Source organism: Ornithorhynchus anatinus, chromosome 7 (genome assembly GCF_004115215.2).
Source record: "Ornithorhynchus anatinus isolate Pmale09 chromosome 7, mOrnAna1.pri.v4, whole genome shotgun sequence".
Taxonomy (NCBI): Eukaryota; Metazoa; Chordata; class Mammalia; order Monotremata; family Ornithorhynchidae; genus Ornithorhynchus; species Ornithorhynchus anatinus.
In genome coordinates, this window is record NC_041734.1 from 8,865,338 (window position 1) to 8,937,426 (window position 72,089).

Sequence of the window (72,089 nt, forward strand, 5' to 3'; positions counted from 1 at the left end):
GCCCGCGCCCCCCCCTCCCCTCGGGGTGACGTCACGCGGTCCGCGCGAGCGGCCGGGCCGGCCCGCGCCCCCCACCTTCGGGGTGAGGTCACGTGGCCCGCGGCGGGGCCGGCCCGCTCCTCCCCGCCCCGCCCCTCCCCCTCGGGATGACGTCGGCGGCGCGCGCCGGGGCCGCGTGGCGCGCGCGCGGGGGGGGGGGGCGGGGCCTCCGGGTGCGCGGGTCCCCTGGAGCGGCGCGCGGGCTCCTCCCTCCCTCTTTCCTCTCTCCTCCCTCTTTCCTCCCTCTTTCCTCCCTCTTTCCTTCCTCCTCCCTCCTCCCCCCTCCCCCCCCCCGCCCCCGCCCCCGCCCCCGCCGCGGCGTGAGGGGAGGCGGGCGTCGTCGTGGTCGGCGATGGCCCCCATGGGGATCCGGCTGTCCCCGCTCGGGGTGGCGGTGTTCTGCCTGCTGGGCCTGGGGCTGCTGTACCACCTGTACTCGGGCTTCCTGGCGGGCCGCTGGGCGCTGCTGGTGCTGGGGGGGGCGGCGGGGCCCGGGGCGGCGGGGCCCACGGTGGAGCTCCGCCAGCTGCTGGCCGTGGCGGTGGCGGCGGCGGTGCGGGGCGGCGACGAGGTGCGCCGGGTGCGCGACAGCAACGCCCTGCACGAGGAGGCCAAGGGCAAGACCCGCGAGGGCGCCGACGACAAGATGACCCGCGGGGACCTGCTCTCCAACAGAAAGATGTTCTTCCTCCTCAAGACCGCCTTCCCCCGCCTGCAGGTAACGGCGGCGCCCGCCCGGGCTCGGGGCCTCGCCCCCCTCCCCTGGAAAAGGGGGGGTCAACACTGGGCCGCAGCCCGATGACCCTGGCGCTTAGAACAGTGCTCTGCCCAGCATAAGCCCCCAACAGATACCAACGTTATTAGTAGTAGTATTATCGTCTGGGCCTCGGTGACCTCGGCTGGAAAATGGGGACAGTAGGACAGCCCGATGACCCTGGCTCTCCCCCCAGCGCTTAGAACAGTGCTCTGCACAGAGGAAGCCCCGAACAGATACCAACATCATTATTATTACTATTATTGTCAGGGCCTCGGTGACCTCGGCTGGAAAATGGGGACAGTAGGACAGCCCGATGACCCTGGCTCTCCCCCAGCGCTTAGAACAGTGCTCTGCACAGAGGAAGCCCCAAACAGATACCAACATCATTATTATTACTATTATTGTCAGGGCCTCGGTGACCTCGGCTGGAAAATGGGGACAGTAGGACAGCCCGATGACCCTGGCTCTCCCCCCAGCGCTTAGAACATTGCTCTGCACAGAATAAGCCCCCAACAGATGCCAACATTATTAGTATTATTATTGTCAGGGCCTCGGTGACCTCGGCTGGAAAATGGGGACAGTAGGACAGCCCGATGACCCTGGCTCTCCCCCAGCGCTTAGAACAGTGCTCTGCACAGAGGAAGCCCCAAACAGATACCAACATCATTATTATTACTATTATTGTCAGGGCCTCAGTGACCTCGGCTGGAAAATGGGGACAGTAGGACAGCCCGATGACCCTGTCTCTCCCCCAGTGCTTAGAACAGTGCTCTGCACAGAATAAGCCCCGAACAGATACCAACATTATCATTATTATTATTATTACCCTTCGAATCCCACCTCCCCGACCTGTCGGCTGGGTGACCCGGGGCCAGTCACTTCACCTCTCTGGGCCTCAGTTTCTTCATCGGGAAAACGGGGCTGAAGACTGTGATCCCCACCTGGGGATCAGTTCCCTCATCTGTATAATGGGGATTAAGTCTGTGAACCCCACGTGGGACAACCTGATGACTTTATATTCTCCCCTCCACCCACCCCCCCCAGCGCTTAAAACAGTGCTTGGCACATAGTCTAAGGACTTTTTTGGCACGGTTGGATGGCGACAGGGTTGGCTGGTGGCTGGATTGGATTCCTTATAGTCGATTGTTATGACTATATATCTAAAATGGTGGTATTTGTTAAGCACTTATTGTGTGCCAAGCATGTTCTAGGCGCTGGGGGAGATACAAGGTAATCAGGGTATCCCACGTGGGGTTCACGGTCTTCATCCCCATTTGACAGATGAGGGAACTGAGACACAGAGAAGTGAAGTGGCTTGCCCACAGTCACACAGCTAAGTGGCAGAGCCGGGATTAGAACTCACAACCTCTGACTTCCAAGCCCGTGCTGTTGCCACTAAGCCACGCTGCTTCTCTATATCTATAGATATTTACGCACCTCTCCCACACACATGTATGTAATAATGTTGATATTTGTTAAGCGCTTACTACGGGCAGAGCACTGTTCTAAGCGCTGGGGGAGATACAGGGGAATGAGGTTGTCCCACGTGAGGCTCACAGTCTTCATCCCCATTTGACAGATGAGGGAACTGAGGCACAGAGAAGTCAAGTGACTGGTGGGCAGGGATTGTCCCTCTGTATTGCCGGATTGTACTTTCCAAGCCCTCAATCTCTCTCTTGATTGCCGTGTTGTACTTTCCGAGCGCTCAGTACAGTGCTCTGCACTCAGAAAGCGCTCACTAAATACGATTCAATGAATGAACATATGCATATGGGGAACCTCGTGGAGCCGTCATTTAGGTGGAATTGTCCCCATTTAGGTGGAATTGCCCCGGTGTGGTGTGGTCTGCCCCCGAAGGGATCCCCCTCTCGTTTTTTTAAGACCCTCCCTTTCTTTTCCCTTTCCTTGGCCCCTTATTGTAGGTGACCTCTTTTATCTTTAAACCAGAGTGTAGACACACATAATTAGTGAGGGGTTCTCTCCCCCACTCCCTTGCCCATTCTTCCAACCTACTCCCGTCAGAGTACACCAGCACCCTGACATTTTATCTCGTGATATCAGGAGAAATTCATATTCCTCTGAGTTTACGTATTTGAGGGAAGTGGCATTCCTACTGTAACTTCTTCGAGCTAGACTTTTAGTCTGCACCTCTAGAACGTGTGGAGCCTGTTTTTAGAAAATAGAGCTTCATTTCATGGCCATTAAAATAACTTTGGAGAGTTTGCATGGGAGTTTTCATCACCAGAAGCCATACTACAGTGGCAGTCCAGAAGTGATATCAGTACAGACCGAAATTTCCTTCGGAAAAACCAAGAAGGAGATTTTCTGTTAGTCCCAGAGCCGTTTTGTACCTTGAATAAGGATCTCTTCATGATTCCATGGTGTTATCCACTTACTAGGGAATGTTAAAGAGAGCAGTCACCCTGGGTAATGAGCTCGTGCATATCACCTCAACATTTAATCAAAGACAAATATAGCCTTAAAAGCTTCTCTCCTACTTTTTGTTTTTAATTGGATGCATTGAACTCGCCTGTTAAAAAAAAAAAAAAAAAAGACCGAAAGCTGATTTGTGCCTTAGGTATTTAGCTATAATATTTATATTGGGGGAGAATTGGGTCACTAGAGAAGACTTAACAAGGGCCTGCTCAGTGAAAATGGGTGTGTCATACTGAGGTGACTCCCTTCCGTGATGGATTGTTAGATGTCATTAGACGTTAGGTGTTGTCGCCACCCGAGTGGTGAAGTTCTCCCCCAAAAAACAAATTCCACTCTACCTGTCTTATTGAAAAAACTTTATAAATGCATGTGAGTGTTCTTGGAGCAGTTAAGGCCCATTTTTCAAAACTTTGTGGTTTGGTGGGTGGAAGGGCAAACATCACTTGGGGAAGGATAGGTTCTTTTAGTGCCCTTCAGACTTGTCCATTATTTTTATATTGATTGTAGTGATGAGGACTTGATGGCGAACGGAGTCTGTTGTGGTATCTAGATGCTTACTGTGTACCAAGCGCTGTACTAGGGCATGGTTAACTACCACATCATCCCTGCCTCAGTCAGTCTAAAGGCTGAAGAGTAGGCTTTTAATCCCCATATTACAGGTGAGGAAACTGAGGCCCAGAGAAGTTACCTAGCGTGCCCGGGATCACACAGCAGGCAAGTGGGAGAGATGAGATTAGAACCCAGGTCCCCTGACTCCCAGGCCTATGCTCTTTCCACGAGACCGTGCTGTGACTTGAGGATCTAGAACCCTCCCTTCCCTGGCTTACCATCACCTTTTGCATCCCCGTGCCCCTACTATCCGTGTTTACGTCGGGACGTGCGCTTCTGCCGCAAGCTAGTTGGCAGGCGGAGGTGCGGTGCGTTGTGAAACCCATGCAAAAGTTTTTATAAACGCAGGACCTGTTTTTAGCAGAATGCTGAAGCGCAGCCTCAGGGGCCTGACCCAGCCGGTTAGAAGCAGAGCCACTCAGGCCCTTGAGTGAACATTTTTTCAGCCAGGCTTCAGCTGATAGTTGCACACACAAGAGTAAATCCAGATTGGTTTCTAAAGACCTTGAAGATCCTAAAAGTTCTTCAAATGTCAAATTTCTATATATTTGGGGCCCCCCGGGAGTAGATGTCCAGGAAGCCTTCCCAGAGTGAGCTCCCCCTTTCCCTCTGCTCCCCCTCCCCTCCCTTCAGCACTGTGCTTATTTGTATATATTATTAATTTCCCTATTTATTTTGTTAACGAGGTGTATATCTCTTTGATTCCGTTTATCTCGATGATGTTGTCTTTGTTTTGTTCTGTTTCGCTGTGCTGTCTGTCTCCCCCATTTAGACCGTGAGCCCGTCACTGGGCAGAGATGGTCTCTAGCTGGTGCCGAATTGTATCTTTCAGACGCTTAGTACAGTGCTCTGCACATAGTAAGCGCTCAATAAATACTATTGAATGAATGAATGAGATGTTCCAAGAGCGTTAAACATCCGCAGAGTGTTGTGCTGCGGGGAGCCCCTCACAATGTTGTCATTTCGTATCGCCAGGCGTGTGTGTGAGGATACCTGCTAAGCAAGTGTGGTTCTTGTCTGTCCCTCTCCCCCGATTAGACCGTAAGCCCGTCAGAGGGCAGGGACCGTCTCTATCTGTTACCGATTTGTCCATTCCAAGCGCTTAGTACAGTGCTCCGCACATAGTAAGCGCTCAATAAATACTATTGAATGAATGAATGAACATCAGAAGTGGTGGCACCCTCCCCCCCCACCCCCCAACACACACACCCAAATCCAAAAAACTTTCGGCTTGGCCCCTCGAGAGGGCAACAAATCCCTAAATGGAGCAGTGTGGCCTTTGGGGATTAAATGAGGCAGTTGAGTTAGAAAGCACTGGCTCCACTCACCCTATTTGACAAAGCTATCATCAAGCCTGGCCTTGAGGGGAAAAAGTTGCCGTGGAATTATTGCCAAGTTGTCTAACCTGAGCCTGTTTTCTTCCGGTAAACAAATGCATTAGAGAGGAAATAAACTGTTTTAATTGTCTGCCTAAAGTAGTGCTTGAGGTCACATTGCAGTCACGCCTGTGGGGTGCCTGCAGAAAAGGTTAGGGGGATGAGGCAAATGCTCCGTGGGAGGGAATAGTTTATAACAGTTCCCTGGCTGGACTGGGCAGATCCTTTTGTGTTAATCACCGGAAAGAAGACTAAATCCGTAGCGTGGCCTGAGTTCGTGAGGTAGGTTGCCACTTAATATTTTTCTTTGTGCTCTATATATATCCATACCTGTGGCCGTGTGGTGTGTTAAAGTTATTTTTAGACCAAAGTATTTGTTTCTAACTGGTGAGTGGTTTAATCGTTCTTTCCGACTTCCTCGGGGATTTGCTTTTCGTCCTGGTCTTATTTTCTTAGTTCCAAAAATGTAAATTTGGATTCAAGTGGTTGCACTGGGTAACGATTCTTTAGAAACGCTACTGAGGATTCTGTGAACTCTGTTGCTGGGGTGCAGGGTATAATTGGTCAATAGAACGAGGAAGTATTGGCTCAATAAACTTAAACTATGCCCCCCGTCATTGTAGTCTTCTCCTAGTAGCCCTGGGGCTTTTGTTTGAACCCGAGGATGCTCCCTGGAGGAGAAGCTGGGCCTTTCTGACTGCTTTTCTATCAGGGCCTCTTTTTCTCCTGTCCAGCCCCGCCTACTCGTGATTTTGTCACTTTAAAGATTTTGTTGTTCAGATGAACATGAAGTTGAAGATGAGCAGTTCAGTTTAGACATGCTAAGTTTGAGGTGGCCTCCAAAACCCAAGGTGAGAGGTCCAAGAAGCAAGAGAAGATGTGGAATTGATTATCAATCCATCATATTCATTGAGTGCTTACTATGTGCAGAGTGCTGTACCGAGTGCTTGGGAGAATATAGTTCAGAATTAGCAGACACGTTTCCTGCCAGTAACGAGCTCGCAGTCTAGAGATTAGGCGAGAGGACAGGACTGGAGAGAGAGATTGGGGAGTTGTCTACCTAGAGTTGGAAACTGAAGCTGTGTGAGCAGATGAACTGTCCAACGGAGTGGATGAGGAGTGAGAAGATTAGGGGAACCAGAAGAGAGCCTTGGAGGATTCCTGAGGAGCAGCATGGCCCGCCAAAAAGAGCATGGCCATAGGAGTCAGAGGACTGGGTTTCAATCCTGCTCCGCTACTTGCCTGCGCCTTCACTTCTCTGTGACTCAGTTACCTCATCAGTAAATGGGGATGAGTGTGAGCCTTATGTGGGACAGAGACTGAGTCCAACCTGATTAACTTCTGTCTACCCCAGTGCTTAGGACAGTGCTTGGCACATAGCTCTTAACAACTACCATAATTATTATATTGTACTCTCCCTTTCCCAGTGGCTAATTCCCGTGCTCTGGACGCAGTAAGCACTTAACAGTACGATTGATCTACCGAGAGCGAGAGATTGAAGAGAGCAGTGAGGAGTGGGAGAGGATCGTGAGGGGCAGGTGCGCTTTTAGGAGGTGACTGTGGATAGGGTCAGAGGCGCAGCTAGAGGGGAGATTTAGACCAAGGCAGGAGGTGCTTCAGAAGCAGCTGGGAACCTGGGCAGAGACAACAGGGGAGAGTAGAGTCAGAAGGAAGGCTCTTCGTCAGAAGGAAGTGCGCTGTCAGAGGAAGGAAGTGGGCCGTCGGAGGTCGGTACTCCAGGATCCCCGGAGATGACCCGAAGCAGTCCGACTCCTTCCTCCCCAGAGGGCAGCAGGGGGGCAGGGAGGAATTAGGACCCAGTCCTCATGCCTTCCCAGTGTGGCACCTGCTCTGTGCCTTCGCCCAGCGGGGACCCCTGCCCAGACGGGAGGCGGAGTCGGGAACCAAATAATAATAATAATAATGTTGGTATTTGTTAAGCGCTTACTATGTGCAGGGCACTATTCTAAGCGCTGGGGTAGACACAGGGGGATCGGGTTGTCCCACGTGGGGCTCACAGTCTTAATCCCCATTTTACAGATGAGGTAACTGAGGCACAGAGAAGTTAAGTGACTCGCCCACAGTCACACAGCTGACAAGTGGCAGAGCTGGGATTCGAACTCATGACCTCTGACTCCAAAGCCCATGCTCTTTCCACTGAGCCACGCTGCTTCTCTGGTCTCAAATAATGAGACCCCTGTCAGCTCTGTGGTGAGAATATTCCGTACAAGGGACCCGAAGCTTACCAGTCCTCACATCTTTAAGGCCGACTCAGAGTATTCTCTTTTGGCAGACTGACGGAGCCCAAAACATCTCAGGTAACTTGTTTGGAATTTAGGAGTTAGCTCCGGAATATCTTGACTTGTGGCGGGCCTACAGGACAGATGACCCTTTAAGGTAGAAGGGTTTTTCCCATGCCTCCTACTGACTTTAGGTAGTGACAAACTGGACGTCTCAATGTTCTGTTTACTCCAGATGTCACTTTCTCCACATCCTGTCATGCTCATCCTGTAGAAAATTGGGTATTTTTGCTTGGTTTTCAGCTGTTACTGATTAATTATGGTGTTTATCAAATGCTAACTATGGGCAAGCATCGTGTCAAGTGCTGGTGTAGAGCCATTAAATAGTTCAGATAGAATTCTCTGGCCCACAGGGATTCGCAGTCTAATTTTGTTGTTTGAAAAAGTCATGTTAGTGAAAACTAACTAAATTGAGGTTGAGGAGGTCAGAGGGGGTGGTGAAGCAAGGAGGGTCTAGAAGGGTCTTTAGTTAAGACAGGCCCCAGGGCCCTGGGGGTGGGATAACAAGGTTAATGCTGGTTCCCGCATAGCTCCATCGACCCGTTGTGATGATGATAAAGTTTTTTTATTATTATTATTCTAAACAGTGACAATAGTAGTAATTGTATTTTACTCTGGGCAGATACTCTGTATTAAGTGCAGAGTTTAGAGACAAGATAATCAGGCCGGACTGGCTCCCTGACCCACGTGGAGTTCACAGTCTGTTTAGCACCAGTCACCGGGAGAGATGCAAGATAGATTGGACATAGTCCCTGCCCCATGGGGCTCACGGTCTAAGAGGGAGGAAGTCGGGGGGACGTGGATTTTACTTATAGATGAGGAAACTTGAGGACTTGCTCAAGATGACATAGGCAAGCGAGGGAAGCCGTGAAGTCTCCCCACACCCACCCTATCCTCATCCTTCTTCATTTCTTCTTCCCCGTCTACTCTCCCTTCCCCCCGACCTGTCAACTGTCCATGCTGTGGCACGCCTCTCTCTCTGTCTCTCTCTGAATAGCAAAGAACAGCCGGGTTTAGAGAGAGCCTGCTGCTGGCCCTTGTTTTTAGTGAATCTTCCCCAGCCACTCTGACAGCCTTAAAAGATGGATGGAATTTTCTTTGGGGAAAGCAGTTTTGAGTGTTAGGGAAGCTTTCAGAAGTTAGAGGTAGGCGCTCCCTCTTAATTAGGTGGAAGTGTTCCAGCCTGATGGTGGAACTCACAGGATTCCCGGGCCTTTGCAGCAACCCTCTATTATGAGACCATGAAACTTCCAACGTGACAGCACTGTACAACACAAACAAAGAAAAGGCGATCTTCCCTTCACTAGATCAACAAAGCGCAGTCTGCATTTCACTAATGACCCATATAAACTCCCCTAATGAGACCTAGGTTGACAAGATACACCCCAGGAGAGAAATGAGCAGATAAAAACAGCCTTATTAAATCTGCCAGGCAAGAGGACGGCTGTAAGAGTGAGCAATAGCAAACATTACTAATCTAGTATTGGCATTGACTTTAGCTAACGAGGGGGGTGAAAAGCAAAACAAATGACACTAATATCAGAATCCTAACTGAGGAACAAATATTGTTTAGGGTCACTGAGGCGCAGTAGACTCTCGGCGGTGGTTCTGCTCTTCTTCGTCTTGCGCACCCCTAAGCATACAGTCAGAAGATTTTTTTTTCTTTTTATTGTGGAATTGTGGGCAGGGGGAGAAAAATGATTAAAATTGAACTGTAAATCAACAGTAGTTACTGTGCACCCTCTATACTGTAGGGAATTACAAGCAATTATATGCACTAACCCAGCCCTGCCCTTGTGCTAAGGATGTGATTGGAGAGACAGAAGAAGTACAGTAGCCGCCAGTCACCCACTCGAGCATCCAACATGGCAGGGTGATATGTTTAGCCAGATGCTGTGGAGAGGGGAGGGGGCAAGAAATGTGTGAGGTGGGCTCCTGAAGTAACAATAATAATAATAATGGTGGTATTTGTTAAACGCTATGTGCAAAGCACTGTTCTAAGCGCTGGGGGGATACAAGGTGATCAGGTTGTCCCTTATGGGGCTCTCAGTTTTAATCTCCATTTTACAAATGAGGGAACTGAGGCACAGAGAAGTGAAATGACTTGCCCAAAGTCACAGCTGACAAGCGGTGGAGTCGGGATTAGAACCCATGACCGCCGACACCCAAGCCTGGGCTCTTTCCACTGAGCCACGCTGCTTCATAGCAACGGCGGGCCCTTCAGCTGGCCACAGGAGGCTCCCCTGAGATTGATTGATTGGCCCCGCGTGAGGTCATGTGAGGCAGGGATTTTGGGTTCTACCTTTTTTTAATGGTATTTGTGATGTGCTTTTTATGTGCCAGGCACTGTTTTAAGTACGGGGGTAGATACATTACTGGGGTAGATACATGGTAATCAGGTTAGATAGAGCTCTTGTCTCACCTGGGGCTCACAGTCTGAACCCCCATTTTTCAGATGAGGTCACTGAGGCACAGAGAAGTTACTTGCCATAGGTCACACGGGACAAGTGGCGGCGCTGGGATTAGAACCCACATCTTTCAGATTCCCAAGCCCACGCTCTATCCATTAGGCCATGCTGCTTCTCTACCTGATTATCTTGTATTTATCCCAGGCTAAGTACAGTGTTTGGCACATATTAAGCACTTAACAGATATTTTATCATCATCATTATTGTTATCCCCTTTGTAGAGTTGTTAAAAGCAACCCTAGGAAGGGGAGTCCCAAGTGGATGTTGTGGAGTAACTAATCAGTGATTATCTGTTAGGGGCCCAAAGGGAGAAGCCTGTAACTTGTAGGTTGAGTCACTGGGGCCGGGGTCTGTGTTGTGTGCCGTCGCCTTGGCTGACTGGAGGCAGGGTGCTTGGGCTTTTGGTGGTTGGGGAAAAGGGTGAGAAAGAAAGCCCAAACACAGCTAGGAGACAGTGGAAGCAAGATCTAAACCAGATACTTGAAGGGCAGGGGTGGGGGAGAGAGTGGGGCCAGGACCTACTCCCCGTACCTCGATCTCGTCTCTCTTGCCGCTGACCCCTTGCCCACACCCTGCCTCTGCTCTGGAATAATGATAATAATGCTGGTAATCACTTACTATGTTCCAAGCACTGTCCTGAGCCCTGAGGTTTTCAGGTTGGATACGGAGAAGTTAAGTGATTTGCTCGAGGTCACACAACAGACAAGTGGCAGAGCCAGAATTAGAACCTAGATCCTCTGACTCCCAGCACCATGCTTTTTCCACTAGGCTTTTTATCGACTAATTTTATGGGCTTCCACCTCTGTGGTGTGTGAATATACCTGCTCCCCTTTTTCAGAATTGGGATTTTTGTAGTTTATTCATGTAGCTTGAAGGCTCCCGCCTGAAATGAGACTTGGAGGGGATTCTGTCTTTCCCCTCCTCCCAGTAAGAAAAGGGAATAAGGAACTGCCCTTTTTAGGATCAGTTGGAATTCTGTGCCGATTGTACAAGCAGCCTCACATTTGGGTGAGCATCTGCCGTGGCTTGGTGAGTCTGAAGGTGTTTCTGTGCCGTAGTCACATTAGTGGCTTGGCGTTTTAGCTGTATTTGGATCAGACCCCAGTTACCGATGAATCTTCTGTTCATTGAAGTCCTGGTATGAAGTTGTTCTGGAAGCGTAGATGATCGCTATTGTGAGCTGAGATCTTTGGTCATTCCGAACCCATAATAAAGTTTTTAAATCTTTTGAGGATTCTTTCTGAACCTCTTAAATTAGAAGGAAAGTCTGTCTCCCCAATGTGCACACTGCCCTACATATATGTTGGCTTGCGTACATGTGTGCTTTGAGGCATTGGAGACCAGAGCTCTAAGCCTGCGCTCTTCTGTAGCCCAGAGTGGAGTTTAACACTGGCACAAGGATGGAGAGAAGAAACCAAAATCCTTTAGAAATACCATTTTTCCAGTTAGTTGGGTTAGATTCCATGAGCCACAAAAAACCCATCCATAAGGCTATAGAAAAGGCATGAATCCTAAAGTAATCGCACACCTAAATTTCTCACACTAGTTTTTTTTTGTTGTTGTTAAATGGTATTTAAGTTTTTATTATGCCATTCACTGTACTGACCATTGGGATTGATGTGATGGCATAGTATCCCTTGGAGGCTCAAAGTCTTAATCCCCATTTTGCAGGTTAGGTAACTGAAGTACAGAGAAGTTAAGTGCCTTGCCCAGGGTCACGCAGCAGACAAGTGGCAGAGACCCCAGGTCCTTCCGACTCTCAGACCCATGATCTATCCACTCGGCCACGCTGCTTTTCAAGGATGATATTGATTTCAGTCACCCACGCTTGTCTTCTTTACTTACTCTAAATAAATATCAGTGAATAAGTCTTAGCTCCTAAGTAATGAGACCCGGGCAGAAACGATCTTTAATCTTTATGGAACTTCTGAGATGATCATTTAATACATTTTATATTGATCTTTGAGCGTAATAAATTTGAACCTAAGTAAACTGAAAGAGCTGGAAAGAGTGGTCCAAACTGCCAGGTGGTCTTGGGGAAGGTGGAGTTTCCATCCGCCCTTGGTCCCGTGGGGGACGGGACTTGTCTTCTGCGATGGCAAGTTGGAAGGAGGGGGCGGGGGTGGCGTTTCTGCAGTTTCGGAGTCACAGGAGTGGAAAGCGTCAGGGCTGCATGTGTCTGACTTTCGGTCCAGTCTCTGCTGCAGCAGGGGTTGGCACTTCTCTCCCTGGCAGTCGGCAGCTGGAGGCTGGACTCCACTAGCCAGAGAAAGGACTGCTCCACCCCATCAGTTTGCATTTTCTGGAGAATCCTCTGGGACCTCACTTGGCCTGACTCTGGAGCAGGGTTGATATCCTAAAAGGAGGTGACCTGGCCTGGTAGAAGTGTTTTCCCAGTTTGGAATCCCTCTTCCAAGTTCCCCACTGTCGCTGTAGTATGTTTTTCGAGTGGGAGTATTTTCCCAGGTTGTTGTCTATCTTCAGCCCCACGGGGAGTCTGTTAAGGGAACTGGAAATTCTGAACTTTCAAGCTCTAATCGCAGGTCTCACTGACCCCAGCCCTTTGGGCATGAGTAGCTTCCCCATCTATAAAATGACCCTAATGATAGAGTAACCTAGATCGTAGGGCTCATAAGGTTGCATTAGCAATGTTTGTAACGTTTGAACTTGCTAAGCAGCAAGACTAATAAATAGAATCTAGAATTTCATCAGAGTATCTGAAGATCCTTTCATGAAGGCGACCTTCACAGCGTTCCAAAACACACTAGCCCCAGTTGTACGTGCGGAGAAGCCAAGATGGAAACCGCCCAAGTGACAGAGTGTGAATCACTGGTAGTGGGACTGAAAATTTCTCAGTGTTTTACAGACTAGATTTCGTGTGGCCGCAAAGAAATCAACTCCTCTTCGCTCTTGTGTTTCAAACCGTCTAGGAAAGTGCAGTGTTTATCGGAAGTCTTTATAATGTTGTTTTTATTAATCAAAAATGTTGTTGTACATTTTAACCTCGTTCGTTTGGAAAGCAGATGAAGTACCAAGCCCTGTGACGTGCCTCATGCTCTCACTTTGTTTTATCTCTGTAGTCCTGTTCCATATTTCCTTTAAGCTTTTTAATGTTTATATTCTTGACTCCGGGAGTGTCTCCAGCTAAAACTGATGTTTCAGATATACTAGCATAATATTTACTAAGGCAGTTGAAAGCAATGAGCCAAGAGTGGGAAGTCTTGCCCCAGGGGCATGAGTCATTTCACTCTTGAAGATCTGGTAAGAGTTAGGTGGGTCTCCAAGGAACCTAAAGACTCCGCCTCCAACGAGTATGCCACTGAGTCAATCTGAAATTAATTTTTGGAATTTTCACAGGCTTCCTTAGTTTTCTCTGCCTGAATGGTTTTATACTAATCAGTTTTGCGGCGCCCTTGCCAGTTGTTTGTTGCTGAGGGCACTTTGACCGTAAGATCAGCTTGGTTGAGTCCCCAGAGTAGCTAATGAGCCCTTTTCCCCTTGTTCAACTTAAAGTAGGGTTAATTTGAAGTAAATTTTTAGTTTTAAGTACCCCTTAAGCACTTGATATCCACCCCACTCCCAATCCCACAGCATTTATGTACCTCTCCTTATTCTCTCCCGTTTTCCCTATCTACAATCTGTCTCCCCATCTAGCCTGTAAGGTCCTTGTGATTAGGGATCATTTTTACCAACCCTATTGTATTGTACTCTCCCAAGTGTTTAGCACAGTCCTTTGCACCCAGTAAGCCCCCAGTAAACTTTAGTTAATAACATTAAGCGCTTACTGTGTGCAGAGCACTATACTGGGCACTTGAGAGAGTAGAGTACAACAGAGTTGGTAGACACAATCCCTGACCACAGGGAGCGTGAAGACCAGAGCGAGAGACAGACTAAAATAATTGGATGAGAGCAGGGAGAATGTCAAGTGTTTAAAGGATTCAGATCCAACTGCATACGAAGTGCAGAAGGGAGAGGGAGAAGGGGAAATGAGAAGTTAGTAGGGGAAGGCCTCTAGGAGGAGATGGGATTATAAGAAGTTTTTTAAGGTGGGGAGAGTGGTCGTCTGTTGTACAATTACGTGTGGTGTGTTCCAGGCCAGAGGAAGGATGCGGATGAGGGATCGTAATAGATACTTATTGACTGGCTAATTCAACTTTGGTTCAGTAAAAATAAGCTAACTTTCTACATCTGGGCTCTCAATGAATGTGGCTCCGACTAAACCCAAAATTGTATTCTCAGATTTTTAGGAAAAGATTGGGGGCAGATCATTAATGTGTTTATTCCTTAGACACTCAGAAAGGCTTTTCTTTTGGGACACTTTGGGTACATGGTAAGAAAAGAAAATGAAGGAGGATTCTATAGTTGCCCATAGGTGTGTTAATAATCTTGCTTTTTGGAAAGGAAAAAAAACACATTTCCATTCTTTCTGGAATAGAATTCAGACGGTAAAGTTGTGAAAATCAGTTGTAGTGATCTTAGTTCATTAAACTCAGTCAATGGTATTTGAGTGTTTGGTGTGTTCAGAGCACTATACTAAGTGTCTGGGAGAGTATAATATAGCAGGCATATTCCCTGGCCACAGCGAGCTTACAGCCTAGTCTCCTTGCTGAAATCTGAACTTGCTGAAAGTCTCCAGTGAGTTCTCTCTCCACTAGAAAATGAAGTTAGCTTCTTGCACTTATCTTCCTCAGCCTTTTGCCCCTACATTTAATCTCGTGTAATGATTTTAGCATGAGAACCACATCAACATAATTACAGATGTGTAGTGTATCCTCTGTGACAGGAACAGCAGAGCTTCCGATTAGGAACAGCCGGTTTCCTGATCCCCTTCACCAAATACCAACTGCTTTTCTGTGGGCGAGCTGGTACCATTTATAGTAATGTGCAATTATGGCATTTATTAAGGGCCTACTGTGTGCCAAACACTGTCCTCAGTGCTGACAAGATAATCCAATCAAGCAGATGATTTCTTTGTAGTTTATTCAGTACGATGCTTCGGCCGATACGTTGGCTTATTTTTAGCAACGGTACTTTGAAATGTATTGATCAGTTATTTCCGAGTTTAGAATAAAGCCTGCCTGCACTTTAAGTGCATATTTTTGTGCAGTTAATATCCACTGAAATACTTTGATGTGATTCTTTTAAAGACCCAGATCGTAGTAGGAGTCTTATGCTCCTGTGGGCAGGAATTGATCATATACAGTACTTCACTGTAGCGTTCTCACCCAACAACTTGGTGTAGTGCTCTGCACCCAGTAAAAGTTCAATAAATGCCCTTGATTGAATGTGAAGATGTTTGCTGCTGGTACAGCCCTGCCTCACTGATGATTCGTTACAGGTTGGTCTGATTTCAGTACTGCATCAGCTAAAATGGTCTTCCAGTGCCAAAACCCTTGTGCTGAGTGGCCTGCACCCCGATTCGCACAGAGGAAATAGTGTTCGGAATCAGGCCCGTGGTCCAGTATTCTGTCTCCCTACAGTGGCACCAGAGGACTCTGAGTAGAACACGGCATCCTTAAGGGATGCCAGGTTTTAATTTTGAACACCAGGACATTAGGAAAACCATTGGCCAGGGAAGAGGGAAATGCAGGCACCCGCAGGACTTGGGGCAGAGCCGTCCACGGGGCTGGGGTCAGACCAGGAAAATTTTGCTAATTCCTGGCCCAGAGCCCTTGTTCCTAGATGGGTCGAATTGGGCCCACAGGTGCCCGTTCCTGGGCCAGGGCCAAGCAAGGAAGGCCCAATGTTTCCGTTCCTCAGCTAGGATCCGGCTTTGAGCCAGCACCAGACCCATCATACTCTCTGTTTGGCACCTTTTCATCCATCCTCATAGGAAGGGGTACACCAAACTCTTGCTGGTTTTCCCCCTCCAGTTATGTATACATTGTGGGTGGATTGTTCTTGAATTCATTAGATCCCTTCTTGAGCCTAAAGGTGTTTTTGACTCCACATTTCCTAGCAAATCCCCTTACCCAAACCCATCCAGTGTGAAGAAAGCATTGCTTTTCGTTGGCCCAGAGCTAACCACCTTCATGAAGAACGGTTCCGAGACCAGTACTTTATCCACACCCTTGGGAGCTAATGTCTTTGCAACCGGGGCACATAGAGCCCCTTAGGAGTTTACAGTCTTGGGGAGTGGTATCCATCCCTCAGATCGGTTTGTTGGGGGTGGGGCCTATCCTCTCCGCTGGTTCTGGCACCTTCCATAAAATATGGGAACCTGAACCTAATGTAGTATTATTATCTAGGCATCTAGCTTTATATTTGCAAAATCCTGTGCCTTGCTTGTTTCTTAATAATAATAATGATGATTCCCTGTATCCAATAACGTGCCTGATGGCGTCCAGCACTGTTGGCTTCCCTGGCTGTTGTCTATACTATTACACTCTTGACTGTTAATTTTAAGGAGTGGTCACCAAGATTTCAGGGTCTTTTCGGGGTCATGACTGATAGCCCAGAGCCTGTCACCATATGTTTGGAGTTGTTTTTCCTTGGATTCAACATTCATTCATTCATTGAGCGCTTACTGTGTGCAGAGCACTGTACTAAGCGCTTGGAAAGTACGATCCAGCAGAGAGACCGTCCCTGCCCACAACGGGTTTAGAAGCTCATCGCTCAGCTTTTTGGCCAGTCGCTCACCTTTATGAGATCAGCCCCCACTTTATCCTTGTCACAGTGGCATTCCACCCCTCAGAAGGTAGAGTTTGCCTGGGGGTGTGTTGGTTTGTGAGCTCTGACTTTTTTAAGGCATTTTATGAATCAGCTTAATGATCAGCGATCGGCAGTGACCGCAGTGTGTCTGCACCTTCGGTGAGCTCTCGTGGTTAGAGTGGCAGTTACAAAACCATTTGGGAAAGTTTTGTGAAGCCTTATTGACTCAGAGCAAAGTGTTCCTTTAGGGAGTGAAGGCATCACTATCACTTAATCGTGCAGAGAGGTCTGAATAGTACTAGATTCCAGTGTAAGTCTCGGTGTGAAGGAAAATACAGTGGGAGACTGACCTGAGAAGACGAGATCACTAACACCTAGTTTTTCTTGTCTACGTCCTTTCTGCGAAAGTGGACTTGTCGAGTAGTTAGTTACAGTTGGAGCAGAGAACAGATGTCCGTGGTTTTTTCAGCTGAACAAAACAGTAGATGACTCACCTGTGCTTCCTATGGCCTGATCGGATAAGAAAGAATAATAACTTGGCTTTTAGTAAATGCTCATTGGGTGCTCAGCACTAGGACACGTAGAAAATAATCAGCAAGGGGACCATCCCTGGCCCACGTGGCGGGGGGGCTCAGTCGTAGATATAGGGTGTGCAGGTGACTTAGCTCTAATAATAATAATGTTGGTATTTGTTAAGCGCTTATTATGTGCAGAGCACTGTTCTAAGCGCTGGGGTAGACACAGGGGAATCAGGTTGTCCCACGTGGGGCTCACCGTCTTAATCCCCATTTTACAGATGAGGTAACTGAGGCACAGAGAAGTGAAGTGACTTGCCCACAGTCACACAGCTGACAAGAGGCCGAGCGGGGATTCGAACCCATGACCTCTGACTCCAAAGCCCTTGCTCTTTCCACTGAGCCACGCTGCTTCTCCACTTGTCAGCGGTGTGACTGTGGGCAAGTCACTTAACTTCTCTGTGCCTCAGTTACCTCATCTGTTAAATGGGGATTAAGACAGTGAGCCTCACATGGGACAACCTGATTACCCTGTATCTACCCCAGCGCTTAGAACAGTGCTCTGCACATAGTAAGCCCTTAACAAATACCAACATTATTATTATTTTACAGATGTGGCCACAGAAGCACAGAGAGGTGAAGTGACTCACTTGCAGTCACTCAGCAGTCTATGGGCAGAGCTGGGATTAGAACCTGGGTCGCCTCACTCGCAAACTCAGGCTCTTTCCACTAGGCCACACTGAAATCAGGCACTTCATTGAAATGAGAAACAATACTGAGATTCAAGTAATCTGATAGAACTTTATCCGTCATCAGGATAGCAAGATGCCCCAGTGTTGTCATGTTTCTTTGGTACCAGCGGGAGGGTCATCTTTGAAGTAATGGCGCCCCAAATTGGAGTCATTGCACTCAGTGCGTGTTCAATAATCAAGCATTGCTACTTGAATGCTCCAGAGAGTGCAGTATAGAAAGTAGTAATAATAATAATTATGTTATTCAGTATTTACTGTGTGCCAAGCACTGTTCTAAGTGTTGGAGTAGATACAAAGTAATTGGGTTGGCCACAGTCCCTGTCCCATATGGGGCCCACCTTCTTAATCCCCGTTTTACAGATGAGGTAACTGAGGCACAGAGAAGTTGTGACTTGCCCAAGGTTATGCAGCAGACAGGTGGCAGAGCTGAGATTACAACCCTCGTCCTCTGGCTCTTAAGGCTGTGCTCTTGCTACTAGGGCGAGCTGCTTCCATCAATCAGTGAATCAGTCATATTTATCGAGCACTTACTGTGTGCAGAGCACTGTACTAAGTGCTCGGGCGAGTACAATATAACAATATAGCAGGCACATTCCCTGCCCACAACGATCTTACAGTCTAGACAAGGTCCCAACCCTCAAGGAGTTTTCGATCTGGGGGGAGGGGGTGGGGAGGGACACAGATATTATATATAAATGATTGGCAGAGGAACCAAGAGTAGAGTATAAAGATAAGGGAGGAGAAGCAAGATAGGAGCATAAAGATAAGAACATAAGTGGCCTGGGGCTACTCCTATTAAAGGAGCCCTGCAGAATCACTCTGAAGGACTCCCCCACTGTCTGAGATCTCCTACACTGGAATTCAGCAAGCAGACAGAATTGGGTCTGTGTGTGAGTGTGTGTGTATGTAAGGTTTATTTGGGGACACCAGCTCCAGGAAGCTGTATATTTCCCCACCCCAAGAAAGCTAACCACCTTGCAAGACAGCAAGCAAGCAACCACACACACACACTCTCTCTCACTTACTCACTACCTCCCACCCTCCAGGAGTTTATCCTTAGTCCTCTTCAGTGCCCCAAGCTGGTTCCCTCTACTTCCAGGAAGCTTCCTATTCACAAGTATTCCCTGAGCACCTCACAAGCACCCTGGAATTCAGCTTCTGTTGTCCCTGACCCTGAGAGTGGGATTTCTCTGTACAGGTTGTCTTTGACTTTACAGCATTATCTCCAGGAAATTAGCTTCTCGATGACTCCATGGATCCTACTTCTTTTGGCTTCAGGCACTCAGTTGGCCCCAGTGGCCATAAAGGCTGCTCGGAGGTGAATTTTTGATCACTGCCGTGGTCTTTCCTCACTGTGAATGTTTGCATTGCCAAGTGCATTTATGCAGCCATAATCTTTGCTTCAACAAACATTAGTTTTACCTGCCATTATCCAGCTGTCCCAGAGGACAGTCCTTTCCCCCAAGCACACATACATCCTCAGTCAGAGTAGTCGACATTCTTCCCCTGCTTTTCAAAAAATATATCTGGGGCTAAGTAAAATTACAAAGGCAGCGAAGCGAGACAGATTGTAAGCGGACTAGCAAAACAACGTAAAGGGAGCTGGAGACGAGCAGGGGAAGTGACCGTAGCAAATGCAGGGACAGCTAGATGATGGCAGTTAGAATTAATGCATCTGCCAGATACTTGATAATGCAAACTTTCAATGGAGGAGTGGAGGACATGCAGGAAGCAAATAATGCAGTCTTAACAGTGTTGATTAAGAGCTTTGGGCAAGGGAAACGATGGAAATGCAAACGGAACAGGGCACGGTATATAATAATAAGAGATCCATGCTAAAAACTGAACACATGACCCCATGTTCATTTGAACAAGCAGAGCAAACACTTCAAACAGGTAGGGGCTGCGTGGCAGGACTTGTCTTGTGCCGTCGAGTCGTCGCCGACCCATTGCGACGCCCTGGACACATTTCTCTGCAGTGGTTCTGTAGTGTATCCGTGGAGTTTTCTTGGTAAAAATATGCAAGTGGTTTACCATTGCCTCCTTCCATGCAGTAAACTTAGGTATCCGCCCTTGACTCTCTCCCATGCCGCTGCTGCCCAGCACAGGTGGGTTTTACGTTGCGGGACAGCCAAAGCAAAATAAAATCGTACACCTAAACCAAAGAAAGAATAGTAAGCGATCGTGTTAAAGATCTAGACTTTAAACTCACGGGGAGGGAACGTGTCTGCCAATTCTGTTGAAATCTGCTCTCTCAAGTGCTTAGTATAGGGCTCTGAAGACCGTAGTGTTCAATAAATAGCACTGAATGATGTAAAAAAGGCCATCCCAGGATTGGGACAGTTCATTCAAATTTAGTTGTATTTATTGAGTGCTTACTGTGTGCCGAGCACTGTACTTCTAACAGAGGACAAATTACAGTGCTCCATTAAGGTGAATTTTGAGAGTAACTAGGTGTTTTAACTCTGTTTGGACCCAGTCCCCTGCTTTTTTTATTGTATTTTTTTTTGAAAGGCAAATCTGGAACATGGATAAGACCAATTAATGGGGGAAAATCAGAATCTTTTGGGGAGAGTTTTGAATTGAAAATTAATGGTACATTTCAAAAGCCAAAAAACACAATTAGGATGAAAAGTCAAATGTAAATTAGGGGCAAACAAGGCAGTATCTATGTATTTTGTTAAGGTACTGCTTTTACGTCTTGTAGCCATAGCATTTTTTAAACAGTCTAATTGTCCAGAGGACTGACTGACTTTGAGAACAGAACTACTTACTTGGTGTCACATCTTGATAGATTCTTCATTTCTTCCATGGCAGCCACTTGTGGTTCATTCAGTTCTGCTATAACTTGTAGTTTGCGTTCTTCAATCAATAGTATTTACTGAGCCCTGGCAATGTACAGGACAGTTTACTAAGGGTGTGGGTGAGTTGATAGCCCTGTTTTCCCCGGCTCACTTTCCCTTCTGTGTCATCTGTGCAGTTGGATCTGTGACCTTTGGACATATAATATTTGCCCCACCCCCAACCCCACAGCACAATGTACACATCTTTAAATTATATATTGTAAATTACTGATTTATTCATATTAATGTCTGTCTCCTCCTCTAGACTGTATGCTCGTTATGGTTATGGGCAGGGAACGTGTCTGCTAATTCTGTTGTATTGTTCTCTCCCAAGCACTTAGTACTGGGCTGTGCATATAGTAAGCACTCAATAAGTATGGTCAACTGACTGATTGATTAATAGCTTTGGTAGCCAGGATCCCTGCCTTGAGGGAACTTGCAGTCTTGAAGAACCTTGTGTTAGGGAAAAATCATGTCAAGATTGACTTCACTGGACATTAAGTGGTTACCTATCAACCTCCATATCAACCAAAAACTCTTCACTATTGGCTTCAAAGCTCTCCATCACCTTGCCCCCTCCTTCCTCACCTCCCTTTTCTCTTTCTACAGCTCAGCCCGCACAATCCGCTCCTCTGGCACTGACCTTCTCACTGGGCCTCATTCTCACCTGTGCCTCCATCAACCCCTGGCTCCCGTCCTACCTCTGGCCTGGAATGCCCTCCCTCCTCAAATCCGCCAAACAATCACACTTCCCCCCTTCAAAGCCCTACTGAAGGCTCACCTTCTCCAAGAGGCTTTCCCTGACTAAGCCCCCCATTTCTTCAGCTGCCCCTCCCCATCTCCCCAACTCGCTCCCTTTGCCCTACCCCCCTCCTTGCCCCACCTCACTTGTATATATATAGATATATATTTACATATCTATAATTCTATTTATTTGCATTAATGCCTGTTTACTTCTTTTGATGTATATATATATATATATATATGTGTGTCTTTTTTATGGTATTTAAGTGCTTACTATGTGCCAAACCCTTTTCTAAGTTGTTCCAGGTGGGGCTCACTGTCTTCATCCCCATTTTCCATATGGGATAACTGAGGCACAGAGAAGTTAAGTGATTTGCCCAAGGTCACCAGCAGACAAGTGGCAGAGCAGGGATTAGAACCCACGTCCTCTGACTCCCAAGCCCAAGAAATTTCCACTAAGCCACACTGCTTCCACAATTCGGTCCTGGAACGCCCTCCCTCCTCACCTCCGCCAAACTGATTCTCTTTCCCTCTTCAAAACCCTACTTAAAAATCACCTCCTCCAAGAGGCGTTCCCAGACTGAGCTCCTCTTCCCCCTCTACTCCCTCTGCCATCCCCCCCTTTACCTCTCCGCAGCTAAAGCCTCATTTTCCCCTTTTCCCTCTGCTCCTCCACCTCTCCCTTCCCATCCCCACAGCACTGTACTCATCCGCTCAACTGTATATATTTTCGTTACCCTATTTATTTTGTTAATGAATTGTACATCGCCTCGATTCTATTTAGTTGCCATTGTTTTTATGAGATGTTCTTCCCCTTGACGCTGTTTATCGCCATTGTTCTTGTCTGTCCGTCTCCCCCGATTAGACTGTAAGCCCGTCAAACGGCAGGGACTGTCTCTATCTGTTGCCGACTTGTTCATCCCAAGCGCTTAGTACAGTGCTCTGCACATAGTAAGCGCTCAATAAATACTATTGAATGAATGAATATATTATATTACAGTTCTATCTATAATTCTATTTATTTATGTTGATGTGTGTTTACTTGTTTTGATGTCTTTCTCCCCTCTTCTAGACTGTAAGCCCGGTGTGGGCAGTGATTCTCTCTCTCTGTTGCTGAATTGTACTTTCCAAGCACTTAGTACAGTGTTCTGCACACAGTGAGAGCACAATAAATAAGACTGAATGAAGTAAACAGATGGTTTGAAGATGCCATCATGAATACTAAATTACAATTTTATTAGTATGATTAGTATTATGTCCACCACAAAGAGAATGCTTTACACCCTTGTCCCTCACTGTTATTTCACAGTATTAAATACTGCCAGGTTGTGTCGTACAGTGCAGTGAGGCTGGGGCAGAGACGGGGAGGTGATGCCACGCACATGCACAGACACATGACTGTTTCATCCCTCAGTAAATTTACTTGGGCAGATTTGTGGATCATGTTATACCCAGAATGAATTCATGTTGTGAAAAGTGTTTCCTCATGCTTGTAGCCAAATAATGGAATGCAAACCTAGGTCAAAGCAGAAATGCCCATTAAGGGCTGGGTTGAAAGTCCGTAACTGCTACTGCCAACTCTCTACTTAGGATTTGTAGACCATCAGGTGGCACCGTTACTAATCCGGTAACAAAATGCTCATCCAAATAAGATTGATAACCATTTTTACATCTAGAAGCATAGCTTTGGAAAAAGATAATTGCCCTTTCCCCCACTCTTTCCATTATGCTCACAGTAGCCTTTTTTGCTGCCTTATTGCATCTGGTAATCTTTGTTCCCTGCCATTCTGTGGCCTTTAGGAGGAGGTTTTGACTTCCCCCCGCTTGTCAGAGATGTGTGTAGATGATTAATTACTATACCTCCTTCTAGTATCTTAGTCAGTTCCCTAGTTTTTAACACCTTTGAATCCTGTTGTCTGTTTTCTCATTTCTAATCATTAAAGTAGCAGCTTGTGTTCACTGATCCAAAGTTAGCCTATTATTCTCACACTCTTGATATATCCCTCCTTGTCAGTAAGCATTAGATCTTGAACAGCTTTGCCTCAGGTTGGTTTCTCCTCTTTCTGGATCATAAAGTTGTCCTCTGTTAAACTTATTATGCGGGTGGCATCTGTAAAGGCAGGCAGGCAGTCTGCAGTTGGAATTCTCCTGGATAATGGTGTTTCTAAACTTTGAAGTAAAAATGCATGTAAAAATAGACGCCAAGGGGTTGGGGTCTCTCTCTCTCTCTCTCTGTGCGTGTTTTTGCGTGTGTGTGTGTTGAGAGTAGAGCCGTTTTAACTATAATTATAATTTTTGCACCAGATAAATACTGAGGAACGTGTGGATGCAGCTGATCAGGAGACCATCGTATGGGATCGCAAAATTCCTGAGGATATCCTGAAGAAAATAACCAAACCAAAAAAGGTGCCAGCAGAAAGTGTTACTGTTTGGATTGACCCACTCGATGCCACACAGGAATATACAGGTAACTTTACTTTGTTGCTGTCGATCCCAGTGGTGAGCTGTTCCTCTTTTAATATGCTGAAAGGAAGACAGCTTGGTAAAAATGTTCTGTGGTTAGAAATATGTTGACAGTGAAGTCCTCGAAATGCTTGGGACTGATCAAAGTCATTTAAAAAATGAGATCCCGGCAACTCATCCGCAGTTGTTTTAGAAACCCAGCATTGCCGAGATGGTGCTTCGAAACAGTAATAGGGGTTACTGGGATGGAAAGGATGATGTTTCTTATGGGCGGCAAACGTGTCTTCCAACTGTTATATTGTACTCTCCCAAACACTTAGTACAGCAGGCCTCTACACATAGTAACCGCTCAGTAAATACCATTGAGTGATTAATGGTTTGGCCACTGAGATGGGAAACTTAGAGGTCCTTGCTGTACCTCAGAAATCTTCTTCCTTCCTCTAAGTGGACATAACCTGGAGGTGAAAGAGGATGCCGGATGGAGGTCAGGGCCGGAGAGGTCAATTGGGGAGTCATCTATGTAGAGGTGGTAGCTGAAGCTGTGTGAAAGGATGAGTGCCCCAAAAAAGTGAGTGTAGAATAAGACTAGAGGATACAGAACCAATGCCCACTATAAAGAGCAGCAGATCAAGGGGGATTGGGATGGTGTAGAGTTCTTTAAATTTGGTTGTAAGAGAGAAGTGACTCAAACCACTAAAATATGAAGTCAGAAATTTGTCATTGAGTTAGCGGTCCCTTCTTGGGCATTCACTGGCAATGTAATGTTGGTCTGCTCCCAAGACTTCTACTAATAATAATTGTAGAATTGGTATGTGCTTACTATGTCCTAAGCACTGGGGCTCACAGTAGGAGAGAGAACAAGAATCGAATCTCCATTTTACAACTGAGAGCCAGATAAGTTAAGCGACTTGCCCAGAGTCATAGAGCAGGTAAATGGCAGAGCCAGGTTTAGAATCCAGCTACTTGGTCTCTCAGTCCTCTGCTCTTTCCACTAGGCCGTGCTACAAGTTCAGGTGAATTCAAGATCTTGCAAAAACACTGAAGAATTCACAGCATTTAAACTTTGTCACTCAGAAGGCTGTAAATCAGAATTCAGGAAAAAATCTATTGCCAGAGAGACCCGTATGGGAGAAGGACTTTGTGATATTATTGCATTTGTGTATTTACCCCAGCACTTAGCAAATACTGTTGTTATTATTATCTCATATAATGCAGCTTTCCTTGGTGTAAACTGGAGCATCTGTTAGCGCTCCACGGGAACCCAGTCGTGCGTTTAGTACAGTGCTCTATAGATAATACTGACTCACTGGGACTTCGTAGGCCCAATAAATGTAGCACTGCTCCAGCCTTCCCCAGATCTTTAGCCCAAAGTATCCTAAAACGATGGGGAGGGGGAGGGCCTCGTGCCTTGCTGGAGATTTTATTTTAACACTGCTGCTTTTCTCTTCCCCTTAGAAAACCTTCGGCAGTATGTCACTACAATGGTGTGCGTAGCTGTAAACGGTAAACCAGTACTTGGAGTAATACATAAGCCATTCTCTGCCTATACAGGTATTTCGATTCAGTTTTTTGCAGTGTTTTTTCCTGTAGACACCGATGAACACGGCATATCTAACACCTTGGCAGGCACATGAACTCTTTCAGACTGTAAGGGTGCTTTGCACTGTATTAAATGACCCTGTAATAAGTGTCTCCGAGGGTCCTTTTTATCTGAAGGAGTTCAAGACCCATCCCACCTTGTTAGCTCTCTTGTCTCAGTGGAACATTTTAGGAGTAAGTTAGGCAAATTACCATTACAGTCCTCCCACCTGCACACTCTTGGCCTGAAGGAGTCTTTGCGCTTTCCAGAATGGTCCTTTATTCCTAGGGTGGCTGGTTAACAAAAATGTGGCTCAAAAATCGCATGACACACCTGATGGGTGGAGGTGGTGGTTTTATTATTTTTCAGGAGAGAATCACAGGGAGCTCATCAAGCTTTTCCATGCCTGGATATTCTTTTTGGCATTTTAAGTAATGGTGAAAAGAGCTTCCGCAAATCTTAGTTTTCAGACAAGAGAACAGTATTTTGCAGATAATCAAAAATCGTGGCTAATCCACCCATCGAAAGGAAAGCTAGTTTGCCATGCAAGTATTTTGGCAGCCACCTGAGAAGGTTTCTAAGGTACTGCTAGTCTCGAATCCACACTGTTCTATTTTGGATGGTGATGGCACGGTACTTTGGGAATACCAACTTTACAGATATCAGGAAAGTGATTCCTAAAACTGGCTTATTCCCAAATAGGCACACCCAATATTGGCCGATTCCCTTATTAGTTTTTTCTTCTCCTGCACTGAAAGTGCACAGTGAGGAACAAGAATGGAGTGTTGGGTCCTTTTTCCTCTTTAGACTCTCTTTCTTTAGTTATCTGAATGTGATCAGATAGCAGGATTTAGAAAATTTTGTCGTGTGAGTTATCCAGTGAGTAGTTCTCCTTTATAACTAAGTGTGCACTATTTTTGCATAAATTATCTAACGTGACAGCCAGGCTGTTTTTACTTCTGTTAGAGAGTACTGTCCTCTAGAGGCAATATTATAAGCACACATTTAAAGGAATCTTTGTAATCCTGATCTGTTTTGCCTGCTATCATTTTTCTTAGGGGCAAGTTTAATTATTTTGGCCTGTTAATGTTACTTCTGAATTTCCAATATACTTTCCCCTCTCGCTTTGCTGACTTGAGTTAGAACACTTAAGATACTCTACACCCACTGCTCTCTTTTGGATTTCACCTACATGGAAAAAATTGCTAGTTATGGCCGGTTGCTCTTATCCTCTGGGGCTCAGGGACTAGCAGAGAATTGCTTCCCTAGCTCAGGTGGATAATAATTACTGTGGTATTGTGGTATTCATTAAGTGGTGATTATGTGCTAAACAGTGTACTAAGCACTAGACTTAGATAGAAGATCACATTGGACCCAATGGAATCATGGCAATCCTAAAAGGGGCAAAGTTTCTAGAATGTTCCATATGAGCCCAGCAATACATCTTTTCTTGTGGTTGGCAGAAGCCGGAGAAAAGAATTCAGGTAAGGGGCCTCTTATTCCCTGTGGAGTTCATACTCAGAGCTTGGAGAATATGGTTGGTACTTTCCACCAGTTAGAAACAGTAGACAGAGCCTCCTGTGCCGTCTTCCACTTTTAAAAATCAGGTGGGGTTGCCTTTTTATTATTTTATGTTCAAGTTTCCGAGATGACTTAACCAAACATTTTGGAAAATCACAGTAGGGATAAAAGAGCTAATTTATTAAATGAGTCGAATGCTGTTTCATTTGCTTAGTGACTTCCTCTGTAAACGAAGCCCCCTTCCCTGGCTTTTGTAGCTGAGTCAGAAGAATGATTTCTGTGGTTGACTCAGCTAGCAGCTCCTCCAAATCACTTCTGGATTTTGCTCTTACAGCTTGGGCAATGGTGGACGGAGGATCAAATGTGCAAGCCCGAACCTCCTACAATGAAAAGACCCCAAAAATCATCGTTTCCCGCTCTCATTCTGGGACGGTCCAGCAACTCGCTCTTCGGACATTTGGAAACGAAACCACGATCCTCCCAGCTGGTGGTGCAGGTACGTTTCCCCTCCTGGGGGTATAACCAGCCACCCTGAAGGGGGTCGTAACACGCCTCCCACATCACTTACAAGTAAGGATCGATTCTTGTTACACTGGTGGGTCTGCCCCTGCCTCGTCAAGTCCAGGTCTTCACGCAGCATCCGGTCCCATGGCTCGGCTGGCTGCTACAGCGGCCTTCCACAGTTCGCAGCCGTGAGACTTTTTGGCCCTCCGCCATTCTCCCATGTTACTGTCCTAGAACAGCCCCTTGGGGAACCTGCTGCCGCAACACGTTAGCCTCACGGCTCCCACCGAGCACGGCCACGGTTTGCGGTGAACAACAGGATATCTTTATCGGTAATCTTGTCATGCCGGTTGATGTTGAGTGTAGTCCATAGGGGATCTGTGCTTATGTGCTTAGGACATAAAAAATAAGTACCCTGTTTTTGCTATCAACCAATCAATAATGTGCCCTGAGCACTTACTAAGTGCTTGGGAGACTATGGTACGCTAGAGTTGGTAAATATGATCCCTGCCCCCTAGGAGCTGACTTAAGTGTCTTCTCTAGTTCCACAGCCACAGAGATGGTTGGGAAAACTGAGAGGGATAACATTAATTAAAATCTATATTATTTTCCACAATCCCTACACAAAAGAGATTATTAGAGCACGCACTTGGGTTCTGATCCCAGCTCTGCCACTCGGGTGACTCACCTATCTTTCCTGTGTCTGTTTTCTCACCTGTAAAATTGAAGATCCAATACCTGTTCTCCTTCCAACTTAGGCTGTGGGACTGTGCCCAACTGAGGGATTCGTTAAGCACTTACGAGAACAACAATTAAAGGAACATTTGCTCAGCTGGGTCATATTTGTTCCTTTTCCTTCCACTGTTTAACTGGCCTCGGCCACCTCCAAGAGCTTTTCGTCTTCAGAAAAATTGCCAGTCTTAACTTGCTCTAGCTAAGGAACGGGTATTTAATCTTAACCTTCAAATTGGTATGGTCTGTCACCGCCATGAGGGACGTTCCAGTCAACTATTGTTGCTGCGATGTAAACCAAACATATCAGACCTTAATCCTCATAAATGTGCACACTTCACTGGAATCATATATTGTGTTCTGCCTTGTAAGGAGCTAGTCACTGTGGAATACCAATTTCTTACCATCCCTGTGCTTGCCCAGGCGCAGTGGTCTGTAGCTCAGCCCTTGGCTTGAAGGAGTTAATTTCAAGTATAAAATCTGGATTGATGTCTGTAGCTTCAACTAAGAGAGGATGTTGAATGTTCCTTTGGAGTTCATAGTAAATAATGGGAAATTAAGAACCCATGAGTGAGTGTAGCATGTTTGACTTTGAGAGAAACTTGGGAGCTAAACTTCTGCATGATCCCTCCTGAAATCCCGCCTCCCCCAGGAGGCATTTCTCAACTCACTGAGGAGCAGCGTGACTTAGTGGACAGAGCACGAGCCTGGAAATCAGAAGGACCTGGGTTCTAATCCACATGTCTCTGCCACGTGTCTGCTGGGTGTCACTTAACTTCTCTGGGCCTCAGTTACCTCACTTGTAAAATGGAGATTAAGAGTGTGTGCCCCATGTGGGTTGGGGAGTTTGTCCTACTGAATGAGTTGTATCTACCCCAGTGCTTAGAACAGTGCTTGGCACAGAGGAAGCGCTTAACAAGTACCATGATCATTATTATTATTCCACAGGCCCCAGACATATCATCCCAACAACCACCCATAGCGTTTTTTCCATCCCTTCCCACTATATTAAATTTGTAAGCTCCCTTGAAGGTAAGGGCTGTCCCAAGTGCTTAGAGTGTATGTATATATATATATACACACACACACAGACAGAGTACCCTGCAACCTGCTACTAAAGTAACCTGGAATCGGGGCACATTAAATACTTACTCAGGAGTCCTTTGCCAAGGAACCGAATCATTGTCTTTCTTATTTTTAGGTTACAAAGTTTTATCCCTCTTGGATGTTCCTGATGAGAATCAAGAAAAAGCTGATATATATATCCACGTGACGTACATTAAGAAATGGGATATATGTGCCGGCAACGCCCTTCTGAAAGCACTGGGGGGCCACATGACTACCCTAAGTGGTGAAGAAATCAGTTACACTGGTTCAGATGGCAACGAAGGGGGACTCCTTGCCAGCATCAATATGAACCATCAGGCCCTCGTCCAAAAACTCCCAGAGCTAGAAAAGACTGGACGTAAATAAGGTAGTTAATACGGGAGAGATGCACAAACCTTAAGTCCCGAGGCCCCGTGGGAGACTCTGCATGATGATTCCAGAAACCAACTCCCTTTTCTGACTGAACAGAGCAACTGGAGCTCTGCTCCCTCTTTCTAAACTGCACGGTGAGGATCGAGAATGCAGTGGCACGTCTACGAAACCAGTCTCCAAAATGAAGACTGGAACTTAAAGTCGATGTACTCAAGGTGCAAATGCACATCTATATATTTGTAAATTAAAATCCACATCGTCTCAACTTACCATTGTCACACTGCAACATGAGGTTCTCACCTTCAGTGGAAGTTGTTTTTTCATCTGGAATGAGGTAGATGAGGAGGAATGATGAGCGTGGGTTCTGTAAACGTACATTTTTACTACATCCAATGGAAAACAAGACTCAAGGGGCTTCCCCCACTTCGATAGAAAGCACAGGGAGCCAGACACCGTTTATACGCAACAACCGTTCTGTGCTTTGCCCAGTATTTCAGGTAATATAAAATACAAGAACATTGGTGATTTCTAAATCATTACACTTAAAGTCTGTGCATTTTTAGAGACAATTGTTATTCTCCACAGCGTTGTCCATTTCTATCGTCCCTCGGAAATGAGCACGTCCCTTTTGGGCCACCGTTTGTGAGAACTGTACAGACTTTTCAGAATTGGGCTGGAGATCTCACCCCTCTCTGATTTTTATAGTAGGAATGCATAGGTAGTAAAGAGTTAATTGTTTTAAATTATTAAGTTAATAGGCTTTTGACAGTATGCTCTTGGCAAAAATCCCGGTACACTTAAAGTGGCCACTTTCTGCCTTTCAGTTTCAGGCCAAAACAATGGGACTTCGAGTTAATTTAGGGGAAATTCCCTTCCACCCACACTTCATAATTCCTAGTTTGAGTCAAGGAAACCATAACTTTCACCTTGTGTGGTTAGAGCTGGCACCTTTCTCCGTGAGCTTTGTCCTTGATCAGGAAACCTGGTTTCTCTCAGTGTGCTGATGTGTCTGGGCAGCTTGTGCTTTCATCATCTCCCAGAGCATTGCTATTTTCTTTCTCGGTGGGAGGTGGTTTTCCATGGAGATCCGAATTACCCAGCAGCTGGAGAAATGTGTCCTCAGAGGAATCCAGTATTTACCAGGGTGACTGTTTAGACACCAGGGAACTCCTGACCAACACTAATGGTAATCCTGACCAACAGGGGATTACCCTGGGGGAGAGAACCGTGGGAGCTCCAGTTCCAGTGGGTTTCACTGAACCGTATGATCTTCTTGTCGCCTGTAGCACAAAGGGCAAGATCGCTGAGTGAGACACTTGCATTCATCCTGCAAACCATTACTAGTAAATAAGGATTATGCATGTATTTTAAAAAAACAAAAAACTCAGCCTTCATCTGCTTGATGTTTTGGGATTTCGTGGGTACCTTCAAGAAGATGGAAAGGAACCAAGTTACTGAATCATTATCTGACGCCTGGATATTCCATGATCCTAGAGCTCTTATAGGAGTCGGATGCTTTCTGGGTAGGTGAGAGACTAAGTGGACTTTTTTTTTACATATAGGAAGGAAGAATCAATCCCCATTATGTGACCAAGCAACTGAATTTGTTAAACTTGCATGCAAATGAAAACTTTTTGAAATTTTTAATTTAATTTAAAATTTTAAAAAAACTGTTCAATACTTTAAGCTGTTAGCCATCATTTGGTTCACTGATAGCTTTTTTAAGTGCATGTCTAACATAGTATTTCCTTTGGCCTGTGATTCTGGAGAGAGGATTATTCAAGAACCCATCAGACTTGCCTTTGAGTGTTCCCCAGCTGCTCAAATGAAAACAAAAATGCCAAGAGCTTTAAGCATTGAACATTGTGTGTTAAAAGTAACTTAGTTTTTAAAAACTGTCAGATGATCTGAGGCGTTAAGAAAATAGTAAGAAGTTCAAATAGGTCCCAGTTTTATTTTTGGTGAAATCAGAAGTGACTTTAATTAGCAATGATAACAGCTGCCTCACGGCGCTGTTGGAATCATTTGGTGTGTTGAGATCACCCACCCACATGTTGGGATTGGGGCAGAGGCCCTGGGTGACTGACACTACAAACAGGGCAGTGTCCTTTTGTGTGCTAAAGTTCTGGCTATTTATAAATTTATCAAAACTTTTTGATACGTACCAATTTCAGTGTGTTCTTTCCTTTTGATAAGTGAGGTGGTGATGTTTAAAAACTTTTACCATGAATTCTTTAGAAAGTGAATGTAATTTTCATTTCCAATCGTTAAATATTAAAAGAGCTGACAGGAAATTGTGTGGTCTTTTTAAGTTGGGTGGTGAAAAATAGGATTTAAAAGTATTTTTCCATTTGGGGATCAAATTTGCTGTAGAAGCCAAATTTCAACAGAAGCAAAAGGGGGTGAATTGCATTACCACCACTTGGTATTGCTGTCTGGTGCAGAAGAATTTTCCTTACAATGATGGGATTCACGTAGTGCTGTACTTAACTAAGCAGAATCTTCAAGAAGAAAAGACATGCCAAATAGATGACCTGATGGAGTTCCAGCACGATTAGAGGAGAAGAATTGCCTGTTTTCTCCTCTAGGCAGTGGGAGGAGCTGGTGAGGAAGATGCCACCACGGCCCCTGGGGTTCCTGGAAAAATGGCAGGAGGCGGAAGACAGTTTCACCTCCACCGTTGCCAGCCGGGCTTCTCGAGTGATATCCCCGACGTTTCTTTTCCTCCCTATCAACCCTCTTTGTCTTTGTCCTATGTTGAAACCATGTGTTCATAAGACTAAGCACATATTAAAGATCCCTATCAATATAGAACCTCTGTGGTGTATGACTATATATCATGTACTAACTCCTCTCTTCTACCCTTTATGAAAGAGCCGGTGTATCCTTGGGATTCACTCAAGTCCAGAAGAATCAGAAGTTGAGCTCATAGAACACTGCAAATGAGAGTTCCACGGCAAGTCTTGCCAGCTGGGTCGCTCTTTTCTACCTATATGGAGAGATATAGATGTACCTATATCTCTCTTTACCTGTATTATGAATCTGGCTGTTTTTCAAAAAATACAAAATACTTGATTTTTCTCTCCCCTCCCCGCCTTCAAATGCTTCCTGGCTTTCAGTCATCTGGGCTTCAGAACCCAAGGCCACTTGCTTCTGCTCAGCGTTAGCTTGTAGCGGACGCTGAGTGATGTTTGCCTCCTTCAGAACGTGTGCAAATGAGCTAAATAGAAGATGCCAAATTTCAGCCCCAAACCAATAACAACCTAAGCTTGTTAGCAGTCCAAAGAGAGATGTGCCATGTGGTGTAAAATCACAGGGTTGGTAGTCCCAGAGCAAGGGGTGTACCCACAGCTACTCAATCTGATCCAGCCTTTGGGGGAAAAGTGGGTGGAGGAAGGCACTTTTATGGTCCATACGGAAAAGTCCATAGGGGGGTTTGGGGGCCATCAGAGGGCCTCCTACTTTTCCACTGGAGCATTAAAAAAAATACGAACAGCACCTGAAACCGTCTAAGCATGAATCAAAGACAACTTAGAGGCTATCAGTTACTGGATTCAAGGGAAAATATCAAGACTTTTCTACTTTATAATGTAAATTGTTTTTGAAACCATCTCTTTAGTGACAAGGATTGTATGAAGTTAAGAATGAACTTCTCCCAAATAGTGAGCTAACCTACGACTGGTGAGTCTATCACCTAGATTTCCCCTAAACAAATCCTCTGGGCTGACATTCTATTCCTAGGTCACTGTCTGGATCGCCATCTGCTACCATCCCCCGGGAGGGCCGGCACAGGGGCTTGGGGCACCCCGACCTATCGCTCCTACCTCTCAGGACTGTGGCAAAAATGGCCCTCGGGAGATGTGGAGCGATGCCTGCAGACTGTGATAAAGGCCACAGGTTTTCACCCCACTCAGATAAAGCACAGGTTTTCTTGTTAGAATCGGGATCATCTCTCAGTCCCGAGTGTTATAAGTTTACGATAATGTGGCCGGAGTGTTCAGGGAAATAATCCTCAGGGCACACTGCCACACAACTGAAAAGAATCACAAAAGATCCTCCCCCTACCAAGTCTAAACCCTTCTAGACAGGTAAGAACCTAAGGCCAGAGACAATGCCACTACTGATCAGACCAGATGTATCTTGCTCCCAGGATGCTTGCCCCCATCCGTTCCTTGACGTGGATTCTCACGACGATGGATTTCTACCTTCTTACCTTCTAGGAACCCATTCTGAGAGAGCTCAGAGACAGAAGCAAAACCCTTCTTGAACTACAGGTATTTTCATCCTATCCCACTTCTTTTAATGACACATTATTCGGTTTTCACGGCATCCTTGCCCTCCACGTAACAAAATCTTTTAATTGGTTCTGGCCACCCATCATAAAAGTCAGCACCGTGCACTCAAGTGGGCTTCAGATAAAGAACACCACTACGCTCCCTTTGGAAACAAGGGGGTGACATTTCTGACAAACCCCACATTACTCACACCAGAGAATCTGCTCTTTGTTGGTCACGTGAGTGCCCTCAACCGTTTCTTCCCTCATCTCAATTGCTTTCTATCTAGACACGGCACACGTTCTCGGACGGACCGCCCCTAGTTCCCCAACCACGTACTCCTAGGAAGGAAGCACGCTTCGGGAAAACTCAAAGCGAGTATTAACCATTACTCTCACTTTTGCTAGGACAAAGTTTTACTGCAAAGCTGATGCTGTAAAAGAGGGCAATGAGAAGCTTCCTTTGACAAACCGAAAAAGTAGTCCAGTAGGGGGGTTATATGGTAAAATAGTCTTCCACAATTACCTCATTTAAAAAAAAAAGAAAAGCAAGAGATTCATTTCATAAAGCCAGGTCAATCAAATCAATGGTGTTCATCAAGCACTTACTAAGTGCAGAGTACTGTACAAAGCACTGAGGTAAATGGTCAAAAGAACTTGTTCCATAACCTCATCCTCAGGTTTATACTTTAACAGGCACAACCACTTTTAAAGCAGAATTGCAGCCCCGGCCGTTCCACAACAGGGGAATTGTAATGGTGATCTTTACTGTGCTCTTGTTATGTGAAGTAGCATGTCCTAGTGGCGACACCACGGGTTTGGGAGTCAGAGGTCGTGGGTTCTAATACCGGCTCTGCCACTGGTCTGCTGTGTGACCTTGAGCGAGACACTTCACTTCTCTGGAATTGAGTTACCTCATCTGTAAAATGGGGCTTGAGACTGGGACGACCTCATTACCCTGTATCTACCCCAGAGCTTAGGACAGTGCTTGGCACATAGTAAGTGCTTAACAAATGCCATCATTAGTATTATTATGGGCTAAGCCCTGGGGTAGATACCAGATAATCAAATCGGAGATAGTCTCTTTCCCAAAAGGTACGCCCTTTAGCGGGGGGAAGAGAAAGGCATTTTGTTCTCATTTTACAGATGGGGAGCCTGAAGGCCAGAGAGACTGACTTGCCCAAGGTTGTCCAGCAGGCCAGGGGCAGAGCTGGGACTAGAACTTGGGTCTTCTGGCTCCCAGTCTTGTGCTCTTTCCAGTTTTACCACTGCGGTTTCCCATTGGCGCCTTCGGTGCAGTAAACTTGAGTCTCTGCCCTCAATTATCCCCCAGGCCGCTGCTGCCCAATACAGGTGAGTTTTGACTTTTAGCAGATTGTCTTCCACTTGCTAGCCATTGCCCAAGCCAGGAATGGAATGAATATGCCTTTGCTTCACTCTCCCTCCCAATAGCCAAGACCGGTAGGGTACTGGAAACTCTTCAGGTGTGATCCAGAGAGGGATGGCTGTAGAAACCATAGGCACCTTGACAAATATCACAGTTATCATCATCACTAAGGCTGTGTGAATTCACTTTTCGATTTGGCCCAGTAGAGCCCTACCTTACACAGGAAAGATAATGAAACTGTACCCAGCCCCCTGGGACCTTCGCTACTTTACTATGCTTCATACTTGGAAACACGTTGGATTCGCTTTCGTGAAAGTTAACTCGGACACTAGTCCGCTAAGCGAAGATAGAGTTAAGGGGGGTAGCTGGGGAAACCCATCACTGAGCGAACACCCACTCCAGTCAGGTTCCCTGTAGCCTCAGACATATTACAGAAACAGCATATTGAAAAGCAGCGTGGCTCAGTGGAAAGAGCCCGGGCTTGGGAGTCAGAGGTCGTGGGTTCTAATCCCGACTTCGGGCAAGTAACTTAACTTCTCTGTGCCTCAGTGACCTCATTTGTAAAATGGGGATTAAGACTGTGAGCCCCACGAGGGACAACCTAATTACCTTGTATCTACCCAGCGCTTCGAACAGTGCTTGGCATATAGTAAGCGCTTAACAAATACCAAATTATTATTATTACACAAACGTGATCATGGCACATTCATAACCAAGTGACACCTGCCTTATTCTGCTGCTCTCCTAGAGCCTGAGAACATCATTCACTGATGCTGATGCTCCTCGCCATAGAGAAATTGCCCATTTAGACATTCCCTTTAGCTCTCTCGGGAAACATTTAAGGAAGGATAGCTGTGACTTCTGGGGTGGAGGCCTTAGCATTCCAACCTGCAAGTTCTCGAACCTCCGCGGAAGACGCTCATTCATCTACAAAAGCAACTTTGTAACTCTCTTTCCCCAGACCTCTAGGCTGAATATTGTCCAGATTGCTACAAGGAGGCACAAGAGTATGAAATTGGCTAATCTTCTATCGAGGCCTATTGGAAAGTGATTAGAAAGTGCTCTTAAGGGCAAGTACGGAGAAGAACAGATCGCGGAGTCTCAAGGAAGGGGAAGAACGGATCGCAGAGTCTCAAGGAAGGAGAAGAACGGATCGCAGAGTCTCAGCAACCGCAGCCAGAGAGAAATACGTTCAGGAAGAGTGCAGTCTTCTTAGAAGTGTTGTGAAAGGGCTGTCACAAGCAGGACGCCCAAACGCCACGTGTACGTTGACTGGAGCTGGGCCGCCTCACGAGCCCCACACAGTCAAGGAAAACGGAGCTCGGTTAAAGAGCAGAGGAATGGGGTTCGGGGGGCGGTGGGTGCAGGCTGAATGGAGCTTAGTTCTGAGAAAGACCAAGGAAAGGATGGGATGGGGGAAATGGGATGGGGAAGAGGCCGGGGTTGGCACTGACTGGAGGAAGGAAGAGGCTAAACTGGACGGTTGGAGACAGCATCACCCGCAGAGATCGGGAAAGTAAAGAGATGGACGGTGGAAGCCCTCCTTTCCATGTTACCTTGGACACGAGCCCGCCCACGAGGAGCTTACCCTTTCAATCACCTGTATTGTACTCTCCCAAGGCTCGGTACAGTGTTTTACACCCAGTAAGCGGTCAGTAAATACCAGTGCTGCTTTCTAAGTGGCCCTGAAATTTTAAGAGCTGTCATGGAGGTTTGGACAACCCCACCCCAACTGTAAGCCTTTAGTTTCTACTTCAGCTTGATGCCGCCTACTGACATGCTCACACCCAAAGGACCACCGCCTCCGAGACTCGCACCATATCAGTTGTGACTTGTTGGCTGCAGATATTAGTCATCTGTCAGTCAGCTACCTCAAAAAGAATCACGACGAAGTGGTACAAATGCTCTTTGCCTGTGCAAGTTCAGTGATGACTTCAGAGGTGGTTTATAACCTCTGATATCATCCAGTTTGATGAGAGGCCACTCTATTGTCAAAAACTATGAATTTTCACCACTCTGGGGATGAACAGGCTCCGATGAGAGATTATACATATTGCCTAATCAAAGTGTCAGGCTAGCTTTACGACACCCGGTTTTTAACCATTTTGCTATTAAGGTGTGAGACGTTTTAAACTTCAGGTTTAATGAATGTTTCTGGAAGATAATCCTCATGGATTTTAACCATTATACATACCAATGAGCTGGAGGCTGGGATCTAGAATCAATTTATATGGTAATGAAAGAAGAATTACAGATGAAATCTACTCCAGCTCTGTCTTCTTGTGAGAGACTTAATGGGTTTTCAACCAGTCAAGGATCAAAATCTTTTTCCATTTGTCATCCCCTTGGCTCTCTCAAAGACAATATGTAAAAATTTGCATCCCTACCCTCCCACCCCCCAGCCCTGGGCCAGCACCCCCAGAGGGCGGGGCAGTTCTTGGAGATGGGGCTGGGGAGATGGCATAGAGGAAAAAAAAAAAGCCAGATGGCAAAAACATTCAAGAAGTCTAATCTCTTTAAAATTGTTTCGTGTAGGTTTGGAGGGAGGGTCCTGAATGAAAATAATGTCTAAAGACAAACAAAAACAAGCCACTGAAGTAAAAGCATGAGAGGACAGAGGTGGAAAAAACATCCTCCCGAATAGCTTTGCCGTCCAGATGTCGCCACCTCCTAAAAATGGTGACTACAGCTCCCCCGCCACGCCGAGGGGCTGCATTTTCCTGGACTCAGCTCAGTTCCACTCACAGAAAGTCCCAGAAGTTTCTGGAGTAAGGAAAGTTTCCAGGGAGACCCATGGGAAAAGCTTTTCTGCAGAGGATGTCACACAATCACCTGAAGCAGACACAACTGACTACCTTGGAGGGGAGAGGGTACGCATTGGGAGGGAGGTGTTACAAAAGTTGGGTGGAAGGATTTCAGAAGCGCGGGAGGAGGAATCTGCATTAGAAGGAGCTGTTTTGGGCCAGGAAGGCTGAGGGGTTCGACCCGGTGAAGGCCCTGGGCAACCGTCCCCCTCGGCCTCAGGTAGGGAACGAGTTCCAGATGAGGGCTAGGCGGTTATTCCAGGATTTAATTTAAGAAGCTATTGAAAAACTACCGTTGCTGTGGAATCAACGATATGTACTGAGTGCTCACTCTGTACAGAACAGTGTATGAAACACTTGAGAGAGTTGAATGCAGTAGAGTCGGTAGACACAATCCCTGCCCTGAAGGAACTCACAGTGGGATCTTTAAGGAGGCGTAGGTTCTTTGTCCGTGACTACAGAACACGTCTCTTTGGACCTCGTTGCTTCAGAGACTCGCGCTCTCCCGGGGGAGCAAGCGAATGACATGACCACCCCCCACCTACACTTTAGGGGTCTAATGCTCCTCTGCCTCTGAGCCCCCGCCGGATGACCGCTTCTGGGCCGCAACGGGAAGTAGGAGGGGAGACCTGGCTGCAGATCTGGAGAGGAGGCCCCGCGATTCAGGGCCGGCCTCCAGCGGGATGGGAGGGAGCCAAACTGGCTCAAGGCGTGGTATCTAGCGGGCGGCAGGCTGGCGCGGCGGCGGCTTGGCCCCGGAACGTGGCCGAGGGAGCGGTGGCTTGGCAATGTGGGAGTGCAGTATAGGACGGGGCGACCATCTGGGCTCAAACCTGTCAGACGGGGTGGGGACGATTGCCTGGGTGCCACTTCAGAGGTACAGGGACAGTGGCCACTGGGTTATGGTTACGTCATACCTACTGCGCAAGCAGCATGGCATGACAATGGCAGGCAGAATACTTCCTGCAACCGCAAACTATTACAATAGTTTATATTATATTATAATATTTACATTGTTCATTAAGGGTTTCCTTTGTGCCAAAGCACTCTGCTAGGCCCCGGGGTGGATACAAGATAATCAGTTCGGGCACAGTCCCTGCCCACATAGGACTCACACTCTGAGGTGAGGGAACTAGGTATTTTATCCCCACTTTACAGATGAGGAAACTAAGGCCGAGGGGAGGTTAAGTGACTTGCCGCGGGCCATGCCCAGCGGGTTGGTGGCAGAGCTAGGATTAGGATTAGAAGCCAGCCCTCCTGCCACATAGGCCCGCACTCTTTCCCCTAGGTCACGCTAATTGCGTAGCGATTAGCTCACGGATCCCTTAATAATAATAATGTTGGTATTTGTTAAGCGCTTACTATGTGCAGAGCACTGTTCTAAGCACTGGGGCAGATACAGGGTCATCAGGTTGTCCCACGTGAGGCTCACAGTCTTAATCCCCATTTTACAGATGAGGTAACTGAGGCACCGAGAAGTGAAGTGACTTGCCCACAGTCACACAGCTGACACGTGGCAGAGCCGGGAATCGAACCCATGACCTCTGACTCCCAAGCCCGGGCTCTTTCCACTGAGCCACGCTGCCCCTTCCTCTAGCTGCCTCCTCCCACCTCGTACCTGACAAGCCCGCTTCTACGGTTAACACCAGACTGGCAGGGAAATTAGAGGTTTCATCTTGTTAGGCGGAAGAGTGTTTTCTTTCTCAAACCACATTTCCCATGGTGAAACAAGATTTGTACAGTTCGGTGACATTCTCCCCAACTATGGGTTAGATTGGATCTTATTTCACAGCAGGAATGCGCCCAGCACAATTTACGGGGGATATTCTTTCTGTTTTCGCCGTTTCAGTTCTTGGACCGGATTAAGATCTTTGGTTACATCAAGCCTTGTGGAGCTAAAGCGGACAGAGGACCAAGCTTAGCTTTTCAAAGGGAACATTGTCATAGCAAATTCTTAACACATTGAGCACAACTGTTCTTAAAACAGCTGGTCTTAGTGAGAAATCTAAACCTTCCACTAAATGGGTATGTATCCTGGGGAAAATAGATTTTTCAAAAATGCTTCATTGTGTCAGGCAGGGATTCTGTCTGCAAGTACAGTGTTCAGTCCTTGTAGATAATGTACTTTAGGGCAAGGAAATGTTGAACTAACCCAGGCAGGTGTCAGATTAAACCACTGACAGTTTCAGCTCAGAATTACAATATTTTCCCCACAAATTCTTCATTCGAGATGACAAGCAGTGCACTCTCGTCAGAGGAGACTCACAAACATTTTTTAAAATAACAAAGGTTATTTTGGAATAAAGTGGAATAAAATGGAATTCACTGATGGGAATGAAGAGCAAAACACCTCCCTTGGCATGAGAAGTGATGATCATAAGATTTTTACAGCAGAATTTCTCAAAGGATTTTCAGTTTTATAAGCCTAGGCAGTGTGGGGGGGGGTGGGGGGCGGGGAGGGGAGACAAGTCCAAAATAACTCTTTGAGAATACCCAATATGCTTAACCAATCAGAAATACACTTGGAAAACCCAGTTCCCTCTATCATGTGGCTTAGAAACAACATGGCCTAGGGGCGAAAGCGTGCGCCTGGGAGTCAGAGAACCTGAGTTCCAATCCTGGCTCGGCCACTCTTCCTGCTGGGTAAACTGAGCAAGTCATAACTTCTCTGTGCCGCAGTTTCCTCATTTCTAAAATGGGGAACAAATATCTTCTATTCCTCCTCCTAAGACTGTGTGCCCCACTGAGACTGTGTCTGACTTGAGTATCTCACATCTACCCCAGCACTCAGCGTTTCGCCCAGGTTTGGCGTATAGCAAAAGTCTTCTACCACAGTCGTTACCAGCTCCCATTTCACTAGCGCGGCAGAAGTGGAGACGGACGACTGAAATCAATGCTTTCTCCTTCGTGTACTGTTTGCAGCCTGTCGATCAGTGATATTTACCGAATGCTTACTGTGGGCAAAGTACTGTACTAAGTGCTTGGGAAAGTACAACCACAACAGAGTTGGTAGATTCGATCCCTGCCAAAGAGGAGCCACAAGAGGAAAGACAGATATTAAAACCGATTACAGATAGTTTCGGTGAACATCAAACCTTAAAGGAAGAGTTTAAGCTCCTTGTGGGCAGGGAAGCTATCTAACACCAACTCCGCTGTAAAGTATTCTTCCGAGGGCTTCCGACGGTGCCCTGCACACAGTAAGTGCTCGATAAATACCGGTGGTTGACTGATTTGTTTGCAAAATAGAATATCGCTGCCTGACTGGTAGTAAACCAGGGCCACTGATAAAACCTGGCAATTCTCAGAGCATAGGGTGAGGAAACTGGATACGAGGGCAAACAGTTAACTCTTGGTTTCCGCTACTCCAGTCCTGCTCTCATTCGAGAAAACCACCGTCTGAGTCACCTTAAAAAAGGAACAACATTTCTGCTTTCCCGCAAGAGGCAAATTTTGCCGCTCACCAAAGTGAAATATCAAACTTGACCACACAGGGGAAGTAGAGTATCGTTCTTTAAAGCTTCCCTGAAAGGCCCCGCACCTTTGAAGTTGAGGAAAATTGAAGTTAAACTTCAAGTTAGAACAGGCAAGATCAGTCAATCGTTGGTATTTATTGAACACTTCGTACAGTGCTCTGTACAGAGTGAGTGGTTGGGAGAGAACAACAGAATTGGCAGACAGGTTCCCTGGCCACAACGAGCTTGCAGTCTAGAGGGAGGAGACAGACTTTACTATAAATCAATCGTTTATAATATATAAAAGACAGGTACATAAGTGCTGTGGATTTGAGATCCTTTCCCCAGAAATTAAAACTTCTGCTGATATGCCCTAAACAGTAGACTTCCCTCATACACACTCACACAAAAACAATCTAATTGTTTCAGAAAAATGCTCCTATGAGAAAATTCGGCTTAGGATGGATGGTGTGTTTACTCTCTTCCTTCTTACTGTCCTATCATAGTTGAGATAAAAGTCTCTCAGAGTTTAGTCGTTCATCTGTTCCTTTAGAAAGAAGAGCTGCGTTTGTCCATCAGAGATGCCACCGAGGCTCTCCGGAGGAAAGCACAGGCAAGAGGGGATGGACTTTGGCAACAAGATTTATCCACGTCAGAGGATGCTGGGCAGAGCTCTGGCAGAACGGCAACATTCAGATGGACTAAAATGGGTTTCCTGAATTTTCTCTGAAATGCCAACTGTTTGCAACGTGATAAAAGGACTCGAGATCTACCCTAGAGATTTCCCCCGCCAATACACACAGTCTCTCTGATCTGGTTTCCTGAATTATTAACATGAATCCTTCTGGGGTTTGTTCAATCTCTCGTAAGCATAAAGCCCCACCCCTCCCCTTGCGGCTAAGTCGTCATCCGGCCAGACCATAGGACGTTGCTCACTCGTCGCCAACTGCTGATTTTTTTTTCCTCTGACGTGTTACCGGTGGGTAAATATGGGTTCAGGGGTGAGCACTCTTACTCCCCACCATTCCTCTCCGAGCTGGTGCTCTCAACGTATTCAATTCTCAGTATATCAGTCCATCGCTAATATATATTGAGCCCTTAGGGTGTGCAGAACACTAGCCCGAGTGCTCGGGAGAGGGTATTCAATTTAGGAGACATGATCCTGCCCCCAACGAGCTCCTAAGCTAATGCGTTCAACGCATTTTATGCTTGTAACCTATTTAATCCACATATGCGTTTATATCCTATATCCATCCACTCTACCTCCCGCTAAGCTCTGAGGTGGAAATGCTTAATCAAAGAATGCTTACGGTTGGGGAGAGAGCAGAACAAGCCTAGGGGCACAAACACAATAGATGTATAAAATCCTATTAAATTTTAAAAGGCTTCCTAAATTCCCTCATCTCAGTGCTATTAATGTCCAAGACCCCAGTGGTTCAGCAGAAATATCCAGGGTTGTGATGCGGAACCGAAAGCGAAGCGCATCAAGCTAAAAGAGGAATCACAAATAAAAGCAGAGACGGCAACACTGGCAGATTGGGAGTCGACTGGGACTTTGGTCCACCAGAGGCAAAATATCGACTGATCAATCAGTGGTATTGAGTGCTTACTAGGTGCCGAGTACCGTTCTAAGCGCTTGGGAGAGTACAGTATAACAGAATTGGTAGACACATTCCCTGTCCACGATGAGTTTACAGTCTAGAGGGGGTGGGAATACAAGATACTATAAAAATTCACTATAAATCTGGCCCGATTCCTATGACTGCCAGTTTGCTTCATGTTCACAAGTAGCTGAATCCGGCATTCTCCCCAACGGCACTGTCAGATGGGCCCACCGTGGGCCCAAATGTCTTCTGAACGCACAATAGGGATGGAGAGAGAGAGAGAGAGAGAGAGAGAAGAACCATCTCGCAGACACCGCTCTGCAGCCGTGGCTACGGGATATTTCAGCTGCTCCCCTCAATCACAGCCTAATGTTTGGAGATGGTACCTGAGACCCTAATTGCTCTGCTCAAAAGGGGGCACCCAGGAAGAAACACACTGCGATTCAAATCAACCTAATCCAACCTGATTATTCTATACCTACTACCCCGGTGATGATGATGATGGCATTTGTTAAGCGCTTACTACGTGCCAAGCGCTGTCCTAAGCACCGGGGCAGATACAAGGTAATCAGGGTGTCCCACGTGGGGCTCACAGGCTTCATCCCCATTTTACAGGTGAATGAACTGAGACCCAGAGAAGTTAAGTGACCTAGCCAAAGTCACACAGGCGGAGGCGGAATTAGAACCCACGACCTCTGATGCCCAAACCCAGGCCTCTTTCCACTAAGCCAGGCTGCTTCTCCAGTGCTTAGTACAGTGCCTGGCACTTAGCACTTAATAAATATCATTAAAAAAAAAAATCAGGCCTCACACCCCTGGGAAGAGGGCACTTAGGGTACATATCCTTTTCCTGCGGTGTTAGTTAAACATTTACTATGAACCAAGCACTGTGCTAAGCCCTGATATAGATCCAAGATAATCAGGTGGAACACAGTCCCTATCCCATATGGGACTCACAGTCTAAAAGGGAGAGAGAACAGGTATTTAGCCTCCATTTTCCAGAGGGGAGAACTGAGGCACGGAGAATTCAAGCGAGTCACCCAACAGGTAAGGAGTGCAGCCAGGAGTAGAACCCAGGTCCTCTGACTCCCAGACCTGTGCTCTTTCCACTAGGCCACACTGTTTCCCTGCATCCTTATCTATGCTGCTACTTGGTAGCTTTCATCCTATCCTATTTACTGAGCGCTTACTGTGGGCCGAGCACTGGAATAAGCACTTGGAGGAGCAGAATACAATAAAGAGAAACATTCCTGCCTTATTTTATTTTCATGTCTGTCTCCCTCGCTAGGCTGGTAAGTTCCTTGAGGCAGAGATCGTGTCTACCAATTCTACTGTACTGGCCCCCAAGAGACTCGGTACAGGGTTTAAGCACTAAAGAAATACTACTGTAATTATTGGGCAAGTCACTTGCCTTCTCTGGGCCTCAGTTCCCTCATCTGTAAAATGGGGATTAACTGTGAGCCTCACGTGGGACAGTCTGATTATCCTGCATCTCCCCCAGCGCTTAGAACAGTGCTCGGCACATAGTAAGCGCTTAACAAATACCGACATTATTATTATTATTATTATTAATTCAGAAGCCCGTCCATCTAGCAGTAGTTCATCAGATGACCAGCAGGGGGGGTGGGAGGCCATTCCTGCAGTCTGCTTCGGTGGTAATAATGTAATAATAATGTTGGTATTTATTAAGCGCTTACTATGTGCGGAGCACTGTTCTAAGCGCTGGGGGAGATACAGGGTAATCAGGCTGTTCCCCGTGAGGCTCACGGTTAATCCCCATTTTACAGATGAGGTCACTGAGGCCCAGAGAAGTGAAGTGACCTGCCCGCAGTCACACAGCTGACAAGGGGCAGATCAGGCATTCGAACCTGTGATCTCTGACTTCCAAGCCCGGGCTCTTTCCACTGAGCCACGCTGCTTAATAATAATAATAATAATAATAATGGTATTTGTTAAGCGGTTACTAGGTGCAAAGCACTGTTCTAAGCACTGGGGGGGCTACAAGGTGATCAGGTTGTCCCACGTGGGGCTCACAGTCTTAATCCCCATCTTACAGATGGGGGAACTGAGGCCCAGAGAAGTGAAGTGACTTGCCCAAAGTCACAGAGCTGACAAGCGGCGGAGCCGGGATCCGAACCCATGACCTCGGACTCCCAAGCCCGGGCTCTTTCCACCGAGCCACGCTGTTTCTCTCAGTTTATCTGTCTGTTGAGCCAAAGGATTTTCTCCAGCATGGCATTTAGGTCCCGAAAAGGACAGGACTGATGAGGCACGCTCAATCTGGGGAGCCAGTGAGGTTCTGGATGGAGAGGACAACGATTTGGGGAGCTGCGTTCTACTTGCTGCTGAGCCCCGGAGTCAACGCCACATAGTGAGCTGTCGATCAGTCGACCAATAAATGGCTTTTATTAAGCGCTGCCTGTGTGCAGAACACTGTACTTGGCGCTTGGGAGGGTACAATCCAACAGAATTCATAGACACGATCCCAGCCCTCAAGGAGCTCACATTCGTGCAGGGGAGACAGATGTTAAAATAACATTCCCGGAAGGGCAAGCAGCTTTTCACAAAATTTTCCCCAGATATGCTGTGTGCCTTGAGCCAAGTTGTTTAACCTCTCTGATTCGGTTTCTCTGTTTGCAAAACTTTGCTAACACTGTCATTCCCCAGTGGATGGGCCCCTTCCCCGCTAGTAAGTAGGACTTGAGGAGAGGCCATTATTGCTGGCGGTCCTCTGCCGGAACCGATGGGATTAAGCAATTCCTCCTCTAAGCACTTCTTACCGTCAAGCAGCGTCTCGGACTGAAGAGGGAACAAGTGGTCTGACAGCCCAGAAAGACAAGTAATTGTAAATATACACCTTGTAGGAGTAATAGAAGATCCGGGCCGCTACATCCCAGCAGTCACGGAGAAGAGGAGAAGCCTAATTCAGCATTACCGACGGCTTCTTGCGCACAGGCCCGGCGCTCCCTATAACCTTCCCTTTTCTTGAACGAGAAGGAAAATACGAGTTGTTCATCTCATTAAGGCTGGTTGGGTGATCAAGGCATTTCTTGAGTCAAGGCAGATGTTTCTGATTCGTTTACTCTACCTGATTCGATTAAACCTCCAAAGGGAAAATATTCATTGAGGTTGAAATTAGCTTTGCAGAAGTTTGTCAAGGGAAATGGCTGCAGGCTTCAGCACTGTACTGATGTCAGTGGAATTACCCGAAGTGAGCATCGCTGTGCATAGTACATTTATCAGATCTTAGAAGGCAGAATTAACACATAAATTCATTTTTAGGCGTGTATAAAGGGCAGCTGATGAAATGTAAACAAATTCCTCCCAAGACCGTGCTTGCCTTGTCGAATCTTCTCCAAGTGTCTCCTCAAATACCCGCCTCCTTTGGAGCACTTTCCCTCAACTCCACGATGCTAAAGGTTTTCATTTTTCGCTGGAGTTAGAAGGAGGGTGAGGAAGAGGAGGGAGAGAAGCAGATGCGATTTAAACTTAAAGGAGGCCAACTAGGGCTCACCTTCCTTTGGGATCTGTCTGATTTCGCCCCAGGTTCCGGCAGAGCTCAGTCAATGAAAAAGAGGCCAAATGGGGGGACTGTCTCCACTTCTCTGAAGGGCCACCTGGTCTCCATTTAAGTGGGAAAGTCACGAAATTTGGGGCTCTGTCCCACCTCTCAAGCTTTGGAGCCTATCAACCAATTATTTATTGAGTGCTTACTGTGTTCAGAGCACTGTATTAAATGCATGGGAGACTACAAAACAATACGAGTTGGTAGACAGAGTCCCTGCCCACGAGTAGCTTACAGTCTACAGTGACATAGTCATGCTTCAAAAAACTTAAAGGGGGCCAAAAAATGGTCAAGTTGACATGTGCATGCATCTCAGCCAGAGGGAGGGGTTACATATGAAGGAGAAGGGCGGGGGAAGAGATGGACCCCACGGTCATCTGTTGCCGGTTCCAGATCCAGTCCAGAAGCCAGGGGAAACCACGGCCAGGGTGGACCTGTTCACTCAGCGCTGCTGAAACCCAGAGAGAAAATGGCTCTTAATAATAATGATGGTATTTGTTAAACGCTTATTATGTGTAAAGCACTGTTCTAAGCACTGGGGGGATACAGGTTGATCAAGTTGTCCCACGTGGGGCTCACAGTCTTAATTCCCATTTTACAGATGAGGGAGCTGAGGCCCAGAGAAGTGAAGTGACTTGCCCAGAGTCACACAGCTGACAAGTGGCGGAGCCGGGATTAGAACCCATGACCTCCAACTCCCAAGCCCGGGCTCTTTCCACTGAGCCACGCTGCTTCTGTGTCAGGGCTCCACTTGGGGAAGTGGTAATGGAGAGAACAGATGAGAGCTATCCCTTCTCCTTACCTCATCTCCCCTCTTTGTCCCATCTTATCTTTGCCCCCCTCTCTCTTTCACTTCCTCTGTCTTTGGCCCCACCTATTCATTCATTCAATCGTATTTCTTGAGCATTCACTGTGTGCAGAGCACTGTACTAAGCGCTTGGAAAGTACGATACGGCAATAAAGAGAGACAATTCTTCTCAGTTCCTCAAACAACTTGGCTAAGGGCAGTCAGCGTATAGGGAAGACTATTCTTCCCTATGGCTGGTGCTTGCGCTCTCCCTCTCTCTCTTCCTGTTCTCTCCCTTTCTTTTTCTTTCTCTCCCTCTTTAGACTCTGTACACATCTCCCCACTCCTCAAAAATCTTCAATGGCTTCCCATCCATCTGTGCCTCAGACAGAAACTCCTCCTCACAGGCTTTAAGGCCCTCAATCAGCTGCCCTTCTCCTATCTAATCTTGCTCATCTCCTACTACAACCCAGCCCACACACTTCCGTCTTTTACCACCAACCTGCTCACTGTGCCTCAATCTTAGTCTCTCTCGCTTTCGGCCTCTTGCTGCCATCCTCCCTCTGGCCTGGAACGACCTCCCGCTTCATAACCCGCTCGCCATCTTCAAAGTCCTACGAAAACTACATCTCTTCCAAATAGCCTTCCCCGAGTAACCTTTCATCTCACCGCCATAGTCTCCCTCCCTCACTTTGATACTCGCACAGCACTTTATATTCTATTCCTTCATCTGCCTCTAATTTATTTTATCATCTGATTCCCCCACTAGATTGAAAGCTCTTTGCAGGCAGGATCTTGTCTATCAACTTTCGTGCACTCTCCCAAGCACCTAGTACAGTGCTCTGTATAGAGCAAGCGCTCAGTAAATACCCTCGTTTGATTGATTAGGCATGAAAGGGTGGAAGAGTTTGTCACCGAAAGGAGTTGGAGACTTATCTAGCCTGATCATGCTTGTGAAAGGCATTAGGAGGTGGCGGGGGGCGAGAGGAAGGTTGAGAAAGGGAGCAGGAAGGGTTACGGAAGGACACGGAGAGGAGGGATGGGGGTGGTGCGTGGGAGATGGGAAGGACAAGGAACAGGGCAGAAAGAGATAACAGGGCAAAGCGATTAGGCAATTTGGAGATGGAAGAGCGTGGGCAGAAGCAGGACAGGGGAACACGGCAGGTGAGAAGTGCTCTTTCCTAAGAGAAAATCTCCCCACACCTCCCAACCCCGCCCAACCCGCAAAGCTTCCAGACACGATGCTTATTCTGGCCCAGACCTCGGCTGCCCTGAATGTGGGGCTTCTCAGAATTGCTGGGGAAGGAGTGGGAGGACTCCGGGGAAAGAGAAATTAACGACAGACTCCTACAGTGAACCGGCAGAGGTGAAGCCAGGCTCAAAGTTGACAGGCTATAAACTATTTATCTGCTGCATTTGAAAGGGTTCATAGTTCTAACAAGGGCAACCGCTTGCCTGTTGTGGTCCAGTCTGGGATATGAATTTTTTTCCAAGATCGTTGGATCAGAATCGTGCCAGGGGATTTGTTCCTGGAAAGATCGACTCCCGCTTCCTGTCTTTCCTCCCCAACGGTGCTCTTCTCGAAGATTTTAAATGAAAATTGCGGTATGACCATCTTGTGGAGATAGGTCTTCTCCGTGCTGATGTAACCTCTGCTGCACGTTTTCCACCTGGCCAAGCCTCCAGCGCCCCGAGGGTTCCAACGTGGTCACTAGGCTTCCCAGTAGCTGAGCCTGATGGCTCACCCCTTTTCTGACTGAAGGATGAAAGAATTTCACCACAATGAAATTTAACCACCCAGCTCCACACAGTGCAAACAATAATTACAGTAATTACTCACAAGATTTCTCATGGTGCTTAATGAGGGGAACGAGTTTTGGAGAGGAAAATGTTTTCTAGGGGCTAAGTATCATCAAGCCTGATTCTTCCCTTTTCACACGCGGGGAGGGAGGCGGACAGGAAGGGGGTGGCTGCCCCGGCATGACGGAGAAGCGAGATGCACCGCAAGATCCCACTCCTTCCCCCGTCCCTTCCCCTCGGCGTTTAGTTTGCCTTTATCTCACCCGAATGGAGGTGAGATTATTGGAGCAGCCTCAGTGAGTCACTGGCAAGCTCCGCTCCCCACACGGATCGCAAGAAGGGGCGAGGATGGGCCCAACCTCTCTGAATGAAGGGGACAGAGGATCGCCAGCTTCGGATGCTGCCTCAAAACATCTGACCCCCTCCCTCCACTTCCCCAGATACAGCGATTACGTTTGGCTCTCATCAATCAATCAATGGTATTTTTTAAAAAATGGTATTTGTTAAGTGCTTTTACGAGGTATTCAAGCGGTGTTCTAAGCGCTGGGGAAGATGCCCACGCCGGAGAAGCGGCGTAGCTCGGTGGAGAGAGCCCGGGCTTGGGAGTCAGAGGTCACGGGTTCGGATTCCAGCTCTGCCACTTGTCAGCTGTGGGACTGTGGGCAAGTCACTTCACTTATCTGTGCCTCAGTTCCCTCATCTGGAAAATGGGGATGAAGACTGTGAGCCTCACGTGGGACAACCTGATTACCCTATGTCTACCCCAGCGCTTAGAACAGTGCTCTGCATATAGTTAGTGCTTAACAGATACCAACTTTATTATTATGCAAGTTAAGCTGGTCGGACACAGTCCCTGTCTCACACGGGCTCACTTTGTAAGCCAGGTGGCCAGGTGTCGAATCCCCATTTTGCAGGGGAGGAAACTGAGGGGCGGAGAAGTTCAGTGACTTGCCCGAGTCCACGAGCAGCCCAATGGCAGAGCTGGGAAGAGAACCCCTAAAGAGCTCCAGCATTACCAATCCACTAAAATGATCAGATTCTGAAGCTCTCAACTAACCCGGAAGGTGCTTTTTAGTGAGTGACGGTCATCATAATTCACACATGAAAATGATGATAATTTTTCATTGGTGCTACCACATTACAATACGCTCAGCCCAAAAACTTACTCCGTTTAATGGGCACTCCGTAGGGCTGACAGCTTTTCATAATTTCCAGATTTTTCAATTGTCTCACAGTAATTTCTTGAACAGAATCCCAACACCCCTGTTTTGAAGTAATTGACTTGAATAGAATCCTAACACCCCTATGTCTTGGGGCATTTTTTAAAAAATGGTTTTCGTTAAGCACTTACTGCGTGCCTGGGACCGTATTAACTATTGGGGAAGTTATCGAGTTGAACACAGTCCCCGTCCCACATGGGGCTCGCAGTCTTAATCCTCATTTCCCAGATGAGGTTACCGAGGCCCGGAGAACTTGAGCGACCTGCCCAAGGTCACAGAGCCGACGAGTGGCGGAGCCGGGATTAGAACCCAGGTCTAGGCTCTATCCATTACGTCACACTGTTTGTCTGTCAATGGGTTTAGGTAAAAAAAAAAAAATACACAATCCTACTTCTCTCCCATTAACAGAGGTGTTGGTACTGGGTTCTGGTACATTAAGCCTCCACTGATTAAAGCAGTGAGAAAGGATCCCCTCAACATTCTTCAGGGAAGGTAAAACCCCAGGGGGAAGAGGATGTTTCCAACAGGATATAGAGTGATTTACTCTTCTTTTTCCAAGCCGTCATTCTCAGTATGTGGTAAAGCAAATAATATGGTTTGCCAGTATAGAAAGCGGAACTGTCAGACTGAAGAATCACTCCCTCAGTTCCACATCCGCTCCCTCTCTAACCACTGTCTTCTCCAAAGCCAGGCACAACTCCCCTGAGATGATACCTGACTGAATTCCAATCCCCTGCTTGGTCCAGGGAGGCATGCTACCTCTTTTCCGTGCAGACAATGAAAGCCTCGGGCTAAGATGTTACCCCGGGGGAGAATTCGGAAGGAAACTCAGAGACTTTTCTAGTCCAATCTTCCGTAAATTGATTATCTGTGAGAGGGCTGAGATGGATGGTTTTACCAAATGATGTCAGTCCACAAATTCTGAATGATGTGGCCTTTGCACTCATCCTTCCGGGCCCGGAGCTATCACCCTCTTCACTTGACTGTGTCAACTTATATCTGTTGTGAGGATTCTACCAGAAAATGGCTCTGAGATGTTGAATTTGGTGTAATTCTGCCAGAATCAGCATTGCAAATCAAAAGAAATGAGAAAGAGCAATTGACAGGCTTGGGGTTAGCTTTGCATTTCAGGAGAGTAGACTGCAGCTTCCAAAGATCCCAAAGTGATGCAGATTCCATTAGATTCTCAACTCTGCTCCTCTGTGCTACTAAACTGCTATGAAGTGGGCTCTTATTTAGAGACCCTACTCTTAGATTTAACTCTTAGATTCTACTGGCACATAGGGAAGACAATCATCTGCAGAATGTGAATTCCTCATTAAAAACGAATAACTCATGGTCACATTACATGAAGAGAAATGAAAAAATTCACTTCTACTTTGAAAAAGGGTCACGTGGTGGGGCAGAATCACATCGTTACATTTTCACTTATTTCTCCATTTCCTCCAGCACTCAGGTATTTATAAGATTTATTTACCTGGAATAGAATATCCCAAGCCATGCCATTGTGTCTCAATTACTTCCTCAGAAATTTTGATAACCAAGTAAGTACCAATCTATTTACTGAGTGTTTACTGTGTGCAGAACACTGTACTATGCGCTTGGGAAGTACCACTGAAACACCTAAATCCCCCAAAACTTATTTCAATTCCATTTCCTTTTTATCTCGAGCATGGCATTTTGCGAATGCAGGTAAACTGATGCAAGTCTCTGTTTCTCCAGTGATGGAATATTGTCGTCCCTTATCTCGTTTGTGATAACACTGAATATTGTAAAATCTGGAATTCACGCTGCCAAGAATTCCTCGCTTATTTTCTTCTTCTTCTTTCTCTTCTATCACACTGGGATTTTATTACTAGTTTGCAAATTACATGCTAGTATTCTTGCGTGTTCTCTGCTGGTGCCTCGCTTGTGTGCCTAATGTGTGTGTCTGGGAATGAAAATGACAGATCGTTCCCTCGTCTGTTCCACAGTTCAATATTGCAGCCTGCTCTTATGCCTGAAACCAGAGTTTGAAATCCCACCGGCAGGCTCAGATGCTACGAGGGATGTTCTACCTAGGGACAGAGTCAACTGCAACGGACATGGGGCTCGATTTTTCCCGCTATATCTTCGAGAGTACAAGCCATGGACCTGAACCTCCCTCTGTATCGCTATTTTTTTCTACCATGCAGCCAGCTTGGCCCTCCATAAACTAAAAGCTGCTTTTGGCCCTGCAGGCCGGCCACCCAACATCAAGAGAGAAAAGCCCAGCCATGCACACGCAGAGAGCTCGGAGCCGTAAGCGTTTGCAGAAACATCAGAAAGCTGGTCAGCCCAAGCTTGTGCATTAGCTGAACTCTAACCCTCAACAACAACAACAACAAATTGCCCTAAGCATATCAATTGATCAATCATTTAATGATTTTAATTGAGCGCTTACTGTGTGCAAAGTACAGTACTAAGCACTTGGGTCAGTACAACAGAGTGGTTAACATGTTCCTCGCTCACAAGGGGCACATTCGCTGAACAGGAGCAGGCCACTGATATTTCACTTTCTAATCCCATGGGGTTCAGTGATTCTTTTCGTCTTTTCTGCATCACCACCGTGAGCTCTGAAGTTTCTAGAAACAATCATCTGGTCAGATATTAGCACTTTTGCAGTGTGACTGATTAACTGAGAAGTTCAGTGACTTGCCCGAGGTCACAGAGCAGACAAATGACAGAGCCGGCATTAGAACCCAGGTTCTTCTGCTTCCCAGGCCCCTGCTCTATCCAGTAGGCAATGCTGCTTGTCTTCATCATCTAATCCGGGCCCCGCCACGTATCTGCTGGGTGACCTTGGGCAAGTCAGTTCACTTTTCTGTGCCTCAGTTCCCTCATCTGCAAAACAGGGATTCAATACCTGTTCTCCCTCCTACTTAGACTGTGAGCCCCCCATGTGGGATCTGATTAACTTGAATCTACCCCAGTGGTTAGTATAGTGTTTGGCACATAGTAAGCACTTAAATACTACAATTATTATTATTATTACTAGGAGGGCTCTCTTGACCTGAGAAACTTGACTGTAAACTCCTTGAGAGCAGGGACTGTGTTAATTTACTCTATTATATGCTCCCAAGTGCTTTCCACATTGCTGTGAACATAATAAAGGCTCAATAAATACTATCGATGGACTGACTGATGTTTGGTAAAGTCCTAGCATCCCACTACTCCTTCTTAGAGGGAGATTTCAGGTACTAAACCATCCTCTCTGTAGTCAAGAAACTCCTCCCCAGATGAAAGAATTTAGTTAAGAAGCTTTCTGGTCTATTGAGTAGCTAACCAGGAAGCGAAATCCTCTCCTAGACAAGTGAGTTACATGTCTCAAGGGTCAGCCTGGCCTCAAGCTTGACACTGTGATTGAGGCCTGGAAACAATGAACTTCAGCGTCTTGGGCTGAGGCTGTGGGGAAACTCCCCTAGTTTTCAGTGGGATGACTCTTTTGTTTTTAATGGTATTTGTTAGGCGCTTACTATGTGCCAGGCACTGTAAGTTAATCAGGTAGGACACCGTCCATGTCCTACATGGGGCTCACAGTCTTATTCTCCATATTACAGATGAGGTAACTGAAGCACAGACAAGTGACTTGCTCCAGGTCACACAGCAGGCAAATGGCAGAGCCGGGATTAGAACCCAGGTCCCGCTGACTCCCAGACCCGGCAGCCAAGCATCAGACATATGCATTACCAGCAGCGGCATTATCACCAAGTACTGGCAATAGTAGCATGTACGTTGGATAAATAACTCTAGGCCAAATATTTAGAGGCTGCCATCTAACTTGCACCTCCAATTCTGGGTTTTCACACGCAGAATAACTGCCCACATCCACAAACTTCCATTGAGCTGCTTGTAAAAAGCCACCTATGAAAGCAGGCGATCGCAGAAATTTAAGGCAAGCCCAGGATAATTAAGAGGGAGAGAACTTTTCGGATGAGGCTGCGAAGGAGACGGCAGGCTCGGGGAAGGGAAGCCAGTTTTGAAAACTCTGTAAAACCATGGGCCTTCTGGCAGGTGCAAGAAATTGGTTCTATTGTGGTTGCTTGAAACTTTAATGCTTGAGAATGTGAACACGAAGATGAAAGGCCCCCAAAAGGGCTAGAGTGCTCCAGCTGGAATCTCACTGACGAGTCATATATTAGCGGGACTACGTGTGTGGCTTAGTCATTGACTTTTCCTAAGGCACCTTTTTCCCCACCAACCCACACACGACCATTTCTGCGATTATTGCTCGCTGGCTAGTCAGGCTGCCGCAAGAGCCAGTAAATGCACCGAACTGGCTTACTCACTGCTATGGCTCAAACTTTTCTCCTCATCTCTTTTCTTTGGGGATCTCTGGGCAGGCAGACTCTAATACTTGAGTGTTGACTTCATCTCTTGCCTAGCGCTAATGTATTTATGCTTATTCAATTGTGCATACAGTTATATATGCTGATTATTCTGATTATGCTGATTAGAGAAGCAGCGTGGCTCAGTGGAAAAAGCCCGGGAGTCAGAGGTCGCGGGTTCTAATACCGGCTCCGCCACTTGTCAGCTGGGTGACTTTGGGTAAGTCACTTCACTTCTCTGTGCTTCAGTTCCCTCATCGGTCAAATGGGGATGAAGACTGTGAGCCCCACGTGGGACAACCTGATTACCTTGTATCTACCTCAGCACTTAGTGTGTGGCCCATGGGTAAGCGCTTAACAAATACCAACATTATTATTATTTTTTTTCTAGTTATAAATACGGTTATGCCTGTATCCTACCTGAGAAGATAATGAGAAGAGCAGAATGGGGTGGAAAGAGTGCTAGCCTGGAAGTCAGAGAACCTGGGTTCTAATCCGGGCTCCATCACTTGCCTGCTGTGTGACCTTGGCAAGTCACTTAATTTAGCTGTACCTCAGTTTCTTCATCTGTAAAATGGGGATTCAACACCTCCTTGCCCTCTTACTTAGCCTGTGAGCCCTCGGTTGGGCAGGCACCGTGTCTGGCCTAATTATCTTGTACCCTCAAACCTAGTACAGTATTTGACACAGAGTAAGTGCTCAACAAATAGCACAATTATTCATCACCTTCTGAGCAAGGAACATTCTGTTGAACCTTCCCAAGCGTTTAGTACAGTGCTTTTCTTCTGTGTCGGCCATTACCACTACTACTCCAAACAGAGACACAGCCTGGTCTAGTGGAAAGAGCACGGGCCCGGAAATCAGAGGACCTAGGTTCTAATCCCTGCTCCGACACTTGTCTGCTGTGTGATCTTGGACAAGTCACTTAACTTCTCTGGGCCTCAGTTATCTCATTTGCAAAATGGGGATGAAGACTGTGAGCCCCGTGTGGGACATGGACTGTGACCGACCCGATTATTTTTTTTATCTACTCCAGCGCTTAGTATAGTGCCCGGCACGTAGTAAAAGCTTAACAAATGCCATAAAAAACATAGGACTAATGAAAACATCCCTTCACTAAGTAAAGGGTGTTTCTTTTATTCATAAACAGCATAGAATTTGACCGATGCACTCTTCTGAGGACTTAGACGTAGATTCTGTCAACAGAACACTAACGCTGCTAACCAGCAAATAATGATTTCTATCCAACTGCACTCCAGAAAGTGTCCAAATAATAGGATTCATCTTTGGCAATTTGAAGAATATACAGCAGTCTCATCTAAATTCCACTGTATCATATTAGTCCGGCTTCATTTGCTGATTTCAAAACCAGGCCCTGGAACGTTTTGCCACGTATGAAACACCCCAGATACTTGGCTTAATAACGAACACTTATGGACAATCCGTTCTGGCAAACGCCTGCGCAACGCCCTCTCGGTTATTATTCCCAACGGTTCTTTGAGTTAGCCCGTTATTACATTGAAGTCGGGCACCTGGAGCACTCTGGGGACGAATGATGACATGTGGATGAGGTTGACAAACAGCTAGTAGTGTTAGATGCACAAGAAAGCATTCTATTTCTTGGACATTCACCCTGAGCCTTTCCCAAGGCCTATGTTTCCAGAGGCAACCTGATATAGAATGTTACAGCCAAACGAAGCTGGATGCCACCCTCCGTGAGCATAACTCACTTGGGGATTTGATGTGGCTCTTAGGGACTTGGTTACAGAGGGGAGGAAACGCTGGGTATCCATCTATCTCTAGCTGGCCGAGTTAGGGGCCTGCCACCCAAATTAAGCCGAGAAAATATTTCCATATCAATGCCCAGAGAGAGTGATCTGGAGATCTGAAGCGGTCCCTAGCCAACTCCGGGTACCTCTGTTGCCCAAATGATGGGAATTGACCTGTTGGGCTGTGGAGTCGGCTTCAAAAAATGCCCTGTGGAGTCAAGGCTGGAATAATCCTCAAAGGGTTGGATGGCTTCTTTTCAGCAGCCTGGATGAACCCCCATAGACCAAGGTCCTGGTTGGGGCTTCCAGGAATGGTCCACGTGCTGGTAGACGATACTCCGCCTAATGGGCCATTGCCATGGCTTTGGAGCTGATGATGATGAGGATAGTATTTGTCATGCTAACCTAATTTAATTCAATCTAATTAATTTAATCTAATCTAATTTAATCGAATCAAATCGATTCCTTCATTGTACTTCTGCTCCAAGTTTTAGCTTGAGCGTCCCATGTCGGCAGAAGCCACGTCTGAATTACGATCCATGCATTATCTATGTATCTATCATCCTAGCCCCTAAGTCAAGTTTATCTCCGTTTTGTCATTTGGCCAGAAAGAGAGGATAGGGAGGAAAGATGTGGATGTGATTGGAGCTATGAACCCAACCAATTCAAGAAATTCAAAATTAGGAAGAGCCTTGACGTCGTTGGGAAATGATGACAATCCTTCTATTTGTAAATCATCCTTGAGACCATCACCCCATTTACTGAGCCGTCAAAGATATCTGCCTTTCTATTAGGCATTTGGGGGTTTCTAGTCTTTTGGAAATATACTGTGATAAGAGATTCCAGCTCAGTGAGGAATTAAAATGGACATATCTACATATGAGGTAAACAAATAGATTCGATATCCAGATTTGAAGAAATGTATTTAAGAATTAATCTGCCATCACTCCTTCCTTTCTGTGATGTTAAAAATCTCAGTTTAGGTCACTGCCATCATCCTATAATCGTCCCTTCTCCTGCAGGGCTGGGAGCCGAGTGTTTTCATTAAGAATTGGAAGTGCCGAAGATTACATCTCTTCCAAGTGGCCTTCCCCATCTGAGCTCTCATTTCCTCTTCTTGTAGTCCCTGCTGCAACATCCTTACACTTGGATTCGCAGCCTTTTCTCACCCTCGGCCCCACGGCATTTATGTACATTTGTGGAATTTATTTAATGTCCTGCTCTCCCTCTAGACTCTACGTTCCTTCTGGGTAGGGAGCATGTCTACCGACTCTGTTATATTTTACTCTCACAAGTGCTTAGTTTAGTGCTCTGAACACAGTAAGTGCTCAATAAATAGGATTGCCTGATTGATATTACGTTTGCCTTTGGGTTATGATTTCATTTTCAATCCCCAAAGTGCTCCAGTTACATAAACACACACCAAATCGAAGAAGAAAAGAAAAGCAGTGTGGCCTGATGGAAAGAGCACAGGCCTGGGAGGCAGAGGATCTGCATTCTAATCGCAGCTCTGCCACTCATCTGTTGCGTGACCTCGGTCAAGACATTTAACTCCTCTGTGCCTCAGTTAGCTCATCTGTAAAATGGGGTTTAAGTCTGCGAGCCCGATATGGGACAGGGACTATGTGTCCAACCTGATTAACTTGTATCTACCCCAGTGCTTAGTATAGTGTCTGGCACATGGTAAGCGCTTAGCTAAATACTATTATAAAAAGAAGAGAAGAAAGGTAGAACACCAGGTGCAGAAATATCAATCAACCCATAAATGGCATTGAGTGTTTACTATGTGCAGAGCACTGTACTGAGCGATTGGGAGAGTACCATATGACAGACTTATATAGAGAAATGATAGTTTATAGAGCACCAGAATGTTTCCTCCCACTTCCCATCCTCATTATCGGCCCCTTCCGAATGCCTTTACCCAACTGGTCCCTCCCCAGTGCGGCTGGGTACCCGCTGCTTACGCAAAGTTCACTCCAGGATTCCAAATGAGCACTTTACAGCCTCTTTGGGTCCTCTACCCAGATCCTCTGATTAACTGCCCTTGCAGAGTCAAAACAACCTTCGGCTATTTCCTCACTGATTGGTTCACCAGATCCTATCTATGACTATCGGACCGTTCAAGCTCTCCCAACTGTCCTTAGCTGTTCTTTTCCTGATTGGTTCATTAAATCAAACTCTGCAACAAGTGGACTCTTCCCTGACACCAGGCTGTTACCCGGGCAACAACATCAATAGAGAAAAAGATAGAGTGGGAGAGGAAGAGATACGCAAATCTATTGCTGACCCACTGCAGGGATGAGTGAAAGTCTATCCCTGGCAGAAAACAAAATGGAGGACAAAGCGGAGGAAGCAACGTGGCCTAGCAGAAAGATCATGGGCCTGGGAGTCAGAGGACCTGATTAATACTGGCTCTACCACTTGCCTGCTCTGTGACCTTGGGTGCCTCGCTTCGCTTCTCTCTGTCTCAGTCTCCTCATCTCTAAAATGGGGATTCAGTGCCTGTTTTCCCTCCCTCTTAGCCTGTGAGTCCCATATGGGCCAGGGACTGTCTCCAACATAATGATCTTGTATCTACCCTAATGCCTAGTAGAGTACTTGGCACATAGTAAGCACTTAACACATATCATGATCAAGTTGATAAGCTGGCAGCCTCTCCTATTTTGAGAGCCATTGACATTATAAAATGAAATCATAACCAAAAGGCAAACATTGGATCATCAATCAGTCAATGGCGTTTGTTGAGTGCTTCTTGTGTGCAGAGCACTGTACTAAACTCTTGGCAGTGTCCAATATAACATAACTGGTAGAACTGTTCCCCGCCCACAAGGAAGTTGGTTCGGCTCCTGGAGCTACTTCTTTGCTGGTGTGATGCGCAGCTTTTCCCTACCTTTTCTGTTTTTAATGGTATTTGTTAATCAGTGGTACTTACTGAACACTTATTTACTAGAGGTAACTCCCTTCTCTTTCTCCCAGTGGATCAACCAGTGTGAGCTCAATTTTAAGTGTTCAATGTGTTCCTCACTGTCCCACACTCTAACGCAAGAGCGGGTGGATATGCAGTGCTAGGCAGTCTTATAGCCCAAGTCTGGTCAGATTGGGAATTCACCTGATTACCAGTCATTCAATCGGATTTACTGAGCGCTTACTGTGTGCAGAGCACTGTACCAACGGCTTGATCGGCCATCATATTGCTGACCCGCTGAGGGCCACGGCATTCCGGAAGTGCTACTCCCCTGGCCATTTGAGCTCAGTGGACTAAGTGGATTGGGAATTAAGGAGTCTCACTGGGATGAAGGGTTTGCTGAATCAGGGAATGTGCCAGTTATATTGTATCCTCTCAAACGTTTAGTGCAAAGCCTTGCACAGTAAACACTCAATAAATACAATGGACTGACTCTGTGACTGACCACGCTCCTCTGCTTCTCTGGATCTCAAACTTCTCCCCAGATGGTTTACAGAGGTGGTGCAGAGAGGTTAGGCCAGGAAACACTTCCCAGAAGTGCTGCAAACTGTACATTCTCAATGCAAAAGAAAGCTGACCTGAAGAAATAAATGTGTTCTAAGGCCTTGGGAACATGAGTTAATAAGAATACAAAAAAAACCCTACAGTAGGTAAAGATAAAGGTCAGTCCCAGTACATCTTATTTAGGGCTAATACTCTAAGTAAAGGGAGAGGAGAACGGGTATTGTGTCCTCATTTTATAGACGAAGAAACCGAGCCATCAAAAAGTTAAGTGACTTACCTAAGGTCACTCAGTAATCAAGTGGCAAAGTCAGAATTTGAACCCACTACTGTGCACTTTCCACTATTTCAAACCAGAGTTGTTGCTTTGGAGGAAAGCTTTGGAGATCTGAAATACTAATAGTAGAAGCTCAAGTCTACATAGAACAGGCTAATGCTATTAAAAAATCGAAAATACTATCCTCTCCCGTAAGATCGGTTCAACATTTTAAAAGCAGGTGGAACTTTGGAGGAAAAAGTGTGCTTCGGGGCAAGTAAGAAGCTCTCTGGACCCTCTCGGCCAAAATTGATTTAGGTGCTCGAAAACGTTGATTAAACACCAGGCCTGGAGGGACAGGAACTGGGCCCAGAATCCAGAGGGTTATGTCCATTCTTCTCTAGGTTCCTTGAGGACAGGGTTGCATTTTATACTTCTACAGATCCCTAAGACGCTAGCATATAGTGGGTCTTCAAGAAACACTGCTCACCATGATGATGATAATAATGTTGGTATTTGTTAAGCGCTTGCTTTGTACAGAACACTGTTCTAAGCGCTGGGGGAGATACAGGGTCATCAGGCTGTCCCACGTGAGGCTCACGGTTAATCCCCATTTTACAGATGAGGTAACTGAGGCACAGAGAAGTTAAGTGACTTGCCCACAGTCACACAGCTGACAAGTGGCAGAGCGGGGATGACAGTCAACACTAAAAGGCAGCTGCTGTCAGGTGAGACCCTCTTAAGCAACTGACTAGTGCAAAATGGAGGGAAGGACAGACTGTTTCTGCTGTCTCGAAAGGTTCCAGCTGGAAATCGCACCTCTTTATGGCACAAAAACTAGTTCAAAGCAAACATCGGGCTGAAATGTTTCTCAGGGCAGGGCAGGGACTGGTCCCAGGACAGGTAGGACTGTTTCCATTAGCCCAATTTCACTGTCCAAGATTTTTGTTGGTGTTCCACTATTACCTAGACATTTCTTTTGCATGTGGGATCTACCTGGAGGCTTAGCAGAACAGAATGGGAGGGTGTGCTACCTACTCTGAGACCTCTGGCCTTGGAATGAGCTTCAGCTAAACATTCAAGAAAAGTCTCTCTCGCTCTAACCCCTTTGACTTCCTCCCTACTGCCTTGTTCTTCCTCACCAGATTCAGGGTCCTTTCGATATCATATCTCCTCCAGGCAGCCTTCCCTGATTAATCTCTCATCTCCCCAATCTATATGCCCCCTCACCCCATAACTGTCACCTCAGCATTTCCACACTTGGGCACTCGTACCCCCTCCCGCATCCCAAAGTACTTATGCACATATCCTTATACTCCATCGCTACTTCCTGCCTGTAAGGTATTTTGCAGGGCTTGGTGTATTATAGTGTGGTAAGCTCTTAACGCAAACAACAATTATTACTACTTCAGAGTCTGTCTTCCATGCCAGATTGTAAATTCCTTGGGGGGGGCAGGGATCGTGTAGCGTGGCTCAGTGGAAAGAGCCCGGGCTTGGGAGTCAGAGGTCATGGGTTCGAATCCCAGCCCTATTTGTCAGCTGTGTGACTGTGGGCAAGTCACTTGACTTCTCTGTGCCTCAGTTACCTCATCTGTAAAATGGGGATTAACTGTGAGCCTCACATGGAACAACCTGAATACCCTGCATCTACCCCAGCGCTTAGAACAGTGCTCTGCACATAGTAAGCGCTTAACAAATACCAACATTATCATTATCATGTCTAGCAGCTCTATTGCACTCTCCTATGCACTTAAATTCAGTGCTCTACACGCGGTAAAAGGCTCAATAAATATGACCAATTGATTGAAAACACACACTTTGTCTGATGAGCCTTTTGTCTCCGTCTGTAAACTGCCTCCCACCCTTAAAAGCTTTTTTCCCCCCCCCCACCCTCCGAAGCATAGAGAAGCAGCATGGCTTAGTGGAAAGAGCACGGCCTTGGGAGTCAGAGGATGTGGGTTCTAATCCCACCTCTTCCACTTGTCTGCTGTGACACCTTGGGCAAGTCACTTCTCTGTGCCTCAGTTACTTCATCTGTAAAATGGGGATTAAAAGTGTAAGCCCCACGTGGGATAACCTGAATACCCTGTACCTACCCCAGCGCTTAGAACAGTGCTTAGCACATAGTAAATGCTTAATACTATTATTAATAGTAATTCTAAATAGTATGGAGGGTGTATTTACACATATTTATTATATCATTCTTCAAACTAATGAAAAACTATGAGAAGGTTTCTCGAATGGCCCCTTATGTCTTTGATAAATTTGCCAATGAGTTCAATCATTCTAACCCCACTGTTCTCTTGACAAGCCTATCCCCCACACCCACCTCTGAAAAATACCTGATCTTTGTTTCTGATTGTCCAGGAAAATACAGGAAGTGGCAACCAGCTATCTGAATTGCACTACCATTTTTTTCTTTCAGTATCAACTGAAATAAACTAAGGTGTTTGCCGCTTAAAAAACTGGAGCATTCACCAAAGAAAAATGCATTATCTTGGTATGTAGAAATCAATTTGGAAGCCAAGAAAAAAAAATTCTGGAAAAAATTAATATCCATTAGGGAAAATCTGACTACTTGAGTGTACTCTTGAAGACACTGCTACTCCAGATGCCTCTTAATCTAATTTCATCACTGTGGAAGATCAATGACCCACTGCGGCTTAATGAGTAGATTTTGAATAATTAGATTTGACCAAATGTCAATCTAGAATTGCGGTAGTGACCATTCTAATATGGCTGGTATATGTGGTGTAGAATGCATCATGCCAACCAGTGGGGGATCTGAATCACTGTTTTTGCAAAAATTGATTTCTATGCATAATCAAGATAAATGCATATTTTTGCAGCTCCTGAAGTATAGGTCTTTAAATACATACTAGTCCGGAGCCATAGCAATAATAACAATAATAATATTGATAACAGGTATTCGTTAAGCATTTCTATGCATTTTGTAATGTACCTTCCCAAGTGCCTCATCTGCACACAGTAAACAGTTTTATAAAAATCATTGCCAAACAGTTCTAAACACCGGGGTAGAGTCAAGATAACTTCACAGTCCCTGTCCCACATGGAGCGCACGGTCTAAATTCATTCATTAATATTTAATGAGTGTTTACTGTGTGCAGAACACTATCCTAAGTGCTCGGCAGAGTATAAAACAACAATAAAAAGACACCTTCCCTGCCCACAATGAGCTTACAGTCTAAAGGGGGAGACAGACCTCAATATACGTCAATAAATCACAGATACGTACATAAGTTCTTCGAGGCTAGGAGGGGGGATAAATAAAGGGAGCGAGTCAGGGGGATACAGAAGGGCGTGGGAGAAGAGGAAAGGGGGCTTAGTCAGGGAAAGCCTCTTGAAGGAGAACAGGTATTTAAACAGGTAAATAAGAGGGAGAATAGGTATTTAAACTCCATTTTACAGATAAGGAAACTGAGGTCCAAAGAAATTAAGTGCCTTGCTCAAGGTCATACAGCAGGCAAGTAGTGGAAATGAGACTAGAATCTGAAAATCCTCTGATTTCTGGGACCTGTTCTCTCCACCAGGCCACGATGCTGGAATAGTTTGGAAGTTGCATTAGCTCTTGCAGGCTACCTGATGATATAAGTATGTAATTTAGTGTATTAGAACACTTTCAAAAGGCCAGAAATAGCTAATTTACCAAGGGGCTTTATTTACTCCCAGGAAATAGCTCACAGACATGGACTGGGGCTCCATTTGGGTGTAGGATTTTTAGGAAACAATGAGAAACAGTCACTCTGTCAGAAAGCTAGGAAGTTCTTTACTGCTTTAAGTGTAGCTGGAAGATGAGGGGGGCAGGGAGACAGAGCAGAAGCCATCCCTGAAAGATCAGAAACTATTTCAAATTCAGAAGTGTTGCCACTTGTTCAGTTCTCAGAACACATTCACAACTGCTGCAGGAGAATGGACAGTCACTAGTTCTCTAATCAGTAAAATTCCATCGGAAGGAAAGGCTTGACCCGATCTCTTCGGAGGGTCCGTGAAGAAAACCCTGGAACTTGGCTGAAAATAGCCCTGTGAGTAAGTGCTCTTCAAAGGGAGCTGGGCCTTGATGTGCCATCTCACATGTAATTAGATGATGCCTGTTTTTCACGTTGTAAAAATGCCTTAAAAGGGCAAGTATTTCCTCCAGTAAGTATATTGACCGGGTGCCAAGAGTCTGACTTGAGTCCCAGAAAGCAAAGGCCCAGAAATGGAAAGTTCAAACTCCAGAATGCTGCCGCCTAACTAGCCTGTGCCTTTGAATCCCTCTTTTCCTGGCAGGCAGCACTGAGGGATCAGGATGATCTAAAGCCCCCTTGACTCATTCCAAATAGCAGGACTGTGCCCTGTGTCTACATTTTACCCCTGTGGTTGCCTCCCCGTGGAAAAGCGCTTAGTACAGTGCTCTGCACACAGTAAGCGCTCAATAAATACGACTGAATGAATGAATCATAGACATCCACTGTACTTTATTTAGGACCATGTGCTCAACTAGGCAATAGCAAACTCTGCCCGTGGGGGACTTGTTGGGCAAACAGAAGCAGCGTGGACTTATCCGCCTGGGAGTCAGAACCATCTGGGTTCTACCCCGGCTTCGCCCTTGTCTGCTGGGTGACTTTGGGCAAGTCACTTCATTTCTCTGTGCCTCAGTCACCTCATTTGTAAAATGGGGATTAAGACTGTGAGCTCCATGTGGGACAGGGGCTGTGTCCAACCTGATTAGCTTGTGTCTAGCCCACTGCTTAGTGTAGCGCCTGGTACATAGTAAAGGCTTAACAAATGCCATCCCTCCCCCCGCCCCGCACACACACACAAATGGCACCTCCTCCCTCTCGGGCATGAAACCTTTCAAGAGAGTGCCTCTCCCCCAGCCTTCATTTTAGCCACTGCCCGGCTGGCTGGAAGCATATTTCATAGGGAGACGAGAAGGAGGCACAGGCTACTGCTGATGGAGGGGTGACATTTCACCCCCGCCTGCTGCTCCAAGTGCCATCCTTTTCCTGCCATGCAGGAGGGCAGATGCAGCCTAATACTGCAGCAGAATGGCAAGATTGGCACCCTTACCCACACCAAGTCGTTGCTGCATTTCTCTTGAACATCTGCCTCCGGCCCCGTTGGCATCATCGGATGCCCAGTTTTCCTCAGCTAAAAGTGTAATTAGGGGAAAAGTGATATTAGCAGAATGCAGAAATTTTCCTCTTTCAAATGACGGCAATTTAGAAAAGCCAGGGGAGAGAACAGAGTGAGAGAGTGGGAGAATGGAGGGTTACCTAACCTGTCAATTTAAATTAGCATAACTGTTAGAAAAGGGAGCGTGCTCCTCTTCATTGTGCCTGAAAATTGGTTGGAGAAATAAAGTCTTGGAAACAGAGCACCCACCCTGTTAAATGGATCTGTTAAAAGTTATTTCTTCAGGGCAATTAAGTAACTCCTAAATTTTGGAGTCACTTGATTCTTTTTACAATCCAATAACGGAACTTTTTGCCATTTATCTGATAGATTACATTTCTTCTTTTAAAGAAAGGAGGTTGCTTAGAAGTAAAGAATAATTTCCTATATTAAACAACTTTTTCTTAGGAAGAAGCCAAGTTAATCTTGTGTAAATTTTGGTTAGATAATAAAATGAATTCTTCAATGTGAATATATTTAATTCAACACATGCTACTAATCTGAGTTCTTAGAATAAATTACTTTAAAAAAGTAGTGGAGCTTTTTTTAAGAATAAAGCTTTTCTCAAGGTCCCATGGGACGTCAGGTTATGATAATACAATTCAAAGCTTGAAAACTGGACTGAAATGTGGCTGTGACTTTCATTACTGTCGCACAGTTCCCATCCCTAGAGCAATCACACATTTTTTGATCGAGTATCAGATGTGATTCTGAATAGGCCAAATTTACAACTAAGGGAAAGAACACAAAGCACGGGGATGGGATTTGTGGCAGAGTTTAATGACTCATCTCTTTGAAAATCGGGACTAGATTTTGTGGTGGGTAGAAGTTGAGAGAGAGGTGGATTAGAACTGGACCAGTTCCTTTGATGGTTGGGTTAACAACATCATAGAAGTGTCAAGGAAATAAAACTAAAAAAAGTTAGAAAAGTGGTAAATGTAGTTGTTTTGGTTGGTTTGATTGCTTTAATTTGCAATACCATTCATTTTGCAGCAAATAGGCTGGAATTTGACTGACAGTGAGCCCCATGTAGGAGAGGGAAGGTATCCAAACTAATTATCTTGCATCTCCTCTTCTCCCAAATGCATTCCCTGACTAAGCCCTCCTTTCCTCTTCCACTCCCGACTCACCCTGCCTTGCTCCCTTTATTCAGTCCCTCTCCCAGCTCCATAGCACTTTTGTACATATCTGTGATTTTATTTATTTATACTGTCTCCCTCTCTAGATTGTAAGCTCACTGAGGGAAAGGAATGTGTCTGTTATATTGTTATATTGTACTCTCCCAAACACTTAATACAGTGTTCTGCACAGAGTAAGGGCTCAGTAAATATGACTGACAGACTAGTATCAAGTCTGGCACTTAGTACAGTGTTTTGGTACAACATGAGCACTAACAAATACCACAGTTATTAGTAGTAGCCCACAACTAGCATGTCAAACACACTTCAAATTTCTGTCATCACTGAAGATTTGAAGATATTCAACACAACTGCAGCAGCATTGCCTGGTAACTAAGCAGGATTTTGGGAAGAGAAAGATTGCTGTGGCCTAGTAGGAAACATGGTGGTGGTGGTATTTGTTAAGCGCTTACTATGTGCAGAGCACTGTTCTAAGCGTTGGGGTAGACACAGGGGAATCCGGTTGTCCTACGTGGGGCTCACAGTCTTCATCCCCATTTTACAGATGAGGTAACTGAGGCACAGAGAAGTGAAGTGACTTGCCCAAGGTCATACAGCAGACAAGTGGCAGAGCTGGGATTCAAACTCATGACCTCTGACTCCAAAGCCCGTGCTCTTTCCACTGAGCCACGCTACTTCTCTTCCCTGTGGTCCCTTGGGAACAGTGAGAAGTGGGTGACACTGCTTTCATCAAGGATCTCCACTTGGGAAGAGAAAAGGCGCTGACATCTTTCTATGGGTGCTCCAAACTTTATTCTCTTAGAAAACACCACTGCTCACCCTTTCTTTTTGCAGCTACATGCAGAAACAGAGTGAGTTCAAGAACTCAAGTGCTGGATTTTAGATTGGCCTCCAGCTCCTCACTGAGGGACACAATATTAATTTACCTTCAAAATGAGCTCCAGTCTTCCCCATTTTCAAGGACATGCACATTTCAAATATTTAAGACTGTTTGAGGGAATGGTGGAATAAACCAGATTTATTCTCATTTATTCTAGGAGCGATTTCTGGTTTACACGTCTTTGCTCCAAGAAATTCCCGAGGTGAAATCAATGTAGCCTGTAAACTAGGGAAAAGGGAAATCAAGATATTTCCAATACAATCCTAAACCTCATTTTTCTAGGTGCGGTACTGAATTGTCTCACAAACCTGGAACTTTCCAGTGTGCTGGTCTCTGTGGAAACACAGGGGTCTAGGCCTTGCATTAGCCTCTTCTCATCCAGCCGTTCCATCTGAGCTGTTTTGTTTCTAGGTCTGATCGACTGTCTCGTAGCCACCTTGTTTAAGTGAACAAGAGTAACTCCAGTGACTAGAGTCCCTACAAATGGTCGAATACCAAGAGATGGAATGTGATGGGCCTTTAAGCCTGGACTCCACTTTGTCTGGCTAAGCTGGTATTTACTGGAAGCGAAGTATCCTCCTCCCCTCTTTGCTCTGTCCTATCTAGGTACCTATCTATCAGGAAGTTTGTTTTGTCAAGGACTTGAGACGGGAAGAAGCCAGGTCAGGATTCCTAACACTTATCAGTAGTGTTTGCCCACCAGATCCTTGTAATGGAAAGAACCGGGCCAAACCTAATAATTACCCCAAGTAGAATTTACTGCTGGTTTTGTATTACGTTATATACAATGATTTGTGCTCTTCAATCACGTGCGAAGCTAGGACGCTGAACCGACTGTTTGTAAAGAAACGCTGTATTGCTTGAAGTTGAACAGGCCTCGACGAGCAGAGGAAACTCTGCCCATCAACCACCACTCCCTCTGGCCCTAGAAGTGCTAGTAGTAATAAACTTGTCTCTGACAAACCCTTCTGAACACAACACAGAGTCCGTGGAAATTTCATTCCGCATCTGTGAAACCTTGTTCAAAGAACTGAGGGGATAAAATATGCCCATTCCAGAGTCTGGCCGGTCCCACGGCTTCCTAAGTTTGCTGAGCCCAAGAAGGACTTTCCCATCCTTCATTTCGAGTACACTTGGAAGCCGAATCCTCTGGCCCCGACAGCAGCTGCAATCACAGCATTTAATCTGTGCTCAAGTGAAAAATAGCTACACTTGAGGATGTAGTGTCACTCCATGACCGTCCGTCTGTAAGGCATCCTCAGTGCTACGCTCCAGATTTGCACCCAGAGAGCCGCACGCCCATGCTGATTCCACCTCATTTTCTCAAACAGCAGGCATCTAAAATTTGACTGAAAAAGGAGGTCAACTGAGGAGGGGAGAGCAGGAGAACACTACTGAGGAAGCCATCTGGCTGATAATACCATAAAGGCGTATTATTAGTACGTGAATTACACCTCTGAATATTCAAAAACTATTCATTTCTTAGAACTCTGCATTTGGGTGTGCATAACATCCATCAGAAGAAACATTAAGATACTTCACATCAAAACTAAGTCTCCAGCACTGCAGTAATTCAGTTTTAAGCATTTCAGATCCTCACCGATGGATACGAATAGTCCTTAGTATTCATACTCCCATTTTGTAGATGAGTCAACCCAAGAGGGTAGAGGGTCATTTGAGGGAAAGCTGGGAATAGACATCACATTCCTAGGCCTCTTGGGCCTACACACTTTTCCAAAGACTGAAATGGGTAGAGGGAAAAGAGGAATTTCCTTCTCAAGTCATTGAAAACAGGAATTGTGAAAAGCAAATGAGTTCTTTTGCTTCACAGACCCCTTAACATTGAAAATTTCACCTACAAATCATGTGGGTTTTCTAGAAAAACCCTAATACATCTGATTAGCTTCTCTGGACAATGCAAGTAGGGAAACGCTCAGAGGAACGATCATTCCCTGGCTACTTTAGATAAATGAAGCAGATTGTGCCTAGAGGGAGGAACTGCCTTGTTTCTTGGTTTTGCTCTTGGGATTCCCATTGCCGCCTGACACAGACTACCCCGAAACTGGAATTTTAAATATTCTGTGTTAACTTGGATAATAAACGGCCTGTAATATTAGAACAGATGTTGAATTCACACTTCAAGGAGTTGGGTTATAAACAGTCTCACAGGCATGCCGGGCGGAGAGCTTAGGGGGTGTTTTTATTCCTCTTCCCTGCCACCTATAGAAAAGCTGTTCAATTTAATGGACTTGGCAGAGCCTGGGGAAACCTGGGAATAGGGGGAGGCCGGTGAGGCTGAAAATTTGGCCCCACGTCGCAGTGGCTCTTGGCCTGATGTGATGGCGGCTTTGGAAATGTAACACATTTGGGTTCTTCCAAAATTCTCACCTATTCCACGGGACTTGTATGAGAAACAGCATGGCCTAGTGGGTAGAACATGGGCCTGGGAGTCAGAAGGACGTGGGTTCTAATCCCAACTCGGCCACTTGTCTGCTGTGTGACTTTGGCTAAGTCACTTTACTTCTCTTTGCCTCAGTTACCTCATCGGTAAAATGGGGATTAAGGCTGTGAATCCCATGTGTGACCTAGACTGCTTCCAACCCGATTTCCTTGTACCTGCCCCAGTGCTTAGTACAGTGCTTGGCACATTGTAAACAGTTCAAAAATACCATAAAAAATAGTCGCGTATGGACTGGTGATGGACTGGTTTTAAAGCGTGTTGAAAGTGTGAATCCCAAATAATAATGGGCAATTTTTCTGGATTTAATCCATTTCTTCATTAGGGGGAGTTTTCTGTGAGAGATGACGTCCTAGGACTGGGGAGTCTCTGTCATTTCAGCCCCATTTTCCCTTTGCCCAGTCAAGATCAACAGTTATTTGAGATCCGCTTCTGCACGAGCACACATCTGCAATTACCAGCGCATCGACATTAATCTCTTTTAATATAAGAGAAGGTACACTGGACTGTCGAATGCAATGCATCCATCAAGAATCTTATATCTAGTGAACATCACTGTCCTCTTGGGTGAGCAATGCCTTTAACACCTGCCTCCCGTTGGTGGCAATTCCCTAAGGGAGAGGTTGTGTTTCTGGGGCAGAGAAACCCAATGACTCCTCTCGAGCTAAAGTTCTTCCTCCCACCCTCCCAGGGGTACAAATAGACCCGTGCTATGGCAATAGGCCTCCCTCCTGGATAGGGCCGGGGTCCCGTCGGCCCCTCAGCCAAGGACTATTGTAAGCACACAGTACGTACTTAAATACCATAATGAAATATTTCTGGGGGCTGGGACCACAAGTTCTGCTCTGCGATCTCATCATAACACCTGCTCGTGTCAGCCTGACAGAGAACCTCTTGGGATCTGCCAAGTCCCCGTCCTCGTCTTCTCACCCCACCGCTTCTCGATAGCCTCAGGTTATCACTAGAGCCGCGTCAGGTGAGGGAAGACCTAACCCGAATCCCCCGCTTGGCCTCTGCTAGGCCTTAGCTTTCGGTCATGTTTATTTCCGATGCGGTCCGGAAGCACACACCCGTAAGGACTCGTTCTGAGCAGATGGATGCTTGTCTTGAATGAGCAGTCTGACCAGCGGACATGGTCATCTGTGGTCCACATGTCTAGCTCCCCTCAGTGGAGGGATAGGCTGAGTAAGAAGCAACAGGGGATCTGGAGAAGGGAGTTTCGCACTCAGACCCTTGTCATCATTCTAGAGATTGTAAGCTCCCTGAAGGCAGGGATTGTGTCTACTAACTCTACTGTAGTGTCCTTTCCAAGCATTTAGTCCAGTGCGCTGCACACTGAAAGCGCTCATTAAGCGCCCCTGATTGATTGACTGAGGAGCAAACTGTGAAATGTCCAAAATGCAGGCAGCAGGATAAAGAACTGTGAAGCCAGGGTATCCACAAACCGGATCGTTTACCCCTGGATAATTGAGAGTTGGCTATATGTCAACCACTGGGTGAATTCAGAGGAATCTCCTCAAGCTGAGAGTCCTAGGGGCTTGGCATGGGAATGCAACTTGAGCACAGCCTGTGCGAGGCCAAATGAAACAGTCTCGGTGTCCTCTATTCACTGGGACGAGTTTTCTACTAAATTGACTTTATTATATTTCATAACACCAGCCAGCTAATCAGCATGATGGCTTTGGCAGTAACATTTTGTGCTGATAATGTGAGTGACTCAGGTTTGCATGCAATTCAGAGGTGAGTGCAGTTTTGTTTGGTATTTAGGCTAGGGGAGGCGTGGGTGAGAAGGAGAAATGAGAAGAATGGGGAAATAGGGTGGGATGGGGGAGAAGTGCTTCGGAGGGGGGTGTTTACTGCCTCAAAGTGAAAAGGGGAAAGCAACTGTTGGCTCATCAGCAATGGTAATCTCATCAATAAAAGAAATGTTCCTTGAT

General features: G+C 46.2%; 1 protein-coding gene across 1 annotated transcript; it reads left to right on the plus strand.

The window, feature by feature from the left end:
• The first annotated feature begins 215 nt into the window (after positions 1–215).
• On the plus strand, positions 216–32,582 carry BPNT2 (3'(2'), 5'-bisphosphate nucleotidase 2). The gene is made up of 5 exons (XM_029068950.2): positions 216–757; positions 23,795–23,957; positions 25,409–25,504; positions 27,388–27,549; positions 29,491–32,582. The coding sequence occupies exons 1-5, from the start codon at positions 392–394 to the stop codon at positions 29,760–29,762; spliced, it is 1,059 nt and encodes a 352-aa protein (XP_028924783.1). The 5' UTR covers positions 216–391; the 3' UTR covers positions 29,763–32,582.
• Positions 32,583–72,089: the final 39,507 nt, after the last annotated feature.

Bases quoted from the DNA above. Each gene is read 5' to 3' on its own strand.
- BPNT2 (XM_029068950.2), top strand. From the start codon at position 392: ATGGCCCCCATGGGGATCCGGCTGTCCCCGCTCGGGGTGGCGGTGTTC. The intron at 25,505-27,387 runs GTATTTCGATTC...TTGCTCTTACAG, and splicing joins GCCATTCTCTGCCTATACAG to CTTGGGCAATGGTGGACGGA. The intron at 27,550-29,490 runs GTACGTTTCCCC...TCTTATTTTTAG, and splicing joins CCTCCCAGCTGGTGGTGCAG to GTTACAAAGTTTTATCCCTC.